The sequence below is a fragment of the Ambystoma mexicanum genome, chromosome 3q, assembly GCF_040938575.1.
Source record: "Ambystoma mexicanum isolate Mex_15411 chromosome 3q, UKY_AmexF1_1, whole genome shotgun sequence".
Taxonomy (NCBI): Eukaryota; Metazoa; Chordata; class Amphibia; order Caudata; family Ambystomatidae; genus Ambystoma; species Ambystoma mexicanum.
This window is the reverse complement of record NC_090926.1, coordinates 469671852-469743940: the sequence shown is the minus strand read 5'-3', so window position 1 is coordinate 469743940 and position 72089 is coordinate 469671852. Positions and strand designations below refer to the sequence as shown.

At 44.6% G+C, this 72089-nt stretch overlaps 1 protein-coding gene across 4 annotated transcripts; it reads right to left on the bottom strand.

The window, feature by feature from the left end:
- Positions 1–45261: 45261 nt before the first annotated feature.
- On the bottom strand, positions 45262–62231 carry LOC138582696 (securin-like). Of its 4 annotated transcripts, none has more exons than XM_069654258.1 (6): positions 62131–62231; positions 48273–48389; positions 46723–46895; positions 46207–46270; positions 45765–45917; positions 45262–45422 (listed from the first exon to the last, which is right to left on the bottom strand). In XM_069654258.1, exons 2-6 carry the CDS (start codon positions 48358–48360, stop codon positions 45349–45351), a joined length of 552 nt encoding a protein of 183 aa, XP_069510359.1. In that variant the 5' UTR covers positions 48361–48389; positions 62131–62231; the 3' UTR covers positions 45262–45348. The 4 variants fall into 4 exon arrangements, with proteins under 4 accessions (XP_069510359.1, XP_069510356.1, XP_069510357.1 ...); XM_069654255.1 differs by lacking the exon at positions 62131–62231 and adding an exon at positions 61450–61615 and having other exon boundaries at positions 46720–46895; XM_069654256.1 differs by lacking the exon at positions 62131–62231 and adding an exon at positions 61450–61615.
- Positions 62232–72089: the final 9858 nt, after the last annotated feature.

Below are 72089 nucleotides of genomic sequence, written 5' to 3'. Positions count from 1 at the left end.
ATTCTGCAGTCTGCTAATTAAAGTGAAGATTTATGTTTAGGGGTGTAACTTGCCCAATCATGATAGACCATGTAATCTAGGGTCCTATAGACACTAACCAATGAGATGTCATACTTGTAGTGACGTCAATCACGTGTGTTGTAGAGGGATGGGCATAGACGCCCACCCGATAAGAGTTATCCAATCCAATGGCTTTATTTCCATATACAGATAAAACACCTATACTTAAGTTACCTTTCCTAACCAATTATGCTGCATGATGATTTTTTATGGACGTAGACGTCAATGATGACGAAGTTTGCCCACAAAAGAGGCTGTTGTACTGAAGTTCGAGGAAGTCGGGGTGAGGCAGGTGTTCGTGATGCTGCCGATTTCCACAAGCTGATGTATGTATCATTAAATGGACTTCCCTTTGCCAATTTACTGAGTCCTGATTATTGATTCTTGCCAGAGTATGTGAATCCTGCACTCTGTCCTCGCATGGTGCAGCTATCTTGTATTTCTAGTTTTCGAGGGTGAGTGCTGACCAATGAGCCCGTCAGTAATTACCTCTCCTCGTCAACAGCTTTTTGGAGGATTGTCTCTGCTTTGTGAATCTTTAATTTGTCTAGCAATTATTGTATAGAATTCCAGAAAGACAAATTATTTGTTATTCCTATTCTTTCTAATTTAGGGTCACTGCTTAAAGTGTTACTTCTGGAACCCCCTGTTTTTTTTTTTAAAAAGAAGCCTGAACAAGGAAGCCAGCCACTCTAGAAACAAAGAGTGACATTGGCCACAGCCCAGGAGCTTCCATTTGTAAAAAATAAAATATTTGTTCTGTTTTTATTTTGTTTAGGGGTACAAGGGAGATCACAGGGGTAGCACAGGAAACCTCAGGGGTCGCAAGGGAGATCCCTGGTGACCCCTAAATGACATCCCTGAACACAATTAAAAATGGGATCAATTCTCTGCTTTCCCATTTTACCAATTATATTATCCTGGTGAAATTATTGTACTGTTTGGTAAGTGGCAGAATGTCCAGGGGTCCACAAACATAACTGAAACATATGTGGCGCCTACTTGGAAGTACAAAACGATTCAGGCACAATCTAAAACATGCACTGGCACAGTCGATCGATACATAACATTCCCAAACATATCAAGTAAGATGTAGCACCTTGACACTCGCCATCCTTAAAAAGGTCATGGACTCTAGTACCTTGTCCCAATAAATTGCGGCTATACCGTTTACGCAACACATGTGATCTTTAGCCAAAACTCAAATTCTAGCGTCACATGCATGCATTTGAAATATTTCATTAACTTTATCAGTGCTGTGAAGCTAAAACACTGCATTGTGTGCATGCGAATATGCTGCATCACAAAAAGACAAGTGCCCCAAAAGTGCAGCCAGGGTTTATTGAATGTTTAATTTAATGTTTGGAATGGCTATATGGGCGACGGGATCCAAGCTTTAATAATGAAGTGTCCGACTGATTGTGTGAGTGTCTGATTGTGTAGCGGCGCTATAAACACGAAACACTTACAAAACCCTTTACACATTTTCAACTTCATAAAGCATTTTAGTCAAAATATCAAAAACAACACACAGAAATAGAATCCGGCACTACCAAAATCTATGCTCGATCCTAGTTGACCTGCATAACCACAGGGCATTCCAAGTAAACTATACATTTTCAAACAAGTCATTAAAAGCACACAGCTGTTTAGATAAAAATGCATTGCCTGTCGCAGAAAGGGCCTGTCTCGTGGCATGAGTCAGAAAGGTTAGCAAGATAAAAAAAAAGAAAATACATTAAAGTATTAAAATACCCCCAAATGCCCTTGTTTTCTGTTGTTGAAATACAACTCTGTATAAACAGTAGGCCCAGCTACCAATTAAAAGGCTCTGCAGGGGTGCCCCAGTGTCCACAGACCCATGATCAAATCCAGCGAGAAGCAAGGCACCCCACAGAGTTACAATCAAGTATCCAAGGTCAATTAGAGAGTGTCTGCAGGGGTACATCAATCCAGGGCTCTGACACTGTAGTCGACAGTACCCCACTGGTTGAGTCAGAGACCCCTGTTAAGGGGTCAAAGCTCAATGTTTCATCATCAACAATGCACAGATTTATGTATTTCTGTTTAGTTTGCAGAAATTGCTTTCTTATCAACAAAAGCAGCATTCTATTTCATGCAAACTGCTTCCTATGCGTTAAAGCAATATCTAAAAATAACCTCACCCCTGCAGATCCTTCCTGGGACCAATGTTACTTTTCTGATCAACAGAAGCACAGCATTCTGTTTCCTGCATACTCTGCAAGAATTAACAAGAGTCAACATGGCTTGTAAATAGTTAGCTTCCTGCATCCTTATAGCAACATCTAAAATTAAGTACAGCATGCAGCTGCTTCCTGTGCCAGCCTTCAGTCCCAAGTTAAAAATAGCCTTGCTAACCACCATTCGTTTTAGCTGGTAAACATGTATTTACATGGATGGTTTTGTTTATACAGCTAGCACAAACCCCCTGTATTCCGGTGAGCTATATATAAAGCCCATCTGTGCTTTCTGCTGATGTGTATGTGTGTATAGAATGCAGCTCTGTGTGTCAGCACATTCCTAGGATTCCCCAAGGCCTTGTCGTAGATATAAAGCCCACTTACAGCACTTTCATGGGTCACAGAGGGACATATGTATGCCGTGCACAAGATAATTTAGCATTTATGTAGCGCTACGAACCATCAGGTATCTGAGCGCTGTTTATTATTACCCACAGTATGTGGTGCTCATTTATCAACCTCGGAAGGATGAAAGGCTGAGTTTGGCCCTGCGGGATTCGAACCTGCGTCATCAGGCTCTGCACAGATGTCAAAGCGAGCTCTATTCGCTGTGCTATCGGACCAGCTGTCCGATACAGATGTTGTAGAACCCTTAGAAACTTTAGTTTGACTTATGTACAGGCTCTGGGAAGCACACTTTACTTCTAAAACTAAACTGTTTCACTATTTACACTGTGCATCAAAGCCAGTTCATATAAGATTGGTATACATTTTTATATCAAAGATAGTATACACATTTTTTGCTATCACAATTTTTGGGGAAGTTTATCAAAAAAATGTAAATGGTTTTATGTGAAAAATATATACATTTTAATAGACATTTCTATTTAAAAAAACATTTTGTATATACATTTCTATGTAAATCCAAAAATGTGATTTGTTATATTGATTTTTATATAAATGTATATAAAAAATGTTTTATATTTTTATATAACAATTTGATATCAAGATGATATCAAAATTGTTGATATTTTCTGTTTCCTAAAGTATCGGGGTTCAATAAAATTGCTGTAAAAACATTGGGGGGCTTATCAATTTGATATAAAATGTATATCCACTTCCTATCACAACGGGGTGAAACCCCTCTGACATCAGCAACGCATCACCCTGCAAAATGCTAGATTCACAGTCCCCGTCTTTAGACCTCACTTCACTCTCGCTGCTCGACCGGCCAACATAGATTGCAAATCCCATTTTTATATATATTTTAAATATAATTTATATTCACTATTATCAAAACTATATAAATTGGAAAACAATTCCTATAAAAATATACATTTGATAGACAATCGATAGCAAACATTAAAAGCAGATGAAAAGGGTGCAGGACTAAGACCAGAAACCGGGGGCGCGTCTACCTATCAAAATTTAACATGAGACAAAAGCGTGCCACATCTACCACTAACATTCTCTTTTTCCCCACCTGTCATGATGCCTACCCCCGGAGCACCAGGCCAGGCCCAGCACCCGCGGGAGCAGGCATCACGCCCCCGGGTAAAAGCCCAGCGGCCCTTAATAGGGGCTCTTTGGACTCTGTCCTGGCGCCAAAGGCTCATAAAGGGAAGTGTTTGGTGCACTTACCTGAAGCAGACCATGCTGCACACTCACCTGATGCACACTCTCGTGCCTTGAAACACCTGTGTATAGGCGCGTTACAAATGCCATATCATATCATATCAGACCATGCTGCATGAAGAACCAAGCCAAATGAGGCTTAGGAGGGACTATTTTTCTGAAGGAACTATTTTACTATGTTACTTGGGTGGGGCTGTGGAAGAATACTCACCTGGAACTTCTTCCAACGCTATTTAAGCCACACCAGGACAGCCGCACGTGCTTTGCGTTCTGCATCCCAGCAGCTGAACGCTCACTGTGTCTGCTCCTGCGCCTGGACTCCAGCCACGCCCGCCTCGAACCTGGAACACCTGTAAGGGAATAAGAGAAGAGAAAGGTGAAAACCAGGAACTATTTCAACCTTCTTACCTGCATCCGGAATCTTCACGCCAGCATTCCTGAAGGAAAACTTCCATTTGAAAGCACCGTGCTTCACTCACCTGTTCCCGAGACGCCGCCCGGCTCCATCGTGGCTCTCAGTGCCAGTCGCCACATCTCTGCACCGCACCTAAGGTAGAGAAGAAGAGACAAAAGGTGAGCAAGGGAACACAAGAGGAAAGCCGGATTTTCAGCCATATTACTTACCGGCTATTCTTGGTGAGCCATTCCACATCTCGGGTCGGCGCCACATCTCTGGCAGGTACCGCACCCCGGCCCCTACGGGGAAAGGACAAAAGACATTACTGGGGAATTATAAAGACATTTAGAGGGGTCGCCCTCATCACTGACTCACCTGATTTTACCCCTGCAATTTAACCCCTCAACGCATCGCCTTTGTTCTGCACCTGAAATAAAGGACAGGAAAAGACAACATAAAAGGAGGCTCACACTTGAACTTTTGCAACTTCATACTTACGGCGTATCGCTCAGTAAAGTCAAGTGGATTTGCCAGCGCCATTCTGAAAACCAGTGAAGTAACTGGACGAACGCGCGCCCCTGCACCAGAAGCAGGATGGAGAGTTCATCCTTCCAAACCATAAGGTGAGCTTAAACCGGGGGTTTTGGAGGAAGTCAGAGGAGAACGAAGGGGGGAGGGGGGGAGCAAGCACATTATTCAGCAGACAGTTAATCCCCTTTCTCATCTGCAGAAGGATATTCCTACGGGCCAGACAAGCAAGATGTGGGGGTCCTGTTCAATCGGTGGTCCGAATTCTGCGCATCACTCTTGAAGAGGCCACAGCAACCCAGACCAGACCAGCGCCTCCGTGGGAGCCAGGTGAGCGTTACACCACCACCCTCTCCTTCCTTCCTCTTTTACACAAAATCTTGGCATCAACATCGAATCATCCTTTTCCTTCCAATTTCATTTCTCGACTAACACTCGCATCAGTTGCTTAACTTTTTCAAGATTTGCTGCATTCGTCCCTTCGCATGCTTTCATGCTAAAACATTTCTCATCACTTCATCAATCTTTTCCTCAGCCTGTCCTCATGTAGCCTCACTCAGCTTCGCTCAGTCTTCAACTCTGCTATTCGTCTTCTCTCGTCACTCAGTGCTCCATCCCCTTTTCTCTTCTATCCCTCGTTCTCCTCCCTACGATTCCCATCTCTTATTCCACTTTCTCTGTATTGTTTTAAAATCCCATGATGACCTTGCACCTCCATACTTTCAGCTTTGGTCTATGCGTATTCTGCTTCTTACAACGCCACTCACAATATCTTTGTTTATTTTTGCCTAATCCTCCCTGTGGTCCTAGTTTCCGATCTTTTTCTTGCCCCCAAACTTTGGAACTCTTCTTCGCAATATTCACTCTTTTTTCTCTCCACATTTTCTACTTAAAAGCCCACCATCTTCCTTCTCATTCTCCCCTACCTGAACTGTTGGTCTATTAATTGTCCTTACTGTGTACTGTTTTATTGTATGTTTTATTCAGTACTTTTGCAAAAGCACTATATACTTTCCAAATAAATACAAAAATATATATGTTGTGCACTTTCTCCAAGATGCTGCATGTTATCGTAGTGAAGGCCCCACTTCTGTTGGCATCACTAATATCTCAGGGCAATCCCTTAAGGGTCTCCAGAAAGCTAGCTGAAACAATAATCTCATTTTATCTTCAATCCTAGTAGGAAAGTTTTTGCCGTTGTAGATTTTGTATCAGTTACACTAGACCCAAACATTAACGTTCTGCTAAAAATCACAGTGATATACTAAAGCCCTTAACTGTCTAAGGCCTCATTTTAGTGTCACAATAGTCTTGAGTTCAAGATGGACTAAAAAAAAACTCAGGGAAGGGTAGAATCCAGCATAAAGCATACTCTATGGTTCTTAAACCTTTACATTAGGAAGAGCTACTAGTCATTCAAGGGCAATAGATGGAAGCTACTAGCAAAAGCTATCAGGTGTGGATGTTCATTAGCATGGGAATTCGTACAAATATTTTTGGGGGGAGTTTATTTTCACTTCCTACAGAAAAGTAAAAAGAAATACATTCGCTGTTCTATTAAGAACTCAAACAAAATCTTTATTTCATCATTTTTATTCGTAGCGGTCTCTATTGTTAAAATGTAGGAAACCAATCGGGACATTCAATATGAAGGGTGACGCTGTATGCTATACAGCGTTGCACTTGAACAGTGTGCAACAAAGCAACCTTGTCCAGATACTACATTAGTCCCCTAGCCCAACTACTGTTGATCCCGAAGTTCCTAGAAAACGTAAAATGCGCATACAAGATCCAATAAACTAGGTTAAAATGGCAGAAGAGAGACACACTCATTCGTCTTTGGGGCACAGTTCTAGAAAGCCAAAGCAACTTCTGTGACTGGCAGTAAGGGAAAACATGAATCCCCAGCTATACCAAAATCACTAGTGCACTGAATGGCTCCGATACTATATAGCGCCTTATCACATCAAGCAGTATGAGACTGAGGGAGGGCCAGTGCAACAATATTATAATTCTATGTGAAATCATCAGGGGGGCACTAGCAGGAGCATGAGGATACACCACCGTCGACTTAATCACTTATAAGGACTCCCATGTTTGCAGTTAAGTCAGGTTGAGAAATATCTTTGTTCCCTGGGTTCTACCAGCACCAATTCCGGCACTGTATGCAGGGTATGTGGGCAACTGTGCACGTAACCATGCACAACAGTATGAATGTACATAGAGCCAATGCAATCATGTGCAGCACCCATGTGTGTTGAGAAAGGCCAAGTGCCAAAGTGGATCCCCAGCCCAACCAAATGCAAAGGCCACCTTGGCAGCACAATGGGCATAGAGCACCTGCAAATGGGGTGCATAGCCTCAACAGACACTACCCCCACCTTGCTGTGGCCATATGCATTGGCCTGCAATCAACCATACCCTTCAGTCCACATGTGTAGGATATCCCTCCATCATGTAGAATGTGACTAGCAAGCCCACATACAGGTATGCATGACTGACAGCATGTCATTTCTCACCTAACAGGTTCACAGCCGATCAGGAGGAGGAAAGACCATCTACGTCCCACGGCCAGGCCTCTAGGGCTATACCATCAGCTACCACCACTGCATTGTCCAGTGATGGGAAGGTAACAGGGATGGTATGGCACACCATGGCCCAGCAGCACCACACCTGCCTCAACACCCATTGGCAGTGATGAATAACCAGCCACAGGGACTGCACCCTGGCACCTGCAACTGCTGCCTCCTCTCCTCCCCCAACAGCTGGCCAATGTGAAGTGACAGGGGAGCCAGCTGCAGGAAGGCGTGCAGGAGGCACTCCACTCCCACCCAACTGGCCCATATAACCCCCTCATCACCCAAGTAGGACAGCCATGCTCATGAGCACCAATGCCAGGTGTTCATGGGTGACAGACGGCAGGTCATACTGGTCACTGTGCTTCATCCCCAGCCCTCTCCATAGCCCTCAACCCATTCTCCATGCTACACAGGAAGAAGCCATGTTGAAGAGGCTGGGCAAAAGAGCAGCTGCAGGTGTGCCTGGAAACTCTTGCTGACATGCAGGTCCTACACCTCCAGGCCATGCCAGACTGGGTCCAGAGCACCACACATAGGCTAGTGAGGGCCTTGGACCGGGACCGACAACAGGCTGCAACATCTGCCGCCCTGACTGTCCTTGGACAGAGGGTCCAGGAATTGACAGAGGGCATCTCATCCTTTGCAGAGGCTATGCAGGCCAGCATGCTGATTATGCAACACATGCGGAAGCCATAGTCTGAGCAATCCAGCTCCATCATCTTCACCGAAGGATCATTGCCCCGCACCCCAAGGCGCTGCTCGGCACACATTCTAGCTCCAAAGTTGCTGGGGGAGAAAAGTATGGGCAAGAGGCCACACAAGTGACAGGATATTTTTAGATAGGCAAATGGGTGTGTTGGGAGGGCAAGTCAAGGAGAGTGTTGTGAGGAAGGAGGATCTGGGGGAGGGTATGTTGGGGATGGTGTTATTGGGAGGGGAAGGCGAGGGGGTTGCACATGTAAACATTAAATATTAGTTCACTTGAAGCAATGCTCAGACATTCCTTTTGTGTAAGTTTGTTTTAATATTTGTAATGCGCACCAGACCTGAGGGTATCAGGGCGCAGAAACACATAAGCCGCACCAACAGCACAAGAGGACTGAGATCGATCCGATACTCGCACCAAAGCTCAGCACCCGGTGCATACCGAGTTGAAGCTGCCAACAGAACACCACTCCTCTCACTATCCTACTCCTGCTTCACCTACTAACCCATCCCACCTTCTCATTTGCAGATCCGCCAGAGCGCCTGGGGACCAACTCTGTTGGTGACGGTGCGCGGTACAAATACCTTTAACATATCTTCAGCTTGGTTATATTGCTGTACAGTAATACACAATAAGGAATATACATGCGACTACAGAGGGACATATATACAGAGAATGCAGGTCATATGTACAGGGATACAAGATAGACTGTCCATGTGTCGAGTGTCATCAGAGGTTGGATTTAATCCATATGAACCAAGGTAATGTGGAATTCACCATTATAGATGGGGTGTGTTAGAGGTCATTTTCCTTGCTCCACAGGATGTAGTTGCGACTGAAGTGTGGGTATGTTTGTGTAGCTCTTAAGGTAGGAAGGAGGTAGTTCCAGTGTTGTGCAGCTTTCAACTAAACGCTGGTGCCTCCGGTTTTGGAGCGTTTGTATCTGGGTACTAGAAGGATGTTGAAGTTGGATGTTTTGGTGAGGCGGTTGGAGGAATATTTTGTGAATCTGTCAGTGAGGTAACATGGAGCAGCGTTGAGGCATTTGTGTGTAAGTGATGCTACTTTTAGTGCAATTTTGTCTTTAGTCGATAGCCAGTTATGAGCTCTTCTCAAGTCGGAGATATGCTCTTTTTTGGGAAAACTCAATGCCGCTCTGAGAGCGTTATTTTGCAAGATCTGGATTTTATTTGTGATGTATTTATTGGCTCTGAGGTAAAGGGTATTACAGTAACCTAACTTTGATAGAATATGGGCTGTGGCAAGGGTCGTACAGCTGTTCGAGGAGAGGAAGGGTTTGGCTGCTCTGATAAGTTTACATGTGTAAGCTGTAGAAGAGGCCATGGAGCTAACCTGTTTTTTGAAGGAGAGGGTAGAGTCTAGGTAAAAAACGTTTTCACTTCCTTGGCTACCTTGATGATATTTCCATCAATGGTGAAGCTGGAGTAGTTGCGACCTAGTTTGTTGATGTTGGGGGTTGTGCCAAGGATGAGCTCGTTCTTATCATTCAGGCATAGACCATGCAAGTCCATCCATGCCTGAATGATGAAGTACATCCTGTTCACCAAGGCCAAATCCTTGTCATAATCTCCCGTCAGAGGTATGAGGATCTGGGCATCATCCGCATAGTTAGTGTAGGTGATACCCAGACCATCAAGATCATCGAAAAGGGGCTTCGTGAAAATGTTGTACAGAGTGGGTGAGACACAAGATCCCTGAGGCACACCACAGGTGATAGCGATGGGTCAGCCACTGCAGATGTGGAAAAGATGCGCATAGTCCTATTGCTGAGGGATGATTGTATCCAGCCTATTGCTTCCTGTGAAAAGTGGGCTGCAGTGTTTAGGTGGGTGCAGAGAATGGTATGATCTACCAAATCAAACGCTGCTGATAGGTCAAGGAGAAGTAGTAAGGCAGTTTTGCCATTGTCTGAGTGCATCAATGTGTGCCTTAAAGGGAGGGGCGGGGGGGGGGGGGGAGTGGCTTGGCAGCCATGGAGTAGGCTGGGACTCTACTGTGCTCCGACGATCGATTCTGGGATGCTAGTGCTACCACACTGCAGGTCGCTATATAAAAACAGCATTATGGACGTGGGAAACTGGCAGGAAGAAGCTTCCACCCGCAACTGAATCAGCCCACGAGAATGTGTGTTATGACACTTTGTTGCATGGACCGAATGCGGCTACACAGTAACAAAATGGCGGCTTCGGAGGAACAAAGTCTTGTGAGGAAAACCGGAGCGCATGCAGAACGAGCTGCAGAGGAAGCTAGGATACGGCCACCGTCACAGGAACACATGCGAGGAATACACTGCACCCTGCCTGACCCGCGAGTGTATAACAAAGCAAGCTGGGCCCAGGGAAACCGAGGCGGCAGAGGCGTAAGGCGGCAGACTGCACACCGCAGCAAGATCATAGCGGACCCAGCCCTCTATGAGTGCTAAAAGACGGAGGATGCCCTCCGGCAGCTGGAACTGCGGCAAGCGTACGCATGAGACTGGTGCACCCGCTGGCTAAAACGCCGGTGGGAATAGCAGGTTGACGAAAAAATGTGCGGCTTGAGCACACGGGCTAACTACGGGGCTCAGACAAGCGCACGGTCTTCTGGAGCGTGTAGCAGGCCGAGCGAATGGCGGACGAAGGAAACAGTGATACGGTGGATGGGCAATTGACACGTATAAACCCGGTGTCATGACGAATACAAAGTGATAAAACTATAAAGAAACTCTGGGCCCTAGGGTCTACAGGGGAGCCGTCGGGATTAGCGAGTGCCTCCATAAACCAGACACGATAGGATCACACTGGCTAAGACAAAAAGCGCATGTGTGCACCCAAGACGTAAGCCTGCAGGCTGGACCAAATCAACTCATGGCGAGCCCTGGGCATAATGGATGTAGCCTGTTAAAGTAAGAACAGTACCTGTTGGTGTGGCAATGACAGGTCACTGCGAGCAGACAGCGCAGCCCAAAGAGGCGCTACATACATGCTATAGTACAGCAAGCGAAAACAAAGGACATCTGGCCCAAGTACATGTGCCATCAAAATTGTTTGGCCGACACAAAAGACTACCACGTGAGTGTAAGCACATCTGGAAAATAGAGCTGGGACTGCGCACAGGGTGGAAGTGGTGCGAAAGGGGCTGCTAATGGGCTGCGGAGTTGGATCAGGCTCGGAAGCCCGTGAGGACACCACGAGGCACTATACCTGGTCAGGTGCACACCAGCCGTGGCAGGTAAGAAGGTAGTGGACAAGTGATGAAGCGCCCACTAGAAGAATAACACAGTGAGCTGATCTGTGCAATGTGAAGGGAGAAACTGGTATGTGCCCATAATTCGGAAATGTCAGAGTGTGACCAGGCCAAATACTAACTGGCTCTCAGTAAACACGCCATAGTGGTCAAAGGAGAAACGCAGTTCTTCAAGCCACCACATAGCGCAACCAGTTGAGGAAGATACCCCAATACTTGATCGTATTGGAGACTTCAAATAACATTGTATAGTTGAGGCCGGGCACGCAAGGGGGATTGCACGATGTCAGTATAGGGGCTGAGGACCAAAAGCAAGCAACCGACATTGGAGACCTTTGCAAGGGCACAGCAAGCTCCTTTGACCCCGACTCAGAGTGCAATGGCGGCTTCCGCGGATAGTGCCCCAGAAGGAGAAAATCACCAGGTCCTAGCGCCCATAACAGAACTGAGTACTAAATGGGGCACAGCAATGGCAGATCTACGTACGGCCCCTGACAACAAAATTGACGCAGTAGGAATCGAAGTCACCCTGCAGCGAAAAGACGTTCGAGCGCTAGCGGAAATAACAAGTGGCCTAGAGAGTGGGCTGAAAACTAACACAGATGTCAGCACAAATAACGCAAAAGAGGTCCACGTACTTAAACAGCAGGTGGCTAACCTTGAAAACCGAGTCGAAGAGGCGGAAGGAAGGGCGAGACAGAACAACATCCAATTGGTTGGCCTGCCGGAGGGAGAAGAGGGCCAGGACACTACAGACTATGTGGAGAAGATGATCCTGCAAGAGATAGGGGCAGACAAGCTCTCGCAGGGGTTTGCAGTTGAACGTGCGCATCGGGCCCTGATGAGGAAACCACAGCCTGGGGCCCCACCGCATCTGTTAATTGTGAAAATCCTAAACTATAAACATTGGGAGAAGATCTTGGAGTATTTTCAGAAAGGCGCAACGATAGAAAGGGCATCCACCAACATCACTGCATATCCGGACTACACTATGCTGGTGCAAAGACAGCGGTACAGCTACGTGGCGATTAAGAGACGACGGCTCACAGCTGGTATCAAGTACATGCTTTTGTACCCCCCGAGGCTGAAAAGTCTTGCATAAAGGCAGAGCGCTCTTTTTCGACACCGCGGAGGAAGCAACGTCATGGTTGGACTTGCAGGGCTGCCCGGAGCGAGACGAAGAGCAAGATCGCCAGAAGCACGATAAGTGATGAGAATGTATCATGAACATTGCCGGGATAAGCAGGATGGCGGGGGAGTTTGGAGGGGGGGAGGGGTCCTAGTATGAAGCTTTGGAACACTTGTTCGTTATTATGTGGCTTTCGGACCCGATTACCCCGTTGGACTGGAATATAGTGCACTAATTGCATAAGTGAGCTGGGTAGCGCTAAGTGTAGCAAATTTAAGACAAACAGGAGCAACGGAATAGAGACTTCTTACCCCCAAAATTTAGTAGTAAGGTGACAGCTAGGGCACCTTACCCTGCTGAGCCGCAGGCACAGGCTTTGCCTGACGGGGCTAGATGCAGGGATGCCTGAGATCCAGGGATGGAGCTGTGCAACAGTTGGGGAGGGTGTTTGGAAAGGGAAGAGGAGGGGGCGGGTGGTTTGTTGTGTTTCTAGTTAGAGGGAGTTTAAGTTGGGGTATGAGCCTACATCGACGAGTTAAGCAACTGGAATGGGACTGCATGGGTGGGGCAGGTGGTAGGAACCGGACACGCTATGGGGGAGCTTAAAATAGTTACCTGGAACGTCAGGGGGCTTCCGTTACCTGAAGAGAACCAAGGTTATGCTATACCTGCGGAGGCAGAAGATACTTATTGCCTTGTTGCAAGAGACACACCTGATGCGAGACAAGTTGGAGATGATTGGAAGGAAATGGAAAGGGGCGGTGGTGGGTTCTTCGTACTTGGCCTCAGTGATCGTCTGGGTGGCACCACATGTCCCGTTTCAGCTGTTTCACACGCTGGTGGAGATGGTCGTGGTGAGGGGATTAGTGGGAAATAAGTATTGTAAACACATGCCCCAAACCAAAATACTGCTGTATATTTTAAAACGCTGTGTAACAACCTGAGCATGTGTGTGGGGAGTGCGGTGATCGGGGTGGACAGGTCAGATGGAAAAATTGATAAGCTTACCCCGTCAGCTAAAGCGTTACAGACGCTGCTGAATGACTTTGGGTTCGAAGATGCGTGGCGAGCGTGCCACCCTCATGAGAGGCAGTATTCACATTATTCTGCCCCACAGCAACTACATACAAGGCTGGACTATGTCTTTGCCACTCCAGAGATACTGACAGAAATTACGCAGGTTGAATATAAAGCGAGAGTCGTCTCGGACCACTCGCCCCTGATCCTTGGATGCAATGCTGCCCCCCGAGGGCAAGAATTCCGACATGGCGCCTCAGAGCGGAGGCGCTCAGAGACCCCCTCTTCAGGGAGGACATGAGGGAGGAGATTGTTAGTTACTTTAAGACAAACACGGGCAGTGTGGACTCAGCAGGCACGTTGTGGGAGGCCTTCAAAGTTGTGATTAGGGGAGTGCGTATTGCAAAATCGAAAGGACTACAGGGAGGGATCCTGGTGGATCTGCAAGAAACCGAGGAAGAACTGGACGGGCACTTAAGGGAGAAAACAGTACCAGCCTAGACACTGAACTGATACTAAGACTGCAGCAAAAGTGCGCAGGTCACTGAGAAAGATTATGTAACCTTAACTATAGAAAGTACATAGAGAGACAGCATGCGGGAGGAGATAAACCAGGAAGGATCCTTGCTTGGCTATACAAGAGTGAAACCCCTAGACCCCCGATTAGATCAATATTAAGGGAAGATGGAACTGTGGTTGATACTCAAGAGGGTGTCAATCTGGAGTTCGCAAACTATTACGGGCAGCTATATGGGGACGATGGGGAGGAGAACCGCGCAATGATAGAGGAAACCCTAGAGGACATAGGATTGCCGCAGAGTAGTTCTGAGGAAAGAGGAGCTGGATGCACCGATTACCTTAGAGGAGGTGGTGAGACAGCTGCCAACTAGTAAGACCCCGGGAACTGATGGACTCCCAAGTGAATTTTATAAGATATTTAAAGATGAGGTGCTCCCACCGTTGCTAGACATGCAGAATGAGGCGTATGAGCTAGGCAGATTGCCAGAGTCACTTAGAGAAGCGAATGTTTTAGATAGAAGTGCACACCTATATAAGTAAGTTAAGTAAAGAAATTAGATGATTATTTTAAATAGTTTTTAGATGCAGGGGAGGAACTGGGGTCATGGCACAAGACCCCGACAAACAGTAAAAAGAAAGGATTCAACTTGGGAACCATCCCGTCCCCTGCACACTTTCAAATGTTTGGATTAATCCAATACAGTTGATCAAATTGAGTTATATGCATTGTACATATTTGTTTCTAACAAATATGGTCAGACAGAGGTGTGAGATAAATATATATTTATAGCCAAGCTATATTATTTTCAACAAGAATTATAGTTCAGAGACAGATTTACAGTGCATAGAAACAAAATGGATCAATAGGTGAAGTTCAAGTTGAGAAAAAATGGAGTCCAAATAAAATGACGACGCGTTTCGAGGAAGTTCTCCTCTTCTTCAAAAGGCCAAACCTGGACTCTTAACGTAAAAGGAAACACATTCAGTAAAGAAAATATTGTAGCCACAATTCATAACATTCAATTTTACAATTTAAAAAATGTAGTGACATTTGTTGTAACATGTCATAATATGCGTTGTAATACATGCAACATTATAAAGGCGAATTATGTGGTCCATGTTTGAGAGAGAAACTGAAGGTCAATTGATACACCCCTTCCTGTAAAATAGACAGCAAAACGTATATCATATTATAGTTCAGTGGAATGATCCCTCTAATGGGACTTGTCAAGTGGATGGTGAAGCATAAGCTAAAGTGAATATATAGGGAAAAAAAGTTAGTTGTTCCTAAGCTCAATCGATCTAGTGGGGGGGGGGGGGAAGTAATGCGAAAGTCGTTACCTTTGTAAGTGGAAAGTGCCGGAAACAAAGAATCCTACGGTGCAGGAAAAATAAGTAGACAGACTGTCTTCGTATAACAGTTAGTTCCTAGAGACACGGCCAATTCCCAAAAGGATACTAGAAATCTGTAAATAACAGAGCCTGATCAGTGTCAAGTTCAATGTTCAAAAGAAACGGACATTAGTATGCTTGTTTATTTGCGTGACAGAACTCCCGCATTCTGAGGCACTGCTGCAGCGACAGCGGGATATTTGAGGTCCACCATTTACGTGGGTTCCTCTTGACTATTTACCGTCATCCACATTTTGGTTAGGTATGTTATTAGATTCTTTTCATAATAATGTCAGTTTCTTGCTGAAAACAATATAGCTTGGCTATAAATATATATTTTTTATCCCACACTTCTGTGTCTGACCATATTTGTTAGAAACAAAAATATGTACAATGCGTATAACTCAATTTGAACAACTGTATTGGATTAATCCAAACATTTGAAAGTGTGCAGGGGACGGGAGGGTTCCCAAATTGAATCCTCTTTCTTTTTACTCACTTAGAGAAGCGACCATAATACCACTTCCCAAACCCAACAAGCCAAGGCATAGCTGTAGTTCTTATAGACCCCTGTCAATGTTGAATCAAGATAGTAAGATTCTGACGGCTGTTCTGGCAAATAGGTTGAGGAAAGTTATAGGTAAATTGATACACCCGGGCCAGACGGGCTATGTCTCTGACAGGAACATATCCCATAATCTCAGGAGGCTCCATAGGGTCATTGAATATGGGAATTACGGCCTTCGACTCAGTCAAATGGCCATGGTTGTTGGCATCCCTGGCTGGCTATGGGATGGGTCCAGGATATTTACAGTGGGCTAAAATGTTATATAGTGAACCGCTGGCCAGAGTGAAAACATGAACAACGGGATCGGAGAGGTGGAGGCTGGGTAGGGGAACTAGGCAGGGTTGCCCATGGTCCCCCATGCTATACATATTAGCCCTGGAAACCTTAGCGATTTAATTAAGGCAGCAATATGACATGATGGGCATCTCTGGGAGTGGGGAACGACATTTGATAGAATATGCAGATGACATTATTGTACTTGCGATACCCGGAGGAAAACCTCCAATATGTTTTAGAGATGATGGGGAAATATGCGGAAATGTCTGGTATAGCAGTGAATCCTCAGAAGTCTAACATGTTTCCATTGGGTGGATATAAAGGGACCCCTCCGAATCAGCTACCAATGTTACAGGTACCATGGGTGGTTAATACATTCCGCTACCTAGGAATAGATATATACCATGCATTGGAGGATGAGCATAAGTGCAATACGGAAGTAGCCATCAGGAAAATTGAGAATTATATGCGGTTCTGGGTAAAGCTGCCTTTAGCAATGATGGGACGTAGTGCAATGCTGAAGATTGTGGTCCTGCCTAGGCTCCTGCACTACTTCGGGAATATCCCGTATATGATACCAAAGAAGTTCTTTAGCAGACTGGACAGCATGTGCAGGGACTTCCTGTGGCATGGCACACAGAATAGGGTGGCCCTCTGGAAGCTACATAATTTTGTACAAGAAAGGAGGTATAAAGTTGCCCAATTATGAAGACTATTATGTCGCAAGTCAGTTGCAATATGTGGCAAAATGGCTTTCAGAGGACGAAACCACTGAAACTAGGTTGTTCAGGCGGGACTGTGCCCCATTTTACCTGAAAGAGATCATGTGGTTGTCCAAGACAGAGATGGATGGGCGTCCAAAGATGATGGACGCCCATCCATGGAAGATGTGGCTTAGGGCCTGTCAACTGATGGGGAACCCATGCCCATGCTCCCCTCAGGTACCACTGGTTGCACTAGTGGGTGGTGAAGAGCAGTTAAGGATGATAATCAGGAACCATTGGGAGTCGGTTGGTATAGCGACCATGGGGGATATCTGGCAAGAGGGGACCATAACAGCCTTTGAGGAGTTGGGGGTGGAAACTGGGCTACGCAGTGGCCAGTACATCACGTACCATAGACTGGTGCGGAAGATTAAGAGAAGGTGGCCTGAACCGGTGCTTGATGGAGAACCAGATGCTATTATACACACAATATATGACATCACAGAGGGGGGGACGAGATATCCAGAATATATGAGATGATGATGGCCATGGTAGGGAAGGAGATAGTGCAATTGAGACTGGAATGGGAAGAGGAGGTAAGAACCCTGATGGAGGACAGGATGTGGGAGCGTGTCCAAGGGTATCATAAGAAAGTTTCAAGGAACACAAGACTTAAACAGTTGTATATTACGCATAGGGCGTACCTGACACCTCATAGACTAGCCAAGTTCAAAAATGTGGGAAGGCAGGCATGCCCTAAATGCGACGAGGAAAACGCAGGCATGGTACATACGTTTTGGTCGTGCCCGGTCATAGGGCGCTTCTGGGGTGAGGTTGCACACAAATTGGCAGAAAAAGGCATTAAGATTGTGGTGGATACTGTGTGGGCCTGCCTGTTAGGGGGGGGGTTCCCTAGGCCACAGAAACGTAGGCATGTCAGCAAACTGAAGGACCTGGCATATGCACTTGCGAAGAGGAGAATTGCTATGGGGTGGAAGACATGCCACAAACCACGATTGGAAGTATGGTGGATGGACTTGCAGAAATGGGCAGAGGCAGAAACTGTGGTATGGCAAGAGACTAGCAGCGCTGGGGGGGGGGGGGGGGGGGGAAAGAGACTGAGACCCTGATGGCTTGGAAGCTCCTGATAGCAGAACTATTTGGGTCAATGCATGACCCGTTTGATTCCACGGGCTCAAATACCCCATCACAAGATGCTGAAACGGAACAGTAGCAGAAGACGGCTCGCAACGGGGGTGGGACGAAAATAACTAAAGCTTTTGTATACACTGCAAGTTTGGTTTGTAATGTTGGTTTAAATATTTAATAAAATGTCAACAAAAAAAAACAACATGTGCCTTAAGATCAAACAGGACTGTCTTTGCTCCATGTTGGGGTCTAAAGCCAGACTGGCAGACTTCCAGGAGGTGGTTTTGTTCCAGGTATTGCTGTATTTGAAGGTAGGCTACCTTGTCTAGAATTTTGAGTAGGAATGGGACGGTGGTGATGTGTAGTTAGTGGGTATGGAGGGATCTAGAGATTGTTTGAGTAGTGGGAGAATCCAAGACACTGAGATTGTTGGGGATGATGCTCTTGGAGAAGGAGGAGTTAATGAGTTTCGTGATGAAGGGTGAAAGATCTCTGGCTGTGTCTTTTATAATTTGCGAGGGACAGGGATCACCCTGGCAGTTGCAAGGTTTCAGGATGAAAATGACTTTTTCGACCTCAAGGGTAGTAACGTTGGAGAAGCTGAAGCAGTGGGAAGGTTTGGCAGTGGGCTTAGGTGTAAACAAGTGGTACATGGGATGGGGGGGGGGTTAGTAGTGGTGGTGGGTAGATTTTCTTTTTTGTTAGCCATCTTGTCTTGTAGGGTGGCCACTTTGTTTGAAAGTGCATTTTGTACACGGGTGCACCAGGGTTTGTCTTTTACGCAAGTATCAGGGATTAGGATAGCTGTTTCCAGTTCTTTAAGGATGGTAAACAGTTCTTTTATGTTGGAGTTAGATTGGGCTATTCTTTGGTTGTACGAGTCTTGTTTGGCCAAAATTATTTCTTTCTTGTAGAGGGTGCATATTTTAGTGAGGTTGGTTTTGTTACTCTGTGGGTGAATGTTTCCATGTTTGTTCACGCTTACGTTTCTCAAGTCAGATTTAAGGTGTGGCGAGAACCATGTGTTCAGGTGACTTTTAGGTATACTTTTCCTGAGTTTCAGAGGTGCGATAGAGTTGAGTGCTGAAGTCATTATTTTATTGTATTCGTCAGCTAGGGTGAAGGGGTCGGTAGGGTCAGCAAGAGAGTTGAGTTTGGGGAGGATGAGTGGTACGAGCTTTTCAGCTGTGAAGTTATTATCTATTTCTTGTGGGTATGGAAGGGGCTAGTGGGTTGTTGTGCGAGGTAAGTGTATGGGCCTCAAGGGAGAAGGCGATGAGATGATCATCTGACCATGTCTGGGGGGAGATGTCATTGATCGAAACAGAGCAGTTATGGTCTGCCACCCAGTCAAGGGTCCTACCTTTGTGTGTTGGAAGGGTGATTTTTTTAATTGAACCCTAGTTCAGCCAAGGTGTCAGCTACGAGTGTGGCATGTTGGTCTTTAGGGTCTTTGAACCCAAGGTTGAGATCGCCTAGGGGGATGCTTTGGGATGTGTTTTTTAGCTAATCGGCAAGGATGGTTGTGAGGTCTTCTTCGAATGATCCTAGGAGACCGGGAGGTCTGTGGAGTAGATGGATGGTGAGGGTTTGGGCGTTGGCAATGGGCATTGTAGCTATGAGGGATTCACAGGAGTCAGGTTTATCAGTTGGAGTGAGTCTTAGGTGAAGATCGGCTTTGGCAATGATGGCAAGGCCTCCGCCTCGGGATTCAGTTCTGTCAGCTCTGAGGATGGTAAAGTCATCAGGGACAGCTAGAGTTAGGGCGGGGCATGTGGCTGTATGGAGCCAGGATTCCGTTATGGCCAGGAAGTCCAGTTTTTCAGAGTGAATGAGGTTTGCTATCTCAGTAGCATGGGCTATAATTGGCCAGGCATTTATGAGGGCACCTCTGATATGTGGTGTGATGGATTTAGGGGCTATAGTTGCGGGGATGGAGTGGATAGGGGGAGTTATGTGCGGGTTGTTCATGCGAGCATTGTCGGGAACCCTGGTAAGTCTTCCGGTGGGCATAGGGAGTTTAATGGTTCTGGAGTTTAGTTCTCTTAGGGAGCGGGTGGGTGGTTCGTATATTTTTGGGAGCCTAGCGCATAGTCTAAGATTTCTGGTGGTAGGGTAGCAAGGGTTGGTCATGGTAGGCTGTTTTAGCACGTTATGTGTAGGTGTCAGAATGTTGGGTGGTGTTTTGATGGAAATTGTGGCAAGTGGGCTAGGGAAGCTTGTGACGTGGAGGATTGTCCTTAGTAGGATTGTGAAGATATCTGGTAGATACGTGTTTAATTCTTGGTGTGACAATATTTACAGTGGTGAATATCATGTTGATATTAATGTGCCAAAAATAAATTGTCCACGAGTTCTTGCTGAACCATAGGCCCATCCCTGCCAACTTCCTGGCAGTGCATCCTCTTCAAGGGGGAGGGGGGGGGCTATCCACATCAGGGGGTAGAGGGCCATTCTGCCTGAAGCATATGTTGTGCAGTTGGCACAGGCAAGCACAATGGTTCCAACCTTACCCTCTCAGGCATGCACATCAATGCCCACCCCTCCTGTGCAGTGTAGGCACCGGAAATGAGCCTTCAAATAGCCAAAGGTCTACTCAATAGAGAGCCTGGTCCAGGCGTGTGCCTCATTGTAGGCCACCTCCTGTGGCATCTGTGGATCCAACACAGGTGTCATGAGCCATGGCAGCTGGGGTATCTAAGGTTTATAGCGCCACTCTCCCAAAGGCCTCAGGGCACTCGCAGACAACAAAAAACAATTGAAAAGGTCAGCAGGGAGTTAACCAGAAAAAGAGGAAGACATGCAGTTCAGCCTATTTGTTAATCAAACAAAAATGTCTTGTGAGGTTTCTTAAACTGAGCCGTCGATATGCAGCCGGAAGAAGGGTATTCTAAGAGCAGGTGCCCAATCATTAAAACTTGTACTACCAGTTTTCTTTTAAAGGACTCTAGGTTGAAAGAATTTGACATTGCCATTAGAACAGAGTTCGCCTAAACAGAATCTTGACATTCAGGGGCTTCACCTATAAGACACTTAACCACCAGAGAGCCCTTAAACTAAATTCTCCGATGGACTGGAAGCCAATGCAACTTCCTGCGAGCTTCAGACCCCCGAGATTGATGGGCCAGTCCACAGACAGCTTGCACTGCTCCATTTTGTATCATCTGCCACTTCCTTATATTAGTTTGAGACGTGCCTACTAGTAAGCTATTGCAGTAATCTAGTTTTGTATTAACAATAGCAGCAGCAATTAATGCTCTATTTGCCTCTGCGAGATAGGGGCAAATCTACCATAGAAGGTAAATGTAATAAGAGCAGGAGGACTTAAGATATGATATGGCATTTGTAACGCGCCTATACACAAGTGTTTCAAGGCGTGACGAGGGAGGGGGGAACAAGGGGAGACAAACGATCCTACTAGGCCAGGTGTCATTCAGATCGCGCAAGTGCATGGGTAGAGGGGACGGGAAAAGTGCAAGGGGGAAGGAAGAGGGGAAAGTGCAGTACAAAGTGATTAGTAAAATACAAGATAAATAATAAGGGCCAGATGGTGGCAAGTGCAGTATAAGTGCAGACAAGTGTTGGGAAGGGGGGGCTGTAGGGATACAGAGACAGTCCCGCAGTGCAGGGGTTTCCAGGGAGGCAGTGCAGGGGAGAGTGGCTGGGCCAAGGACCGAGATTGGCGAATGGCCCAGTTGCTGATTCAGTGAGAAGGGGAGAGAAAGCAGAAGCAAAGAGGAAGGTTTTGAGGTGCTTCCGGAACCGGAGATGGTTCTCCTCAAGTTTCAGGGAGGCAGGAAGGCTGTTCCAGAGGGAGGCCCCTGCTGCGGAGAGAGATCTCCCCCCAACTCGTTGCTTGGAGAAGCGGCTGACCCTGAGGGAGTTGGAGGCGGATGAGCAAAGAGCTCGAGAAGGAAGATATTTAGGAAGAGAGAGTTGAAGGTATTTTGGCCCAAGGACCCAGAAGGCCTTGTGGACAATGCAGAGGGTTTTGAACTTGATCCTCGCAGCCACAGGGAGCCAGTGTAGTGATTTCAGTCCTGGAAAGATACGGTGAGACACCTGTTTCTATAAGGATAAATGGAAAATAAAAAAACCTAATGCTTTAACAGATTTGGAAACTTGGATAACATTACCAGCAATTAAGAAGCTTTGTACTGTTGATCAAGTTTTTTCAGCCATTGTTGGGTGCCAAGAAGGAGCAGCTCCGTTTTGGAATTGTTCACAGCTAAGGAATTCCAAATCAGTATTACAAGTCCCAGATAGCACAATCACAATCTGGGTATCATCTGCATAATTTTGGAACTGTACCCCCAAGGTGGTAAGAATGTCCCACAAAGTAAATATTGAAAAGCAGCAGTGGCAAACAAGAGCTCTGCGGGATGCCACAAATAGGCGATGATCGAGGATTGAGCACTACCTTTTACCACATGCATCATTTGCAGTTCTAGGTCCAGGAAATGATTTGAACCAACGAGCTGCAGCAGGTGCACAACCTCCCACCTTGATCAGTCTATCTGCCAAGAGAGCATGATCAACCAGATAAAAAGCAGTGGAAAGATCAAATAACCGAAGTAGTGCCGTGCTACCTCTATACATTATTTCTGAAAGGTTAGATTTTAAATCCAAGAGCGCAGTCTCGGCCCCATGATTGACACGTAACCCAGACTGTCCCGAGGAAAGAATCTCTCGTTGCTCTGCACATTTTTTGTATTGGCAGCATGATATTCTGTCAAGTATTTTTAGTACAAAAGGTACATCTGTAATGGGCCTACAAATCCCTGGATCAGTTATGTCCAAATTCTCCTTTTTCAAGAGTGGTGTGATTCAAGCCACTTTAATATTGTCTGGGACAGAGACTGCCTGAAAGGAGTGGTTAATAAATCTAGTAACCCATGGAGCAAGGGTCCCGAGAATATCCTTGAACAAGGAAGCAGGAAAGATGTCTCCCTTACATGATGTAGGTTTCATCTGGAGTACAATCTCCAAACTTCTCATTCCAATACCTCTTTGAAAGCAAATTAAGGGCACCCACGATAAATTGACCTACTGGGAGGAGACGACGTCTCATCTATAATCTGAGCCTGTTTTACCAGAGATAAAATGCGTTTCTGTTGTGATGTTTTCTGAATAAAACCATCATGAATGCTTTGACACCAATTATTGTCGATAACAATGGAAGATTTGACTGCAGTCCCCTTTAACGCCTTTAGAACGACCAAACAATTATTTTGGTCTTGATGTCACCATTACTATTCTGGCATTAAAATGAATTTCTTTAGCTTTAAATAATGCAATTTTAAAGAGCTAGCTGCATGTTTATAGGCATCAAGGGTAATGTTAGATTGATGTTTTGGGCACTTGCGCTCTGCCTTACGTTTAACTAGTGTAGCACAAAACATCTGGAGTGAACCAATGATTAGATGTAGCCTTTTTTCTGGTTCACAAGTCTCATAGGTGCTAGTTTATCAAAAGCCTAGTTCGTTGCTAATCTAAAATCATGAATAAAATATGCAAGCAGTATATTATCATCCAAAGAAGGTAATAATGTAATAACTAAGGAGGCAAAGGCCTCATGTGTAAACTTTCAGCAATTCCTAGTAGGAGCCGCCAGCTTACCTAGTCATCTGCAAGGGCAAAGGTGTCAGTCACAGAGCATTGCAGATGTGTTACCTTTTACACCAGCACGCTAATGGTAATTCTGTGCATGCATTCTATGAGTATTATCGCACAACATGATTAACTATCACAGCACTAGCATTTGGAATCATTCAGTAATTGCATTGTGTCACACCATGCACCTGTTTCGTGCCTGGGGTGTGGGTGTGCGTTTCCCCTGTTGGGGCGCTGTGCATTTGCAAATTCAAGCAGCATTGTCTATCATGCCCCGGTCCGGTGCGTTGTAGGCTGTCATTTGTGCTGTGAGAGGGCACATCATGCATGTAACAGGGCATGAATTTCAGTTGGTACTATGCACCCCCCATTCACTTTTGCTTTTACTGTACTGACAGAATTTCTCAACAAGGTGACCAGAGATACACACACTGAAGGAGACAGTGTTTTACTCTCTCGCTTTAAGCACAGTTATATTGCTGATAAGCTCGCTGCGAGGACAAGGGCGCTGCTGTTTGGCTGGACGCTGGACGTTTCCGTTCCGTCCGTGCAGTGGAATTAAACCGCCCGGAAAAAAGAGACTGCGATCACCGGCCAAACGCAAGTACCCGTAAAAGGGTTTTCGGTGTGACACTGCCTGCTAGCTAGATTGTTGGGACCTATTGTTGTAATCTATGTACGCCAAGTAACGTACTTCAATAAGCACATATACAGGCCAGTAAACACGCCGACCACATTTGCCCACCTTGAAAGCGAAAATTGGAACTGGGAGACTGTTGAGCTGCATCCCCTTTGATCCCACCCACTGACACCATCACTATACCATCGCTATAAACAAAGGCACAAAAGTAACAAAACTCACTACAGGGTATGTAGCCTCTAACTAGGACCCAAACTAAAGTCGAAGAGGACACATCAGTACTCCAATTAGGGTGCTGCTACAAAACGCTTAAGGGAAATTGAAGCAAAAAGCAGAAAGTGAGACTAGCCCACGAACGGCCAGAAACTACCACTTTAGAAAAATGGCTCATTATGACGGGCAGGCATCATCAAATCATGAACACACGGCCGCCGACACCAAGCAGAGTTTTTACGCCAATGGCAACTCAAGGGGATTTACCACCAACAAATGTGTACAATGAAGCAGGCAAATTGCCCCTCCCCGATGAAGCTGTTCAAGCTATTAGTCGGGGTTTAGAGAACAAATAGCTAAATCAAGGGGGAGCCCTATGCCCGTTTATGATCGAAGTGAAGAACGGTAGGCGAACGGAGCCGACCACTGAATTAGAAGATGCATTGCAAAAACCCTTAGAGGAAGTGAAGAACCCTAGTATGGCCAATCCTACATACAACTCCACAGGCAACAAGGCTGTACATGAGCAACCATTTGAGATACAAGAATGCAATGCCGGCCTGAAGGGGAAAAAAGGAGCAGTTTCAACCGAGCCAAACGACGAACCTGAAGCCAACAACCAAGTGCAAGAATTACCAAAAAGGGTTGACTGCTTGAAGAAGGTGACCTCGGCACCCCACCTATTTTACCAGTCTTAAGGTCAAACACTCCACCAGAAAGTACAACCAAAGAAAGTGAACCAAACCAAATATTCACAGAAAGATCAGAGACTGAATCGAATATCCCCTGCAAACAGATTGATAAAACATCACAGGGGAACTCCCCTACTATAAATGGAAGAACTCCTCCTAAATCAATCAGAATGGACTTTATTAGATATACGGACCTGGAAAGAAAACATGGAAACCACGAACATTATCCGCAGGAGAAGACCATGACAGAAGCAACCACTTTTTTTGGGAAACAATCTCTACTTAATTGTGGTAGGGGAGCTAGCAACCATATGCCCAAAAGGACGTCTGACAAAAACCCAATACTAAGTGAAATCCCGGACGCGATAATGTTGAAAAATGCAACTCTAACGGATAAAGTCAATCTGACTACAGAGATAGCGAAACAACATATTGGAGAACCAGAAATCAGTTCGCTCAAAGAAAATGACCGGCTGGAGCCTAAACTGACAGAGCCATTACCAACAAAAGAACCTCCTCATACATCTGGGGAGCCCCGCCTTAACCAAGGGGTAATAGATGAAAGACCAGAGAAAGACCAGTCACTACAATGGCAGCAATATTGGCCCCTTATATGAAATTACACGAAGATGCCACAGACGCACTAAATGATCATACTACTCTTCTAGCTACGGTAAATTCAAGAACTATTTTTATTGAAGGATTCATAACCGCCATACAAAAAAACATGCAAAATGTCGAACAAAGAATTTCAACATGTTGCACACCATTTTAGAACCTATAATGAAAGACAAGGGAACGCGGTGGAAAAATACCAGAAGAGAATCATTAGGATGACTCTTCTGCCCTACAACCAACGGAAACAAGTATACAAGGAGAAAAAAACTTCAAAGAACTATTAGATGGGCCCCTTCAAAAACAAAAAAATCTCTGAAAGAAAGGACCTAAAAGGGCAAAGAGATCTGACTAAGGCACCTAAAACACCTCACAAGCAGGTCCTGACCATAGACGCTGTGTCTCCGATGGTGAACAGCAGTGAACGTAAAAACGCCACACACTCCCAGGGCTCTCCTATCCCAAGAGCTACAGGAACGGGGTACACCAAATAACATTCATCCAATAAATCCAAGTATTCGGCCTGACAACGTCCCCCAAGAAGAAGTAAAACAAAATAGCAACACAGGGAAATCTGTACAACCAGTAAACTCGGCTCCTCAACAGCCAGAAAAGGAAATCGTACCACCTAAGGCCGACAATCCTAAACTTAAATTGTGTGAAATCTTAAAAAAAAAATAAATACAGGGTAACTTGGAGTCGATGAACGCCCCAGAGCGGGCAAATGTGAAAACCAGCTCCTCTGAACAGAAATCAAGATCATCCAAAACATTACAGCTAGCAAGAAAATCAAAAAAACCAAGCCTCACAGAGGCCACGGAAATCTAATAAAAGTGAAACATTTTTAAATGTTTGACCATGCCAAAAGACATTGCAACACCCAAAGCTAACTAGAGTACCAGTGTTCTGAAAAAGGCTAACACGCCGGAGGAAACAAGTCAAGAGGACAATGAGAATGTAGTAAATGACAACTCAGAGCTGGACATAATGAACCTGTCAACGTATTCAATTTCGGACAAAGATGATTGGACCTCTAGTGAGTCGGAAGAAATAGAACAAACAAATGTGGAGCAATCAGTGACTGATCAATTCGATCACCCAGTACCAAAAACACCTTACGAAGCATACAAAACACATAACGAAAAGTTCCATCATCCAGAAATGGCAAAAAAGAACTGCCACACATGACTCTGGAACGGAAAATAAACTAGTGTGTAAAAATATAGAAGGTAGACAAAAGAAAAAACACCAATGAGGAGGGTGGTCCAAGAACCCCGACAACAATACCACCAGAGGAGCCGGGAGTTCCAAACCAAAATAGCACCCCTCCTATATTGAAGATCAAAGTGTACACCACAGAGGGTTATCATAACACTGAAGACAAAACATTCTTGACAAGTCCACTGAGATTGCCGAAACAAAGGCTAAACCGTGAAATTAAAGGAAGGGGACACCTCCTGGAAAGACTAGTGCATACAAACGACGGTCTAATTCTAAATCGGCCCAATGTGCTAAGGTTGTTCCACCACGTCCCAACATTGAGACTAATTCGCTCCAGCGATGTATCCTTAATCTAATTTCCTGATAAAACTTACATGGACAGAGTACGGGTATCAACTTGTTCACAAGTCATCCACCAACTACTATTATCAGAAGAGAGGACTTTATGGAGCATGGGATTTGAGATAATTGAGAAAAAAAAAACAACAAAGAAGTGGAACCAGGTGTAATAGAGCAGGGAATATTATCAAAGAAAGCACAATTCCAAGAGGCATACGACACGCAAACAAAAGCCATGAAACAATCCCAAATGACTCATTAGGATGGAGAACAGGCAAGATGGGAATGGCTGGCTAAGCTGGCAGCCGGAAAAATAAAGCCCCAATAATGCATAAAGGAAAGCCGGAAGGAAACATGAACCCTCATAACATGGAACACAAGGGGATTTAACTACCTATTAACAAAAAATGAATTTGCAAAAAACATGCCAGACGTCAGGCCTCCAAGAAACTTGGTTGAGAGACACCCCCTTGCTTGAAGGCTATTCTGTAAGCATAAACCCAGCCAAGAAAGGGCAAAAAGGAAGACCAATGGCTGGTCTGCTGACAGCAATAAAAGAGGAACTAAATTGGAATGTGATCCACTCCTTGAACCACTCACCATATATTCAAATCCTAGTTGCGGAAGTACCTAGGAACCCAGGAGACCAACATCCACATTATGTATTTCTCATCAACCTCTGATAAGTAGATGGATACCAGCTAAAATGGACGAAAGCCTTCTAGACATCGACATCTCAACCTTAGAAGAGCTCATCAGAAAACTGAAGAACTCAAGAGCACGGGGACCAGATGGCCTGACCAACGAAGGACTGAAAAATGACCCAGTGGAATGGGCAAAAATTCTACATCAATTGTACAAATACATCCTCAAATCAGGAAAAATAGAAATCTCATGGAAGACTAGCGTAGTAGTGCCCATATTCAAAAAGGGCCTAAGAACAGACCCCAAAAATTACAGGCCTATCGCCCTACTAGATGTGACAGGGATACTCTTCGCCACTATTCTGTTAAGAGCTTTGACCAAATGGGCAGCACAAGCTGGTCACAAAGACTAATGGCAATCAGGCTTCGTGAAGGGACAAGGCACTCTGCTAAACATTCATTCTAAACCTGTTAAAAGCACAAACCCTTAGAAACAAAGAGGCGAAATTCTATGTGGCCTTTATAGACCTATCTAAGGTCTTTGACACAGTGGACAGGGCGGAGATGTGGAGAAAACTAAAAAATATTGACCTGTCCGTAAGTTCTTCTCCACAACATAAAAGAGCTACATACAAACACTTCAATCAGAGTGAGGCTAAACCACGCTGGCCTCCTGTCTGAGACAATCCCCACGAACCATCGGCTTAAAGCAAGGCTGTCCTTTGGCACCACAACTATACAATCTTTATTCATCAGACATGGGGGATGCCTTTGTAGATTCAAGCATCTTCCAGGCAAAAAACGCGAATGTATCGATTGGAAGATTAATCTATGCGGACGATATAGTCCTAATTGACCAAACCCCACTAGGCCTTCAACACCAACTTAGAGCTCTTGAATCTTATGTGGAGAAAAACAAAATGACAACCAACCCAGACAAATCCAGGATTTTGAGATTCGCCAACGCAAAAAAAAAAAAGAATGTTCAATGGTTCCTAAACAACAAAAAGATTATGAATGTGTCCACCTTTATGTACCTGGGGGTCTGCGTCAACGACAGAAACAAAGCCCCAAAATGTGTAGATCTGCGAAACAAACTAAGAAACTTGACGGGCCAAGCAAATATCTTACTGGCACGATTGTTGATTCTCTTTGAAACCTCCGATATACTCTATCGAGAAAAAGTAGTGGCAATCCTCACATACAGATCACAAACCTCCCTTCTTCTGGACGCCAACACATGGACGCATTTAGAAGGCATATTCTGGCGAACAACCCTCGGACTGCCAAATCTTTTCCAATCCAAATAATCTGAAGAGAACTAGCAGGGTCTTTGTTAAAAGTCATCTCAGAGTGGAAGATATCGTTCTTCAGGAAATGCCTGGAAGCACCGACAAGGGGTGGTTTTGCAGTCCTAAAAAAAGCAATGGGCAACAGCTCGTAGCCGATACTATCCCAATGGTCTAAAACATGTCAGACAATCCTCTATAACCTGAATGAATCGGAAGAGTCATTATTAGCCAACCCGGACCAGGTGAAAAAAGAAAAATGTACACCAGAGACTGGATCGAAACCTTAGATCTCTACAAATATCAAGGTTATGAAGACTTTTGGGCAATTCCTTGAAAGTTGAACAGGTTAACGAAATATTTAACACTATTCCCCAACTGGTACTTGAGAAATGGCTTTCTAAGACTCCACCTCAACCTCTGGCCAAGCAGAGCGAACAACTACAGAAAGAAAAGTAAAAAAGAATCTAAGGAATGCAGAGGCTGTGGAATCCTTGAAACATCTGCTGTTGGAATGCCCATCCTAAGAGAGGAAAGACAGACCTATCTGGGTCACATCTGGCAAGACCGCCAATTTAAAGAAATTGATCTCTGGTGGACCCACTTGTTGGAAGGAGAGAAGATTTCAAACAACTTGGCAGTAGCAAAATGTATGCTGATTATCTTTGGGAAAATAGAGGGGGAAATCTGTTATGACCAACCCTTGGTCCTAGGGTTCACTCATCAAGGACACTCGGGATACTCAGGACAGGTACGCTTAGTGGTTACTTTATTAGGCTTCTTATTTACAGGATCAGATGTCATCAAGTCAGAGATATCAAGAGGATAAGAGCCCACTGGCTCCCACCACCCAGGCTCACATATTATAACTGCCTGGGTTAGAACCAATTCAACCCCAAACATTTTAGCCTCACGCTCCACACTCAGCCTACATTCTGATGACATCAATCCTGGCACAGCACACATGCAAGCATAAGAGCCAATCTTAACAGAATCGCCAAGCTCAGGTTTATGACACGGCTATGAAGAATAGAGGACATTTTCAGTCATGAGCATGGACTAACCTAAAGGATAAGAAAGGTTAAGGAAACTATGAAAGGACGTAGCTTCCTTCATTTGTCTTGCTTTTTGAATGAGCATTTTACTGATATTTAAGGTCTATTTAAAAATAACTGAGTTTTGGATTTTTATTTGTTGTCTTCAATTTCCCTCTTTTTGATTTATTGACTGATTCACAGCCGTTTTTTTGTTTGATATAATTACAAAAGTATGTTCCTTTTTTTGTTGGAATAGCGTAGGGTTTTCTTTTTTTGTGTAAACCAAAGTGCTAATAAAAAAAATAATTTTACTGTAGTGCTGCAAGATAAATGTGTGTGATGACACTTCTACTCACCCAATATCCAAGTCCACTGGTCTCTGTGCCTCTCCTTGTATCCAGGCAGTGTGCACTGTTCAGCTGTACTTATTCTTATTTCTGCATTTTGGGCCAAGAAAGCTCATTACAAGTATGCCAGTGCTGAATTACCATGCCAATAATTCTGTTTACCGGCAAATCAGCCGGTAGTGGTAATACCAGCAACCCCCCCTATGGGACTCCCTGGAATGGGGATTAACGTCCCTTCCCACCAGTTGTAATCTGCTGGTAACACTAGGCAGACCAAGTGGCAGGAAAAACATTATCGTTTCGTGGTATCCCACCAGATTTACAGGTGGTATACCTTGCAATGAGGGTCATTGTCTGTGTTGAGACTCAAGGCCAAATCTTGCTCAGATGAGAAGATGGCTAAGGAGGCCAGTAGCTCTTGCAGGCCAGCATGCGTGATGCAGCAATACTAAATCATTTGCATATCGAATCCAATGAAAGGTGACAGTCCCCAGCTTTGGTGGGTATGTGAGATTACAGGGCAGAGTCGGTGTTAGATCGGCTAAATATAGATGGAATAAGCAGCACAAGCATGCACACCCTTGTTTTAACCCCACAATTGTACAGATCGAAGGCGTGAGGGTGTCCTTGTTGATTTACACTGTAGTGTCCTGGTACAAGCTGCTGTTCATATTTAGCAGTCCTCTGGGCAAACCCCAAGCGTCTAATTTCTTCCATAAGGAACTGTATCTGGCAGTGTCTTTCTAGTTTAGGATTCTCCACTGGATAACCAGTGTGGTGCAATTGGTGGTGTACACCCCAATTATATCCTAAAATCTTTTACCAGAGTGCGCTTTTAACAGGCCAGCAGCCAAGTAACAGCCCGAGGAGCGAAGAGGGGACCATTAACGAGGGCTTTGGGCCATAATCCCCGTTCCCGTATTTGGAATGAGTATTAAGGCCATTAGCACCACGGGTCACCAAAGCGGTAACACTGCGGTGCTTAAAAGAATACCAATATTTTCAGTCATTGAACGGGACGCCTCGTGTGTCTCGTTCAGTGACTGAAATACTGTCTTAAGATGGCCACCATGGAACGTGAAAGCAGGACTCCCCGTGACATGCAGGTTAAGTGGGGTTGGGGTGGATAAAGGAACAAAACAAAAAAACAAACAAAAAAAAAAAAAGGGGGAAAAAAATAAAAGAATCAGCCACCAGGCAGCTTAGAACATGGGCGGAGATTGTAGGTTTCAGCCTGCATTCCTAGTCACCCGATTGGCTGGCTCCCCCCGCTAGGGTACCAATTCTAGTTCGTGGTGCTAAAATGATTAGTGCTGCCACCTTCATTTGCAGCCTCTTGATTAGGCACATGAAACGGAACTAAGTTTGAATTCAAATATGGTTAAACGTAGCCAATCACAGAGGCGTTGCTGGGGTGAGGCTGAGGGGACTCTAGCTCTGGGTCTTTTATTTGTAGCCCCAGATAGCCAGCTACAACTAAAAGGCTAGCTAGCACTGAGTCACGACAGACCGGCATTAGCATAGACCAGGATCTTTTTTCCAGATCTAGCAGCACCCCTGGCCCAACTTGTTCTGGAAGCATTTGTTGCTGAATTCTGGGTCACATGCCAGATCACAATACCGAAATTCTGGCAAGGCTGACCGACTTTCCTTTGCTAAGATTAGTAACTTTAGTGATCGTTGCAAATAGTGTACCACAAAAAACTGCAATAAAAACCACCAATTAAAACTAAAGCATCAGTATTGTGCAGAACTAAGAACTTGGGGGCACATTGTTTGTAAAAGCTGGGCAGCATCCAACCAAGCAATATATTTACCACCGAGTGAAGAAGAGAATGTGGTATTTTTGTGGGGATGAGGGCATTCTATAGCCAAACAGTGGCAACAGCACAACTGAAGTTTGGAGGCCCATAACCCAGCAATACCAGACTTCTTGCTAAATTTTCTTCTGGCCATTTGAGTGAAATGAGCGCTAGACAGAATAAGCAATTGGCATCAGAAGGCCAATTTTCAGTCTGCTGATTTGTCGCAAAATTAAAGCTTTTAAAAAAAATGAAAAAATAAAAATGGCTGTTTTTCTTCACATCAAAAACATCCGAAAGTCTTTCACAAGGACTAAGGCACACTTTTAAATACACAAAAGAATACAAGAGTCAACCAAATCTGGATTTAATTTCAGATTAGGTTCTGGTATTTTGAGAATTGTTTTTGCATATTCCAAGCCATTTACTCAATTGTGTTTCACTTCTTGGAGTCAATCATGCAAATGGCACCATGCTAGAACTGGATACCATGATCAACTGCCACAATCGCAGACTGGCCTCAAATCCCAGCTTCTCGCCTAAAAGGAAAGTAAGCCACAGCCACCAATTCAAACCCTGCTTCCCAACAGGCAACATTGCTGGCAATCCCAAAGTGTCAAAATTGCCAGTACATAAGCACGGTTACCGCTCTGCATATAATCTTCGAAATATCCTCATCCATGGTTCCAATTGCTACACTGTTGCTTCATACACAATGATCAACCATGCCTGGCATGCATACTACAAGCCATTATTGTTCACTCATAATAACAGCACTTTGCTCTACTAATCAGAAGTGCAACTTCCAAATTACATCATGTATCTAGGCTTTAATGCGAGTCCCTCCATCGTTGCTTCAAATTTGTGTCCCATTTCCTTGCTAGCATTATCTGAGCTGCTATTCTGATTTCTGGACAGAGTTGCTTTTTCATACACTGCAAGCGAGTCCAACATCTCTAGGACAGCCTTTTCATTGTGAAACAATCTCCTATATCTGTGCTAGACCAGAAGTAGCCTCATGGCTGACTGCCAGTATTTCCCTTTAAATGCCACACTACCGGTGGGTGAAGCAAGGTGCTGTCAAGGGACTACTACCCCCATTTTATATGCTGCCCTGGGTTATGACCTATGCATGTTGGGGGTAGGGAGATTCTTAATCTGTTGATTTCATCGGCTGGGGCACTTTGTGCTCCACTAAAACACATGGCAGTCTCTCCCTCTGCATTTATAGATTTGACTTCATCAGGTTTGTACAGTAAAACAAATAGTAAGGGCAAGACAAGGCTTTCAGATGGTAGATAATCAGAAAACCTGCAGGATCATGTTGACTGCATGCAAAGCTTAGAGTTTGGCAAAGATGGTTTTGTAACTTGTAGTGAAAAGTGCAATAGGCACACATTTAGGTGCAATATCTAAAAATGGTGCAACCATGTATTAAAGCAGAAAGTGCTATAGTTTATATCCATTGGATCGTTCTTAAAGTAGCTTCCAATGGTACAAGTATACATAGCACAATAGTGGTTAGTGTCTGAGCAGTTTTAAGCGGGATGGAAACGTGGGGCATGAAACCTTACTCGACCTTCAGTCTAAAATGCTGGAAATCCTTGATAAAGGAAAGGCCGGCCTGCTCATTCTATTGGACCTCTCGGCAGCATTCGATTTACTAGATCATGGGAAGCTCCGTGATGCCCTGGGAAAAGCAGGAAATTGTGCCGAGGAAGCTATCGAGTGGGTATCCTCCTTTCTGGAGGACAGAAAATCTAAAATCACCTGGGGTGGATATTCCTCTAGTACGAACCCTGTGGACTGCGGCATTCCCACAAGGCGCCAGCTTCTCCCCTCTTCTATTTAATCTATATATTCACTGCCTCTGCGCCCTTCTCTCACAGTTGGGAATTTACTTTACCAACTTCACAGATGATACACAACTGATTATAGAACTCAGCGGAGACCACACTACTGACAACAGGCTGTCAGCTATCTATAATACCATAGAAAGCTGGATGAAAGCCCACTGGATGTGTCTGAATGGTTCAAAAACAGTACGTATGACATTTGGATCTACAAAAGCCTTATCCAATCTAGGCCCAGTTTATTCGTCATTTAATATCAAGGACTCCAACATCATGTCTCAAGTAAAGTGAAAACACTTGGCATATACCTGCAATCCTCACTAGGAGCAGATGCACAGGTCTCATACCTTAAAAGAAACTGCCAATACTATCAGAGACTATTACGCCGCATTAGGCCATATCTCAACGCCAAAAATAGCGCCACCATTGCTAGAGCCACGATTCTGTCCCGACTGGATTATGGGAATGCGTTGATGCTTGGTTCAAGTAACTCCTGCATTAAACAATGCCAGATAATCCAGAACAACGCGGTTAGATCTATCACCAGGAAATCCAAGCGCGAGCACATCACTCACGACCGAATAGGCCTCCACTGGCTCGCCATAGGAGCGTATTAAATTCAAATCACTGACACTTGTCCACCGCTGTTTATTCGGTACAGCCCCATCATACCTTAAAAAGGAATTTCACTGGTATGAACCATGCCGTTGCCTAAGATCAGCCAAGAAAGGGCTACTTAAAGTTAACCATACCAGAGTCAAAGCTACTGGACTCGGGAGAGCTTTTCCCACCAAAGCCATTGCACTCTGGAACGAGCTTCCAGATAACCTGAGACTGGAAAGCAGTTAACTCCCCATTTAGGAAGCAGCTGAAAACGTTACTTTTCCAGTAATTCGTTAATTATTCAGCTTGGACTCCCTCGAGTCCTCCTCTTTCCTTTTTATGTAGTCCTGTGACCTTTTTTTCGTGTTCTTGTCGCATCCTGATGCTTGCGAGCTTCGGCGCGTTATAAATACATAAATAACTAAAAGGAAGGTGGGGAATAAAACACGGCCTACAAGTGAATCAGGCGACATCAGCATCTCAATATAGCAAGCATCTAAAAGGGGGCCCCACATTTAACTGTGTGTAATAAAAAAAAGTTATTTGCCCAGGAACTCATACTGGGGTAGCCAAAATGTAAGGCCATCAACAGTTATCACAGAAGACTGAAGAAGCTTTTATGCACACCATATTTTGCCATACAAGGAGAATCAAAAACTAAATAAAGTGATGGGTTTGCAAAGTATGGAACCAATTTGCCATAGTACCACATTCTGCATATCCCCCTCCAAACAATCAACATGAATTGCTAAATTCAGAAGACTTCACACCAACACTGCCATCATAGGCATAGCCATGGGCCTGAAGTTAATATAGTTGGGCCACCGCAGAGAAATTAACATCAGTAAATACACACAGCACTGCTGCGTGGGCATTGCCTGCTCAGGCCATGCCCAGTCTATGCCCTGGACTGTCATCCAAATGAGCATAAATGATTGAGACTTGTTTAACTTGAAGACAGGATGCAACGTACTAACAGATCACACACTGATTATTTCCAAGTTACAGTTGTTAAACAGTAGCCCCGCATCTGCCCAAATACCCACATTAGACATGATGCAGAGTTGGTTGAACATAGTTAGTGAAACCCTATATACAAAATACATTCTAGTGTGGCGACGGGTGTGACCCTGAACTAAGTTGCTAATGTAGTATAGCAAATAATCCTAGAAATGTATTGACACTACAGGCTTAATATTCTCGCATCATGCAAGAAATTTACCAGTTTCATTGAGCCACTAAGAAGCAGATGTGAACACATACCAAATCTACCAAAGATGCAATTCGTGAATAACTGAAGGGAGCTTGGAAGGTCATGATAAACATGCTTTACATGGAGGTTTGACAATACTTATCAGGAAGTGGAAAGTTTGATCAGTTTAAGGGGGACTGTTAGCACAAGAGGTTTGATATGCTGGGCCCCAATATTAACCCAGGCTTGGTCCTACCCCAAAGGGGCAGTCCAGCCCGAACTGGAGAGTTGCCCTGAGCAATTGCCAGGTGATTGAGATTAATTCCAAACCTTCCAGCTATCACCTCAGTTTTGCTTGGTCAACCACAGACCTGGTTCTCGTGCCTGCTGGGCCTAGAGACCCAAGCAATACTTTACCGATGACACCCAATGTGGCCGAAACATGACTGGGGGTGCTCCCAAGGACATGATTTTAATTCCTAGGCCCTTTACTAGCGCAGAAGGTTTGGGACCATGGGAATCAGAATCAGATTCATTACCACCATGGGAATTTCTCGCAGTTACTGTCAACTAGCCTTCTTGTAAAATGTACATTCTCCCTAATTCTTAGGTAATAAACCTTAAACCAAGGAGGCGGACCACAGCCCCCGAAGAATCCAACCACCCAGGATCAGCCTGACGCAATAGAGACAAGCTACTATATTTTTTTTATTTTAGGCACCCCCTTTCCCCCCCTCCTGATACCCCTCCCCCCCCCAATCACCCACCAGGTCAGACCACATTTAACTGATACAGGCCACCACTTAATGAGAACACCTAGCAGCCAATCTAATCTAGCTGACCAAAATCTTTCCTTTTCTCTCTCTCAGGTCTATTACTGTGTAATTAATATAATTTGTGCAATGTATTCTCTTAAATGTATGTACTAATCGGCAAACAAATATAAAACCTTTCTATAAATCACAAATGCCTATTTCACTATCACTGGGAATTGATTCACCACCCCTTAATGTGGTTTTAACTCAACTGTCACGCATTATCAACTTGATCACGAATATTGAATGCCCCATTTGGGGACACCACACTCACCATATATGTAACCATTCTCCAATGCATTTTAAATCAAAAATGGTAGCCTACAAAAAGACCTGATAGGTTGAAACACACACGGCACCACTTGTTTTTCCATCAATGGATGAATCCAAGGTAATTAAAAATTTGGAAACAATGATAACAAGCAGCTTTAGTCACATTTTTGATTCGCCAATGAAGCAATGGGTTAAATCCCAGCATAGATAACAGCACACGTGCCAAATGAGTGGAAGCTTTAACAATCTTCGTTTTTTAGTATAGGCTTTTTACTTTGAAAAGACGCCACAAGGACTGCCTCATTTTTCACTTGATGGTCAACGCTTGCTCCCATCTTAGATTTAGGTTAAGCCTTTTTTCCATCCTGCACTTGCAGTTTAAGAAACACCCTTGACCTGTGATCACTTTTTACTGTGGTCACCATGGGTTCCTTACAATGCACGAAAAGTTCAGGTTTGCATCTCGCATAAACGTTAGATTTGAGGCACACTATGTACTAGCTCCTGGTTCTCAAGCAGTAGCTCCTGCCTACTAGGTGATGCCCAATACCAAGGAACTAATTTTAGCACCTGATCACGAAATCCTGTTTGAACCCCCGGAAGCATGTCCACCATTTTATTGCAGCCACATGGTCCGTGGCTTCTTGCCTCTGGTAATGGTTTGCTCCCTGCTGCCAGAATGTAGCTCATGCCTCAGAACATCCAAGCAACAGGATCAATGAGTTGCTATAAGAGCTACTAATCACTGATTATTTCTTTTGATTATATGCCCATACAGGCAGCCAGAGAATTCAAGCTGCCAGGTCGCTCGGCTGGCCATTTCCCCTTGTTATGCATCTAAAAACGCACCAGTTGGGAATGGGAACTAAGTTTAAGTACCCTAAAAAAATACTTAGTCAATTTCCTAAAACAGGGAGTTAAATACTGTGGGATTGTGGTCTGAAGCCCTAGGCATAGACCACAACGCATGGAAAAAGTGCCTTTTTACCACATGGTCTCCGACACATCGTGAAGACATCAGATTAGATCGCCTGCAATTTTACCCAAGTTAGGTACTGTTAAAAGTACTGGATATTCCAGATGACAACATTTGCACTTGCCACCAGCTGTAGGCAAGTGATAGTTGTGTGCTTGTAGAGAACTGAGGCATTTATACCAGACTATCCCCAGTCTGATTTGTAGGCATGGCCAAAGCAGAGCCGATTGCTGGCTTCTGCAGTGTTAGCAAAATGGCAGGAAGGGGTGAATGCAACGAGAATGATTACCAACAACCTTTATTGGAACAATTACATGCGACTACCCCGGAAATGGGAAGAAGTCTGTTGTGCTCATTTTTGTCATGTTGAAGATGGTGTGTGTGCCTTCAGGTTTTGTATTAAAATCAAACGTGGCTGTGTAAATATTAATGTATAGGTTCAGATAGGAGGTGACTTGCATAATTTCCCGATGAACAAATACATTAAATACAACTGGGGGTTTGCATGTCAGTATGTTAGGTTTATGGCATTACTGGGTCCATGTAGTGGTACACTGACTAACAGAATGCACACAAGCATACGTGTGGGAAATTGCAGTAGTGCATCGGATTAAATGGTCCGAGTTTAGACTGCCTTTCAAAAATGGAACTGAGAGATCGAGAGTGTGGGCTTGGATATTTAGACCCCCAACAGGGCCCGCTAGATGAGATCGTTCAAAAATAGTACCAACTCTCACGAAAGCTGGCTGACTCACATTTTGGCACATTTCCCATTTCACCTTCAAATGGTGAATGGGTTAGCAGAAGACTCACTTGATTTGCACCGTTTTACAGAAAATAGCCAACAGGCCTCTTCGGAATTAGCACTTGTGCAAGGAGCCAAACAGTGTCCAGAAGCCATGACATCATAATCGGTCTACAGACACGATGGGATGAAGCCCAAAACTAACTAAGCTAATTATACAGATTGCTTGTTAAATGAAATTATGAATATAAAAACCCAACTGAAAGTGTTGAGATGTAAATGCAAAAACGGGCTCAGTCAGAATTTGATCCACTTTACAATATTAAATATCAGAAACAAAGGACAGTTAGCCCAAGAGAAACGTGCCGCCATATACATTATGATTGTGTATAGGTGCTATATAAACTAAACTATGTGTTTCAAAGAGCTAAGCTTCCATCAGAAGTGGTGCATGCCCCCCGCAGGGTGATCAGAGACTAGTGGAAAATGTCTAATTTTGGGAAACCATGGACACAAAAAATTTCAATGACATCGTCAGAGATGGTATATATGAAGCGACTTAAGGCAGGCGATCAGTCAGGAGATAGCAGAACATTCTTAGAAACAATTAGAGAAGGAACTACAAAGAAACACTAGCTTCCAGGACATTTGACACTAGCTAGGCTAGTGAATGAGTCTAGGAAACCACATCTTTATTGAAATGGAAAATCCTGCCAGATTGAGACAAGAAATTAAAGCTGTTCAAGCGATTTCAGACTTCCTGTCAAAAACCTCAGATCAATTTCATGGAAGACCAGAGATTTCCCAATCCGAGAAATTTACAACAACAAAAAAAAAGAGTCCCTGAATCATGCTAGTGGTTTTGGTGCACCTAGCCAAATGCAGGATAAAGGGGACACCAGTTCTTCCCAAACTCACCCACATACAGAACATCAAGTTTCCCTGCCAGACAAAGCAATCCATTGGGGAGTGGCACCCTTAGCATGCCATGGGTGGACAGGGCATGAGGAGTCAGGACATGAACACGAGTCAAAAGAACAAGAATTACAGCATTTTATTTAACAGACCATTTAGCCAGTTACATTTTCTGTCCAGGTCAGCCAAACTAAGACCATTTTAAAATTACCGATCTATGGCAGTGACAATGTTAATGCACCAGAGCCTCAGGTACATTGAAAAATACTGGGTTTGAACAAGCATTCCATACTATCCAGCCTCAAATGATTTGAGGCAAATAACCTAGAAGACCAATGGGAATGGAAGGGGGGACCCAGACATACATAGGAAACCTCATAGTCATCGACATGGGGGAGAGTATGCAAATATGGAAGGGGATTCCAGTAGTGCCTTGGATTCTGATAGGGGAAGCTGGATCCAAGTAAACGGATGGAGAAAAAGCAATCCACAATCAGTTTGTGAAGACCCAAAAGTTAAAGAAATATTCTGTTTGGCAACATCTAGAATTGTACGAATAGATGGCCTCATTTACATTGAAAAACGAACAGACTGACAAATGGATGTTCACTCCTGAGTTTCTCCGCTGGGCTAGGCCATTTTATATTGGTCCAATTAAAAAATCCACAAGACTCCTGCAAGGCATCTTACAATTTAATTTGTGCCGATGATCATACTCCCATGGAGTGTGCTCAAGAACTAAAGCGTGCATTTGCACATAATGCAACATGTCGGTACCACAAGTCAGGACTAACAACTTACTTACATGCACTTCCAAAATACAGTCACTCAAGTGTGGGATTTTGAGGATTCTAGAACCCTGGAACGGAAAATCATGCAGACTAAGGCTTCAATACTGGCAAAGGCCAACAAAAAGCTCTCCATGAGGACTAGGTATCTGCAGGGTCGGCAAACAAATGGGGCAGGGTCCAGAAAAAAAAAACATAACTGCAGCTAGCACTTCCTTGCTCATTGCACATGACAGGACCAAACAGGAGTGGGTTGGGCAGGCATAGAGGGAGGAGTAGGGAAGCAGAAATTAAGTGGGAAAAATGGCTTCCCAACATGGGCCAGCATGGTGGCAAAGGACAAAACGCTTACTATGTTGACCGAGGGTCAGCAAACTCCTGGTAGAATAAGTATGATTTTCATAGCACAAACCCACGCCAAAAAAATAAATAAAAAAAAAAAAAAAACAAAAAACAAAAAAAAGGGTACATGAGAGCAACTTACCTTTCACCCATGTCCCTGCTTGGGTGAAACCATTTCACGCTGCCATTCAACATGCGACTGTGGCCCTGATATTTAGTTTCACCGACTACGCTTGGGTCTTAGAGACTGCACCACTGCAACTGCCTTGAACAGATGAAAACCTCAGCGTGCCAAGCTTCCTCACAACCCTCTACTTTATACCCCTCCCTCATACTCTGATTTGCTACATACCCTTCCTTGTATGTACAGCATCAGAAAGAGCAATGCCCCACTGACCTTTGTATGCATTGCTGGGTGTAATACCTTGTCCCTTTGATACAAACTGATGCAGCTCTTCCTTGTAGTGGCAGCTCCCAGAAATGTATTCCACAACGTGTCCCAGTCCTGCATGTGCTTAAGGCAGAATGCAGGCCTGGTAATTGTGTAGCACAGATGCTTGAGCGATGGTGTTTTTCGGTCCAGTGAGGTGGTATCTAGTTGCATTCTGGAGCTTTGATATGGGCTAGGAAGAAGTATGAGGTCATTGGGAAAGGGCCTGGACAATGGGGAGGGTGAGGTGGGCGACAGGTGGTGCCCAGCAGCAATGGATTTCTGCATCCGTGGATGTTGATGCATTCAAAACATGTTCCAAGCTTGAGGCAATTTTATTTGTGGAGCTGCGTGCCAAAGACTGCACAGTCATTGAACTAGGAAAGTTGAATTCAGGGGAGCACCAATACATTCGAAGACTTCTGGTTCAGATGCTCTGCACCCTTCTCTCCTCCCCCAGTTCAACACTCTCCACCCCACCCACCTATTACGAGATAAGCAGCCAGAGTAGCTAATAGTTCTTCACACCAAAGCAGTAGTCAGTGGGGCAAGCAACTTAAGGCCGGTGGCAGTACTTGATGCCCCTGCATACATATGGCAAGACAATTGCTTTATCACAGCCCCACCAGACCACATGGTTCTTTCCAGGTTGAACACATTCAGGTTGTGGGGGCATTTGGTGAACACTATACACAGAAATCAGCCTTTGCACCCCTTAACCTGAGGCATTTAATAATCTTGCCAAAGGCTTGGATCATTGACCACTTTTAAATACAGGATAGATTTTCTTGGCCACACCTATATTTTCTTGAGAATGCACCACAGCACACTCCTATCCGATCACCTAACCTTTGCCGGAGTTTATAAACTTCACTGGTTTCCTTTCTTATGGCAGATCTAGCTGAAACCATGGCACAGTGAAATCTTCAGATAAGAAACATTTTCTTCTAAGCAACAAGTGAAAGATTGTGTACTGAGAAGACCCTTGTTGACACCAACTGAAATGGTGAATATTATATTTGCAGCATTACACGTTCCTCGTTACCCAGTGGTAGCTCCTGCTATCTGGAGGTCTAGTACACAAAACTGCTTTCAGCTTCTCCCAATCAAATCTTTATTGGAATCCCTGAAATGACAGGAAGTCTCATTAAAAGAGGAGCAATCATTCCTCTATGCTCTGCACCATGAATTTAATCCAGGTGAAGTCGAGAGTGAAACTTCATGCATTACATTGCACGCGTTTAGAAGATAACAGAAGTATTGATCTAGGTGAATATTAGCATGTAGCCAATCGAAGGTAGAATGTCAGTGTAGGCAATTTTCTGAATTCTAGTCGCTGCAGTCATGTTCAGATGAATATCAGTGTAGGCAATGTGTATCTACATCCAAGAAACCAGCCAGGACACAGGTACAATTCACAATCTATGCTTATGTAAGATGCAAAAGACATGGCCTCACATGTGCACGCACCTGCCATCATACACTACACAAAGTCAGAACACCACTGTTATTAGAATGCAGTAAAATTCTGTGTAGATGTACACATGTCTCCTGCCCTTGCATACTCCAATAGCCCTCAGCACCCATCCACATCACAGCTAGACGCTGGGACTTGACACCCCTACCTACTGGCTAAAATGCACACGTGCATTATAAACTGATGAATTTGCCCATACCTGAATGGCAGTGCCCAAAGGGCTTTCAACCAACAGCACAATGGTGAAAGGCGCTATACAAATGACAGTTGCGATGCATGTGAACATACATTATTTTTCACAGGAGAGAAAACCAAAAAAAACTGACGGAATGGATTGATTCTTGCAGCACTACAAGCTACCACAAGTGAAACTAGAAACCTTAAGAGTTTCTGCCATGAGTTATCCTCCCATCAGACTGGAAAAATGTAAAGCCAGACCAATTGACAGCTTAAGTCATACATGCAACCATACATCACACACACCCACACCTATACCTATACGCGCCGGTACTGATGAAGACATATCCCATCAGCCAAGCCTTTAAGAGAAAGTCTTCTAAAATTAATTATCAAGGTGTATTTAATATGATATTAAATCAGAAGTCTTTGCCGGCCTCTTTGAAGGCAGTTATAGGACCAATTTTTTAGGAGAGCTCAGATGCAATCCTGCTTCTTTCAGGCCAATCTCCTTAATTGACACCTCAGCAAAGTGGCGCTACATGGAACGAGTCATGGATGGGGTAGAGGAACCAGCATCACTTTCAGGAGGGCATAGGTACAGCTGATCAAATATGTATCCAGGACTAGGATCATGTTCATGGCTATAAAAGCATGATATACCTGGGTTTAAATCTCTCAAACGCATATGACTATTAATGAGAAAGCTATGCATGCCAGGGGAGATTTTACAAATCTTACTCGAAATGCATTCAAATCTTAATGGCAAGAGTCGGCGGGAAAAATGGAAATATTACAAATAGAGTAGGGCAGGGGTGCATTATAGCACCAAGGCTTGCTAATCTTTACATAAAGTCACTACCAAATGCATTTTCCGATTTGACGTTCAAGACAGGCGTCCCAAAAAAAGCCTATTCCTGTATGAGGATACAATTTTGATGGCCAGAACAAAGGGCACACTCCAATTGTTCAATGGATTCAGTGACTATATGGGACAAAAAGATCTAAAAATTAATTTAGGGAAGTAAAGGTAGTGTGCATGGGCAGCAGTAACCCTTGGGAACGCCATAACGATTAGATGGAAAACTGGATTGGGCAATTACTTGCTACCTGGGTGTAACAGTTTCTCGTGACACGAGGTAGTCCGTGCATATCAGCAAAGGCCTCACAAAACATGAAGGTGGGATACCATTCGACCACATGGTTTGTATTTTTTAGGCCATATCAGTATTGATGATCTATGGTGCATCATTCTACAAAAGACAGCCCAAGTTAAAAATAAATGAAGGTACGCCATGGGAGTTTCCCTGGGTATTTGCTACACTATTTGACTCGCATTATTGCAACCCTTACCTTATTGGCTTCGTTTATGGGGAAAATTCTCATCCATCACCAACTAGAAGCTTGGTGAAGGATATATGAAATATTCACAATTCATCCCCTTGACTAAACCACATTAAATGTTCCTTGCGAATGCCTCTTAGTGAAGAGCTACTGTTAATATTGAAAGAAGTCAGTTGGTGGATGGCTTTCAAGAAAAAGTAAAAGTGTGAAATTCTATCCATTGTCTGAATGATAGTCCCTTCCTCAGGGCGACCTTGTTATCAAGGGCAAATGTATTTTGTTGCACTGTTTTTATATTTCCCTCCCACCTCCGATTCCGGGCATGTGGATGTTTCCATCCTCAGCCAATTGGTTTACTGCCCAGTGTGTTCATTCGTATATTGAAAGTGCCCTGCTATTGCACAGCAAGTTATCTTAAGTAATTTGATCTTTACCATGTTAATGCATTATTGATGTATACTATTTGATGGAAATAAGCATTTGCCCAAACAGAAGAAAGGTAGGATGACCCCAGACGTATACGCCACATGCACACAAGTTGCCAAGATTAAGAACCATCCACTAGTGATGCCTATTCTAGGCCTGGACGCAGTTTACTCACAGGATCTATTTTTTTTACTGCGTCGTTATTGGTGGAAGTTTGAGGTACACACAAGACAGTGATCAAGCAGCAACAATGGCCCCTTGGCAGGGGTTTGGAAGGCAAACATCAAGCTAGGATACAACCTCGCCACACCCCTGGAGCCCTTTTGCAATTTAGGATCGGAACCAAATCAAAAGTGAACAAGCTTTTATTACATTACAACCATTAAAAAAAAAAAAACGATGTGCAAACTTATTTTGTGAAATTTGAAATCCATTCAAACTTCCCACATTGGTGGCAAATCAATTGGCTCTTTGTTCAGCGAAAACCGGAAAGGCGAGTACAGGAGCTCTACAAGAGAAGAAAAAAAAAGTTACTCTTCCAGTTGCTGGACAACAGCCTTTTGTGATGACCAAGTGGCAGTGCACACTACGGAACAGCAAGCAGATTGAAGCAACGCATTTAGTATCTGCTATACCATGGGACGGGGCATCCGCCACAGATCAAAGGGAGGAACTAAAACTACAAAACAATCATGGAAGGAATAATTCATATCTTTCCTGTACCCTTAAACTGAAATAAGTTCCATGTAATGCAAGTACACTAGAATCCTCACAGTGTTCACGGCAAGCTAAAGAAATGCAAGAGGGGATTGCTGTGTGACTGAGCACCTCTTCATGTCACAGTACCAACCTGATTCCCATGTGAAGGAATATGGTTTTAAGGGTGAGGGTAGAAGGTTTACGAGTCTGTCAAATCGGTTCGATTCCAGTGTCTGAAGGGGTACACCAGCCAGGCACAAGTGACTCAGTCTATGTTCTTCAGGGACATCAAAACATTCAAAATCTGTAGTGTGGAAAATTAAGTGGTAATGTTAAGTGCAAAGCATTACCAGCAAAACATGTGGCAAGGAAAACACCTGGTCTAGCTGCAACAGGTTACAAATTAACAGTTCACTGCTGCTATGAAATCACAATATAAAATGAAGACTTGGCTAGGAAATTCAATCAAATGTGGTACAAGTACTTTTGTAGTGGGCAAGGGACTCATTAACTGAGGAGCCTTCACTGAGGGCAACAGCAAGACAATTACTTGCATCAATAAAATGGGTGAAGTTACAAAATTCCATTCTTACCAAGTGGGTTGTATGGAATGCATTTTTCAATTTCTGGGTATTCGTCAGACGGTGCTTTTTGGATCTACAGTGAGACAAATATTTCACATCCTTACATGATCAGTAACATGCATACAAACTCAAGACCCCGTGGCATGGTTGACGGAAAGTAGTGTCATAGTTATGGTTCAACCAGCTGTATTGACCACGTTAGTTCAGACACCTGTACAATCACATTACTGGTAGGACATTCCATCAGCCGTTTATTTTACGGAGAAAATCTGGAGGCACCCTGCCTCATGCAAAGCAGTGTTCTACACATGCAAGAAAACATAGGTGCTAGAAAAATCATGCATTTTCAGTCGGCTTAGGAGAAAATTAATAGTTCCAGTTATATACTTCCTACAATAAATTGTAGGATACATTCACCAATAACAAAACCTGTAGGCGTCTAGCATGGGAGACCTTCATGCATGACATTCATAGTAAACCAGGTAAAAAGTTGGTCACTTATCCAATGAAGACTACTACAATTACCTTCACAGATGTTTTCACCTCTTTTGGTTTCTTCGTTTGCTTAGGTTTTGAAACCAGTGCAACTTTGCCAAGATTCACATTTGCATTACAAAGGGCCTTCCTTGCAGATGGCGCAGCATTGACTTTACCAGGGTGAAGGCCTTGGGTCCGACACTGCTCAGAAAACACTTTAGCTAGTGAAGAAAAGAGCATGTTACATTCAAAGAAAGAAAATAAAAGTCAATTCATCATAATTTAGGAAAATGCTATTGAAGAGAATTGATCATGATCAGTTAGGAGTACCATGAGATTCGTGTAAAATGGCCTTTCCCCGAGTCGCATAACTCGCAATATATGACATGCTCAGTTACTAACAGCCAATGTAGGTATTCTAAATTTCAGTAACCGGTTTCTACTGCATAATTCAAGTTATGAATTACAATGTATTTAATTCCAAATTGCTCTTTTTTGAGGTCACATGACTACATTGGTTACAGCTCCAGAAGTCTTGGGAGTAAGTAGCCAGTACAAGCTAACCTGGTGTTTTTAAGCATCAAGCAGGGGCGAAACAGCATGCCAAGATACCAGGGGTTTCTGCCAGAAGACAACACTGGTAGCAGTAGTTGACATTCTTTCAAACTTTGTTCGAAATGGCAAAATTAGTTTTACTGCTTGTGAGATGTCCAAGCTTTATGCAATTCTCAATGGCAGTTAACAGGTTTTCTACCCTGCATTGCAGAAAGAATTTCTCTAGCACTAAATGGTTTATGTGTTACCCAAACACAATTTCTCGCCTAGAACCTAGTTATATGTGGTTTGATTCATTCCATAATAGGGGAGGGTAGTTATTTTTGACTCACAATAGTGAGGGAAAAACACCCCGGCTGAAGCCCACAATAGCACTAACAAAAAACGATCATACCAAATTAAGAGCAAATCCCACTTGCACGCCAAAATACACTTACTCCCTAGACAAATAGTAGGAGATCAGTGGCCACTACAAGAATCATGCTTTTATGAGGCGTCATTTATAGATGCATTCATTAGTCAGACCCTGCTGGGAGTAACCAGCAACTCCTCAAGCCCTCGCCACCAAGTTGCTTCTTGTGCAGAAACTCATTAGACCATGTAGTTCAGTCTGTAAGACATTATGTACCTCATGCTGTGCGCAGAAACAGACCAGCTCTACAGCTTTTTCCACATGTAAATATGAACTCACACCAAATGCTACTGTGCCATGCATTCATAACACATACCCACCCAATTAACACTATCCATTCCAGCTCCTACAGTACACACCTGCCCCCAGCACAAAGTGCATATACCATGCCGGTCAGTGTTAAGGAATGGTTAGTCACGTGGACTGCTTCAACCGACTTATCAGGAGAGTGGTTCGAGAAAGAATGCTGCTCCGGGTGGCAGAATATGCCCAATTATGAATTAGCAGATGCAAGCCACAGAAAGTGCTTAATTTCAGCACACACTACAAATGGCACTATAGGTTGGAACAACGCCTCCCAGATCTAATTTTGAAGAATACATTAGTATGGTTATTTGCACCTCCTACTCACTGGAAGATGGCAGCCTCATGCGGTCCTTTGATGCACCATGTCTGCTGGCAGCACCATTCTCTTGGTCAACGAAGATAAGAGTAGCCATACTGAAGCTTTGTTGGCAACTAGAAGAAACTGCAAGATAAAAGGGGGAGGTCAATTTCAAGATCGAATTTGCAGGTCTTAAGTCTGAGAGGTTGCACCATTTCTATGACAGCAGAGTAGGCTAGGTAATGTTGGGAAGGAGAAGATCCTTCCCCCCCCACATAACATGTAAACCAAAAGGTGTTGGGGGGGCAACACGAGGTGTAGCCACCTCCTGCAGCATTCGGTTTCACCACATCCCATAGAAAATAACATACACCATAGCTTCTAGCCCCGCATTAGGAAACCATTTTGAACTAGGGTCCAACGCTATCCTACTAGGCCCGAAAATCCATCTCTGTAGAAATGCAGCTCTCTCATCCCCATGCACAGCCAGCCCACACCCATCGTCCCCTTGCGAGCTCTGTTCACAGAAGCCAGCCGTGCCTTGTTACAAGTCACATAGCATCATTTCAGAAGGAATGCGCTCTGAAGAGAGCAACCAGTCATAAGTCCAAGTGCCCATTCCTCTCCATTAAACTGCCCATACCCTCACATTGCCAGGCCAGAGCCCACCAGCTCAGAATCACCCCACCCTGTTCCTTTCATACAGCCATCCATCAGACCCTCCCACGCCCCTATCACTCCAGGACCCCCACCACAGCCTTAATCATATGTAGCAATATATTCTCCCAGAAATATAACAGTACCTATATCATGAGGACCCAAGCAGGGCAGATCAAACCCTTAGGGCTGCCGCCTGGGTGCAGATTGCAGTATCAAAGTGAAGGTAGAGTGCCAATAAATTAGCTTATGTGACCCAAGTACCCCTATTCATGCAAGTGTGCCATTATTTCTGCATTCAGTTCCTGTTTAGTTAGATGCGTTGCTCCCTTGCCCTGACCTTCACTCCAGAGATGAGCTCAGGTGACCCACGTGCACCAAGAGCAACAGAGAGATGGTGGCCAATCATCATCATGTTTCCCTATAGGCCCCTCACCAATCTGATGCTAGAATGTGCACCCTATTCATGTCAATGATGCTGTGTTCCCTTTTAATGTGCTGCCCTTGTAATGTTTCAGCAGAGCGTTCTCAGGCAGCAGAGTTTTTTATGGCAATTTTTATGATTATAAACTTTGTTATCCATCTCCTGGTCTCGTCGTGCTCTGAAACCCTGTGTACGAGCACGATATAATATTCCCCCCCCCCCCCGACAGGGGAAAACCTTATATTTGCATATTATTGGGACACCTGCTAGCAGGGTGCCTTCATTTGGTGACCCATTTATAGTACCCTGTAATTGCAGTGAGATCCAGGGCTTCTCCGGCATGGCCGCCCTCACCTACAGCTTGACCAGTCCGCAAAAGTGTGTATGCAGAATTAGGTTCTTGTTGGTTCCGGGTTTGCGAATACCCGACTTCTCGGCTAAGCCAACTGTGGCCCAAAAGGAGAGGCCCATACATTGCGGATAGACCACAAAAGGAGGGTCCTGGAAGAACACAGGCACACGAGTATAAATTGCAAAGAAATAAAACGTACTGACTATTGTGGGGAATATAGACCAACATGATATGAAGGGAATGGATGAAAGCACTTCAATAGAGAAACATGACGGGAGCCTGACCTAGAAAGAGGTTGAGGGCGGGAGACAAAGTAGAGATACAGCCCCATATAGTTACAGCGCTCCGGAATAAGTAGAGGTTGTTTTAGCTTGTTTTCACTATACACGGCCCGCAGTAGCAGCTGTGTAGTTATGGTTAAGTTGCTAAACTCCTACAAAGAGCACTTTCTCGGCGGCTTACTGTCATGCCTACCCCCGGAGCACCAGGCCAGGCCCAGCACCCCCGGGAGCAGGCATCATGCCCCCGGGTAAAGGCCCAGCGGCCCCTTATAGGGGCACCGTTGGCGTCAGGCTCATGTTGGACATCAGTCCTGGCGCCATAGGCGCCAGGCTCATAAAGGAAGGTGTTTTTGTGCACTTACCTGATGCAGACCATGCTGCAAGATTCAGGGCTCCCTGAGACCTGAAAGGGACTATTTTTTCATTGGGACTATTTTTTCCACTCAGGCGTGGCCAGGGAAGGATACTTACCTGGAACTACTTTGGGGGCTATTTAAGCCACGCCCAGACAGTAGCTCACGCTTCGCGTTGTTCTGCATCCAAGCAGCTGAACGCTCACTGTGTCTGCTCCTGCATCTGGTCTCCAGCCACGATCCTGGAAATCCTGTAAGGAGAGAAGAGAAAGGTGAAAACCAAGAATTTTATCAAACTTCTTACCTGCATCCGGAACCTTCACGCCAGCGTACCTGAGAAAAGACTTCTCATTTAAAAGCACCGCGTTGCTCGCTGCAGCACCGCGCTTCACTCACCTATCCTCGGGAGTTCTTCTGGCTCCACCGTGACTGTCTGCACCGGTCGCCACATCTCTGCGCCTAGGGGAGAGAAGAGACAAAAGGTGAGCACAAGGAACATATGAGGAAAGCCTAATTTTCCACCATAACACTTACCGGTCTTCTGTTGGTGGATCATTCCTCATTTCGGGTCGGCGCCGCTTCGTTGGCAGGTACCGCACCCCGGCCCCTATGGGGAAAGGACAAAAGACATTACTGAAGGAATATAAAGACATTAAGAGGGATCGCCCCCATCGCTAACTCACCTGAGTTTACATCGGTAATTCAATCCCTCAACGCATCGCCTTCATTCTGCACCTGAAATAAAGGACAGATCACAGGTTAGGAAGGCAACAGAAAAGGAGGCTCAACACTTGAACTTTTGTAATCTTCATACTTACAGCGTTCCGCTCGGAAAAGTCAAGTGGATTTTGCCAGCGCCATTCTGAAAACCAGTGAAGTAACTGGACAAACACGCGCCCCTGCACCAGAAGCAGGATGGAGAGTTCATCCTTTCAAACCATAAGGTGAGCTTCAACCGGGGATTTCGGAGGAAGTTAGAGAAGAACGAAGAGGGGGTGGGGGAAGAGGGAAGCAAGCACACTATTCCGCAGACTGTTAATCCCCTTTCTCATCTGCAGAAGGATATTCCTACGGGCCAGACAAGCAAGATTTGAGGGTCCTGTTCAGTCGGTGTTCCGAGTTCTGCGCATCACGCTCGAAGAGGCCACAGCCACCCAGACTAGGCCAGCGCCTCCATGGGAGTCAGGTGAGCGTTACACTTACAACTTGCTCCCCCTGGAGGAATCCTCATTTTTGGCTGGCTCTGAATTTTTCTGGCAAGTTACGCGAAGTTTCGTGCGGGGGGGGGGGGCCCCATGTGCTGCATGTGACATCTTAGAAGAAGACGGTGGTGTCCCAGCAGTATCCATGCATAGTACACCAATTTGCGGTTCTATGGCATGCCAGCTGCAGCAGCAGCGAGGTCTTCCTGTGATGAGAGGTACATTTGCAGAAGGGGTGTGCATGCCACAAGACATGCACATTTACAAGTAGGGTGTACTATGGTGTGCAGCTGCAGCCCTTGCACAGAAGTTATGTCCACTGGTTGAAAGTCGGTGCCACATTGTTGCTTTGTGTGATTTGGCTGCATTGAACACATTGTTGGTTGCGTGTGTGGCAATTGGTAGAACATCGTACAGTTATGGTGGAGATGATGCAGTGAGCAGTCATGTACTGTGTGCACTAATGGAATAGGGTAAATATGGAAGTGGTTACGGTGCAACTGGTTCTCACATGCGCTTGTGTAGTGTGCATTGTGCGTATTAGTAAGTGTTGCAGTGCACTATGCAGTACTGCTTGGGTGCACGTAGTACAGTGTGGAGAGCAGGACCAATGTTGTGACAATTGCGTTTAGTTGCCATTATTACAATGGAAGTGGGTAGCAGTGACAAACCTGTGGTATGTTTGTGCATTACAGTAAGTGGAACATGTGTGCATGCATTCCTGCTTTAGGGTACCGAGGTTGGGTAAAAGTGCTGGCTCTTAGGTTGCCTTTTGAATTGTGGCACATGCCTACATGTCCACCTGCATGGCTTTGTTATGTTGGGTGTGGGCAAGGCCTAGACTTTTGGGTGCATGGCCAAAGGACATGCACCCAGCAGGCTAGTCCTTCATCACAGCCACCACAACATAATGCAGTTATATACTTGAAATTCATGCAGACTGACGGTTGTGGAGAACATTGTGCACTTGGTAGAGCAGCCGAAGTGAGCTGCTATGCGTACATTAGGATATGTGCACATAATTGCCCGTTGCACAATAGGGAGCCACATGTCACCATTTGAGTTTGCTGTCCTTCAAAGACCTGTAGGTAGTGCTCAGCAGCACATGTAACACATGGCCAATGTAAACAGCCTCCTACATACCGTTCAGCAAACCAAATGGACCGTTTTGCATGAATGCTAAAATGTGCCCAAGGTGAAAGCTGGAAGGCTCAATTGAAGATGGGGCGTGTAGTGCACGTGGCACAAGTATTTAAACATAGCTTGTACGATGGTGTCTGCATACATTTGAAGTGGTGACTTATGGTTATGGAGGCCATTGTAGATTTGTTACAGCCACAGAAGTGAGCTGCTTTGTGTACATTAGCATACAGTGTACATAATTGCCCCTGTTGAATAGGGAGCCACATATGGTGTGTTCTGTGGGAGGCCCTAGCGCCTCACGGTACTTGGGGAAAGGCATTTGCCACATTCTGCGCTTCTAACCATGCTGGCCAATGGAAATGGGACTGTCCAATCGGGTGCTCAATGTGTGTCACAGAAAAGGATCAGCCATCATTCTTTTCATTGGTTTCTGTAGTGCGGCTGGCAAACATGGCAAGATACAGTTTGTCATGGGTGTGTCATGATCTCTGCTCCCAAAAGGTCAGGGTTTTCCCAACTCCCTTGGAAGCAGATCCATAACCCAGGTTCCGAGTGCCGACCTTTTGGACCCAGTCCTGGCGCCAGTGGCACCAGGCTCATAAATATGCCCAGTCCCAGCGCTGGAAGCGCCGGGCTCATAATGCTTGGGTGGACTTACCTGCAGCAGACCATGCTGCTTACTTGCCTGCCAGTTGAGCCTCTGATCCTCTTCTGTTTGGAACTACTTTTCCTGTTGGGTGGGGCAGGAGCCACTCCCTAAGCTCAGAACACTGGAACTCTTCTGGAAAGCAGGAACTCTTTTCTTACCTAGGCGTGGCTGTGGAAGGAGACACCTAAGCACTACAGGAGGCTATTTAAACCACACCCGATGGATGAATCTTGCTTTGCGTTATTCTGCATCCTCTGCAGCAGAACGCTCATCGTGTCTTCTGCATCTGATCCTGGGCCCAAGGAAAAAGGCTTACCATCCTGAATCCAGTCTTCAGCAACACCTATAAAGACAAGAAAGAACAGGTTAGCATTACGGTCTTCTGTGACAGCGCTTCACTTACCTGGTCCATCAGCTGTCACCAACGCCTCGCGCTGCATTCCGGCATCTGAAAGACAAAGGCTTACCTACTCTTTGTGCGCTCCGGAGGTCTTCGCACTGCATTCCGGCATCTGAAAGACAAAAGCTTACCAACTCGTCGCACGCTCCGGAGGCCTTCGGCGCTGCATCCCGCATGGTGCGTTTAAAGACATTGGGGAACTTTAATACTCAAGTGCCATGACTCCTTTCCACATCTAACCCAGTGGGTATTCCGGCACCCTGCAGCCGCTCCGAACTTGTACCTGCAAAATAAAAAGACAGTTAGAGCAAAATAAAAAGACAGTTAGAGCGCATCGTGAAGCAGGCAACAAGCGCTTACTTACGTGCTTCCAGGCGCTTCTATTCATCACACGGGCTCCATCTTCAACTCACTTCAGCCCATCATCCGCCATCGCCGGAACCCTGCAAAACAAGAGACATCATTACTAAAGACTTTAAAGACATTAGAATTACTCGAAACTTACCGTTCGTGCAGTAACCGACGGACAGCAGTCCTCTGAAGTCAAGAGGCCTGCTCCCCTTATCCAGTGAAGAAACTGGTTACAGCACCCTGCCCCGAGGCAGATGGAGAGCACGGCGTTCACTTACCTAAGGTGAGAGCGTTAACCTTTGGGGTTCTACAGGAGAAGAGAAAGGGAAGAAGAGAGACATTCAATAACCCAGTTCCTTAATCCCATATTTTCTATCTGCAGACATCTTACCCTTCGAGTCAGACATACAGTGCACAGAGGTCCAGCCCAAAGAGCCAGCCGTGTGTTACACATCACCTTTGAAGATGGGGTATACGCCCAGTCTAGACCGGCACCTCTACGGGAATCAGGTGAGCGTTACAGGGTGATACCTTTGTGGAAGATCTGTGTATGCCCTCCAAAAAGGCTTTTGTGGCAATGTCGGTTTGGAGGCTTTGTGGTGTAGTGTCAAAGCATGCCGTTTCAGCCGAGTGCTTGTAGAAGGTCAACACATGGCCACTTCTGGAACTGTACAGGTTGTGTCTGTGCACTTGGAGCCTTGGGTTCCGTGCCTTGCTCCTGTGTGTACTGTCAACTAAATGATTAAAGAAGTGCAGCACATTTTTCCCACTGGCAAGGTGCTTCTCATGTATACCCCCCCAGAATAGTGTGGAACTAATACAATGATTCCTATTGTCAGCCAGAGGTCGAGAAACATGTGTAACTTGAGTGCTGCTGGATGTACTCGGTGAGAACATTTGTTATATATATATATATATATATATATATATATATATATATATATATATATATATGACATTTTCAAAAGAAATGGCATATCTTTTTGTTGACTAGTGGCAATGACATTTTCTTTCACAGTCTACATGCTGCACTGAACACCATTGTAAGAATGTGAGCCGACGTAAAAAAAAAAAACAATAACTGCAAGAAAAAAACAAAATATAAGAGCCGCCACAACTAATGATGTCCCCTACCCTGGTAGAAAGTTGTTCCCACTCCTGCACGCGCAGAATATTGCAATAGTTTCAGGGTGGCATGTGTTAGATACGCCCCTTTTGCAGATGACAGGCCATATAAAGCCTGTAGACGCTATTGGATTGGTCAATAAGGTTCCTGGGTGTGGTGTGTATGCACAGACTGTGGTACACGGTGTATTTGTGGACAGAAATGCAGCAGGTGCGGTTATGGCTGTGTTTCAGGAGCCACAGCATGCAGGTTCTATGGGAGTTCAAAATACATGGATTGAAAGTGAAACTGCGATGGCTGCTCATTTTGGAATCTATGTGCATGTCTAGTGCTATGAGTACCTACAATGAAGTGATGATTTGGTTTGTCTGTGTGACATGCAATCATGCCAATATTGTTCATTGTGGAGGGAAAATTGTACAGCTTGTTATACGGAATTCCATTTTTCATCTCTGAAAAGTGCCTTCATTTCCTTTTTTCCTTTCCCAGTTAATTTCCATTTATTACGGTCTTCTGATACACGCCACAAAAGGAACAGCAGGAAAGGCCCAGTACAGAAGGGGCAGCACCTGCATGGATATCATGAGGACGTGCACAGAGAAGGAATTATTGGGTGGCCCTCACCTACATAGATGGGAGTCATTGTCATGCTCCCAGCCGCACCCTTCCCACACACGTCCAAGTACCTTACCACTGTAGAGTAGCGTGTTGTACATGCACAAAACAATGCCCTTTGTCAGGTAAGGGTCTGTAGCGCGGCATATGGTCTGCAAGGATGTTTTAGAACTCTGCTGCCCTACAGGAGTGCCCCTTTTGTTGCCCATGGCAAATGCTGTACATGACGTTACCCTACGTAATTGTTGGAAGGGCAGTAGAATGCCCAATGGTCCCTTGTGCTTTAATTTCAGTCGTCACATGCCATACAAACACTTCATGTTACGCCACATTCACGGAGATGCCTACAACGCGAAACAAAGCTTCATTATATGGAGCAGGAAGGCATTTATTATGTGCGACCCATGCAGGTACAGTACTTTACACCAACATTGTTTGCGCTCTGCACATTCTGCAGTTTGCTTACTTGCACTAGTATGTGCGTGACCAAGCTGCAGCAGCTTTGCCATTTTGCAGACTCGCTACAAACTGTCCCTCCTGCAGTTACAGGTTTTCTTCAACTGTACGACCCACAGGTGACCTCTTGACACTGCTCAGTGCACACACGATGTGTGTTTCATGAGTCATGAAAAGGCAAGCAGCACATCAAATTAATGCGACATTTAACACGCCCCCGTTACACTGTGGGTTGCTGTTCCTTGTTTACCAGTGGGCGTCACACAGCCAGGTGTGCTTCAGTCACATAGATAGGTTTGCAGAGCCACCTACGTCGTCGGCAGGAGTACTTGAAATGCGGTAGCCTATTATGAATCCGTAGGGCAGGGGAGGTGTTACCAGCACACAGTGGATGACCTATGCATGGGTATAGGTGTGCAACCGATGTGCTTCCACAAACATTTAAAATGTTTGTAGAAGATGCGGACAAAATAGAGTCCTACAGATATTTGTTAAGACTGCACATGCGCCTGCCAGGTGCAGTCTCCCTAGGAAACGTCCATATTGCTCATCTGTAGTCATCTCAGCCAGTACCGTGTGGCACAAATTCACCATGCAATGGTGTCACAAAGAAGAGAAACTACTCAAAAACCCAACACTTATCTGTAATTACTAAAATACACCAACACTATTTAGAAAAAGGTGGTAGTACGAATGGATATATAGACCAGACAATTTGGCCTTTCCACACTTGAATGAAGGCAGCCAAGGAATCAGTAACAAACCCTTGTCAATTGAACGTTATGGTTCAGTTGCAGTACCAAACGGCCATCATCTTTACAGAAAACACTATGCTAAAGCAACAGTTTGGTTACAGTGTCCTACTAAAAAACCTATGAAATTCACTAACAAAATTGTAAAGGGACATAATGGTTAAGTTACGCTACTAAAATTCTATGAAATTCAATGGAAAAAGGTTATGGTGACATTATGGTAAAACCGAAAAACCTCAGAAATTTGCCAGTTATGGTAAGCTAAGCAACCATAACTCGTGCTACTGCAAGGACTAACACCCATGACATCAAAGATGACATCACATGTGCATTTACTTTTCATGAAATGTCTCTACAAGGGATTCTTATTATAATGTTGGCAAAATGTCAAGAGTGATCAGGAGACATCATGAACTATGCATTTCATTAATGAATGTATGATATAAACAACATTCTATTGCAGTGTTATTTCTAGTACAAGAACCTACAGAACAGGCATTGCCTGCAGCATTAACCATAGAGGTGCAATATTCGATAGTGAAATGATGAATGCTTCCGTATCAGAGTTGTGTACGGTGAAACATGTAATAACAATTAATCACTTACTACATACAAAACAGACCACAAAGCATACAAATATGGGGCATATACAGGTAAAGTAAAGTAAGCAAAAAAACAGCAGCAGCATCAGGAACTGTTCATAACCTAAATGATTATCTTCATGCAAAGAAATAATTGCATCATATAATGCGACTGAACCCTAAGGAAAGTACTAAAAGAACATATGAGAAGGGTAACATCTATAAATATAGTAAGCTTTCAAATGAAAACCTATGGCCTGGTGTATTCCTGGTTCCATAGGCATGACTGCACCCGAAGCACCCATTAGCGGTACAATAATTGGGAGGGTTCAAGACAAGACTTCCATCAGGAAGGCAGCAGATTCCTGCAGCAGGAGGCATTCCTCAGCATGAAAGAATTCATGGACACAGCATTATGATGTAAAGCAAAGAGGTCCGACACCAACAATCCCCAGTTATGCTCCAGGCTCCTTCCCATGTCTGTGGGCAGCTGTGATGGACATAAGGGGTCTGTTGTAAGCAGGGTACAAAATATACACTTGCTACTGGCTAGTGATATTTGGCTTTTGGCAAGTAAAACTTGTGTGCTGCATGTGTACAATTGGTGGCGAGCGGCCACCACTCGCAAGCCTTTACCTCCTCATGAAGTTGGCAATTAAGATGGTGAACCTTCAGCAGAGGCCATTCTAGTGGCTCTGTTCTGGCCACACAGGACCCGATTTCCATGAATCTTGGAGCCGACAACTGAAACTTCTTTCCAAGTCATCCATGTCCCATCTAGAGGGTGCAAAGAAGAAAGGACCAACACTGGTTGAGGGGAGTAGAAAGAGGTTCCAGCTGCAAGGGGTGGATCCCAGGTTTAAGACCAGTGGCCCAGAGTAGTATGCAGTGCAGCCCACACATTTAAGCCAATGATAGGCATTGGGGCAGTTCAGAGCTGGCGCGAATAGGGGGCGGGGGTGTTATCCCAGGCTTTCTGGGGTGCAGAGTACTAGTATATACACAAGTTATCCATCCTGGCCAGTAGTTGTGTCTGGGGTGGCCCGGTGGATGGTGTTTAAAGGCTTTAGAGTTTGCTCCTTTTGAGCCTCTGGATGAGGTGTCTTAAAGGTCATCACTTTAGTAAGATCGTTGGGAGAAGTGCTACGACATACAAAGCACCCAATCTAGTGGTACAAAGCACCCAATCTAGCGGTACATGCGGAAACTTGGTGGGAGCTAGATTTTCTTCTAAGTCATCCATTTTACAGGAGATTTCTTCTCAGACACCTTTCCCACCAGAAAAGGTGGATTAATTTTATGCAAGGAGGTATTGCTGATGTTTTGAGAGGCCAGTCCCTCCAAGCAAGAGCAATCACATCGCAGAAGTTCATGGCACATCAATTTAGATCATATGTTGAGGAGCCACCTGGGTACATCTAAACACGATCTTTGAAAACTACAAAGGCAGAGATGTGGTGCCTTTGAGACTAACTGTTAGTGCAGATACACATGGCATCTGTGGACCCATCCGTCACTGCAATTGTATACCTCACAGGCGAAGTACTGCAATAAGGAAAGTTGGTGTGCCCTAGTAGGAACACAGCTACCCGGTCTTAAAACAAAGCATTTTAGGGATTTTGAGGGCCAGTCAAGGGTCCATAAAAATGAACTAGGCAACTAAAAACTACTGCTACAACCATAAAAATAAAAAAAACACGAGAATAGGGAGCAGGTGAGCCTATGCAAGAAACCGTTGGTAATGCCAGCAGTTTTGGGATACATGTAGGCATTTGCCAGGTACTGCCATACAAGCTATAAGATTGCAAGTGCTCGAAAAAGTTGATTAGCTGAGCATAATGGCAACTGTCACCTTTGTCAACAGGACTTCAGCAAGTAGCCAAATAATGCCGAGGGTTACACCAACAGCAGATTTACAGTTGCAATTAAGCTATTTACAACACAGGCTAAATGTAGGTTTTGCATATTGCAGGATGCGTTTTTGGTGGGATGGGGCAGGTAGCGAGTGGGAATAGCCACAGGTACTAGAGTTGCAAGCAACCGGGATCTAGTCTGGATTACGGAACATTCATTTTGTCCTGTGGGACGGCATTCTGTTTCAAGACTTGGAAGCAAGGGGCATTGCAGGAGATGCAGCCTGTTGGAGGGGGTGGGAGTTTAAGGGGCTTCCCGACATACTAAATTTCATTTCGATTCTGTTGCATCCTTGGGTCCGAGTGCTTTTGTCAGCTAAGGACTGTACAATAGGGAGCATTCAAATGAAAGTTTATTTTAACTTCATAAGTGACAATCCATTTTAAAACATGCAGTCCACACCAGCAGATATTTGTAATCAAAAACGTCAACTAGATATTAGCTTACAAATGTGCCTGCTTTGAAGAGCACTTGGTTGCAAAACTGCACATTTTATTTACACTATGCAAGATACTATTCTGTACGCCCGTTTTCATGAAGGGATGAGAAAGCCACAGCAGACTCGACCTCCGTGTCACTTGGGATTAGGGCGTCTGGGCCTGCCTCATTTTTTGCATTCCGTCAGTTACTGCTCAGCAGTGATCAGATGCAAGCTACAACTACCACAATGCAGATAAGGACAGGATGGAACAAACCTCTCCTTCAGAGTCCCCATATATACAGTCAGTGTTCACTTTAGTGTCAATTTGTGGTGTACAAATTTGAAAACAAACTCCAAGCCACAGTTAAAATGAAAAGCCACGGGTGGATGGAGGGGTGTCAGACATATCGGACCACTGGAGTCGCCTCCATCTAGCCAACCAGTTTCAGGTGAGTTACTTTATATCCTACAAGTCCATATCAACCTTTTTGACTGCTACTTGTTGATCTGCATAAGGAAGCAATGTATGATGGTTAAGAAGTGCAACAATAAAGGCAGACTGAAAGGCTGAGAAGTCGGTGAACCTGCTTAAAAAAAAAAAAAAAAAAAAAAAAATTGCATTGGGTAAGAGCTAGCGTAATGATAGATGTGCCCAAACCAGCTTTTAAACAGGATCCTTTCAGCAAGAACATTAACATTCCGAAATCAGTGATCGCGCTTTATAAAATGGTTAAATAATCACTTTACTCCGTGACTTCATTTTCGAATACATGCTTGGTTAATTTTGCTGCTGCTAGCTTTCTGCTGCAGGTTCACACTGAGCCATTGCCGAGATTCAATGGTTTCCACAGCAACCAATAAAGCACGCAAACCTAGTGATATTCAGAAGTATCTATTGATTTAGCATGATGGACAATTAGGTTACTGAGAACCTAACACAAAAGAAAGCCCCAATAGGGAAAAGGGGGTTAATGCACAACTCATTAACTGGCTTCACGGCTCAGCATTCCAAGCTCAGACAAATATCCATGTGAAATGTCATTTCAACGCAGATCTGCTTTAAATATAAGACAAGGTTACAATATAACTTAAAGCATATTTGTTTTTCCCCCAATCGTTGCCCAAGGGCAGAAATTAAAGTCCAGTTTGTATTTCCAACAAAGGTTTAAAGCCTAATTGGGATTAGTAGGGTCATTTACAACTAATGGGAGTTTAAACCACAGGTTGTGGTTGCCTCAAATATGTTACTCCCTTATGTACACCAACATAATTGGTTTCACTTGCAGGAGGCACTGTACCACAAAATAACCATAACTAAATCCAGGATTTTACCACAGCTATCAGATCAAAATAACTAGATTGGATTCTAACCAATAACCATCCCACAGATTTTCAAGTGCAGCTCCCACACATGCAGTATAATTGACTGAATGCAAGCATTCAATGAGCTTTAGCACCAATTATTGGCCTTGCCATGTATTCACTTGGAAACCAGTCTCCCTGGCAGTTAATGCATATGGCAGGCACCTGAAAGGTCCATGCAAGTCCAACCACAGTCGCAGAGAGCCGACTTAAACGATAGGAAAAGGGCCGAGTTTGCTGAAAATGTGTAGTATGGGGCGACTTCAAAATCCTTTGGTTCTTTGTCCACCCCTGGCAAACGGGACAAAGTGTCCATCTCAGTAACTCAAACAGTGGCCAACTGCTGTTCTGAGGTTCAGAATAATCCGCCCCAGTACTGGCTAGTTGTCTAGTACTCAAGCCATGGGAAGCATCCAGATAGCTACACTAACAATAAATGAACTAGTAAAAAAGTAAAAGCAGCTGGAGTTATGTTACGCAATATTTGTAGCTTTAAGTGTACTTATTTAGGTTGACAAATATAATGCATACATAAATATTCTAAATTGATATTAATGTATTACCACATACTTTTAAAAGTAACAAACGGGTTACGAATCGCAAACGCTACAAAAAAGTACGCATGATGCTAAATTAAAAAAGTAGGAAGACCCTTGACCAAGCTCAAAAGACCGATACTTTATACTCGACAAGTAGTCCAATCCTGCCAAACAAAACCGGCACGAGCCCAAAAACGAAAAACATTTCAAGCGTACAATTCGCCAACTACAAACAGAACAGAAGCGAACACCACCACCACCACCACCACCACCACCACCACCAAGAAAGCCGCACCACATTACCTACCAACAAAAGCGTCACGAAAAGAAAGATAACAAACACACCACCCACTGCTCTATTTATATTGTCGCGCCTAGATCCTATCAAAAAAGGACTGGGGGCGGGGGACGTTGCAACGCTTACCATCACGTGAGCTGCACGTTACGTTTAGTTCATGGACGTGTCTTCACATGATCTTTCTTTGAATGCGTCTCCTGAGTACACGCCCTTCTACACCACGTGGTCAGGGTCACTGTTTTAGCTGCGAGGTAGTTAATTGGAGTGGCCCGGGTCACGGTGAGCATCGTAGTCACTAGCATTCCTCCGAGTTTCACAATAACGCTAGTGCTGTAGCGAGCAGCCCCGTTTCTTGGCCCAGCTAGAGCTAAACACCCCAGGAGAGGGCGCAGTAAGGGGCCCACCCAGGAAGCTGACTCATCGGGCCGAAAGCTTGAGGTGCCTGCTGTGCCCTGAGATGTTCGGCTGGCTGCTCTCTGACAATGACTGTGATGCGTTCGAAATATGCAAACAAAGGAATACATATTCCAAACGCAGCATAAGATGCTCTGGAGTCACACACCCTGTGCCCCTCATTCTTTTTGTTGACAGCCTTTCAAGTGGGGCAATTTACAAGTGAATGCTTATTTAAAAAGCCATTGTTTTTACACAGTATGCGCTTAACATTTCAAGAACTGAACATGGGGCATTTTTATTCAGCAGGCCAGCACAAGTATTAGCTGAAAACTTATGCATTCTTCAAAGAGAATTAAGATGCCACACAGAAAAGTTTTAAACTATTTTGTTTATTTTCATGTCTCTTTATTTGCCACATCAAAACGTGTTTAGTTACATATGCCGCATCCCTGGGAAGTTAAACTGTCATTTCTTGCAGTATTCTAGTGGCTGCTTTGGGACATGGACTAAATGCATGCGCGCAGCATCAAATGGCTTTTAATTTTCTAAACAAGTCAGCCACTGCTAGCGCACACACCAGATGGCAATTCAAATGTCCACTTGACACCTTGATTAGGAAAGTAGAGTTCATTTGGGCCTCATTCTGACTCTGGCGGTAGCCGCATAGCTCTCAACTCACACGCTTTTGGCGGGTGTCACCCGCCTTGTAAACACCTGACTCACCCGCCAAGCCAACTTCACGCCCATTCGTTTCAATGGGCCTCTCACTCGCCAAAAATAAAATCAGGTGTTTTCACCCACCTTTGCGACATAAATGGTTGAGAGCTATGTAGCCGTGACAGTAAATACGGCACAGCTACCGCCAGAGACATGAATTTTGCGGCAATGGGGTGCGGCAAAATATCACTCCCCATTCCCATTTGAGTCCCATTGGACTCAAATGGGAATGGGGAGGACGGATGCACCTGCACCATTCATGAATGGTGCTGGTGCATCCGTCTAGCTATGCAAGCAGGTGCCTTTCAGTCTACCAGCTCAGACCTGGCGGGCTGGAAGACACCCGTTCGCATAACTCGTAGTTTGCCGGTCCGGTAACAACGGTACCGGCAAGCTTACCGGCACCGTTGTTACCGGACCGGCAAACTTGTAATGAGGCCCATTGTGTTTCACTATGCAGACATTAGTCCATGGCAAATCAATACAGTGATATTCGTGCAGCAATGTTTTGTGCACTGGTTAATGACGTCTATGTTTCGCTCCAGTATGTAATAGCACAAATGCAGGTTTTTGTCTGATGTGTCCAATGTTCATAGAATAGCATATTGGAATGTTTTGTGTATGTGGCTCCGACGAGCATGCCATACCGTGCCCACACATGAACACATAAAGCAAAGAAGTTACCTCAAATTGTACATCCACTTGGCCAAACGCCCTTTTGACACTGCCACACCATAATTTTCACTTGCTGCAAGCCAGCACTAATAAGAGATGCTAATGCCAGCTCTGTTAGATAAAGCATGGGCCTTCTAGTTCTTGCAGAAATAACCCCCGAGGCCTGCGTAATAGTGATGTAGTGGCTGAGAAACTCCGGACCCTTTACCGTGCATTAGAAGCCAGTTTTATTTAAAACGCTTCATTAGCTTATTACTGATAAGGCTAAAGTTTGCAAAAAGTACAATCCTTTCTCTGCATTGTTTATTGGGTCTCTCTTCTACTGTATCCTGTCCTGTCTACAGATATCATTTCCAAAAGATGTTTCTGTATTGGGGGTTGGGCATGCTCACACTGAGACCCAGCCCTTCCTCATCAAAAATTCTTCTGAAACAAGCAAAAAAGCCATTGTACCCCATTTGAGTGTCTGATGGTGCAGCCATTGTATACCTGCATCCAAAACATAAGCTGTCCAAATGAGTATGTATGGTTTATGGTTACAAACAAATTAATGTTGGGGTGAGTGTTGTGAACAGTGATGTGAGCACCGAGCCATGCATCTGTTATGAATTTCAATCCTTTTATCACAGACTTGTTTATCCAGTATAGAGATATCTGATCACTGTTATAGTCCTGAAAGGCTCAGTGATTTAATTCAAAGCATACATGAACCCTCACTTGTGCTATTTGTCCCCTTTCCCACTCAGAGGTATTTTGAAAGAGTAGAATAATAGTGTACCAGACTGTCCATCTTGGAATGATAACCTTCCATCAGAAAATAATTCATATGGTTAGTCTAGTATTGCCCCTTGTGAAATACAAGTGAGGTAGTACGAACAGAACACCTTCAACACAGAGCCAGTGGGCCCTCAGACTCTGGTTGGCTGGTCACAACGCAATGTGCCAGTATGGGCAGTTTGAAACTGCATTCAGGCAAAGCCTTCCCTAAGAGCAGGTGACAGAAAACACATTTACTTGGACAGCAACAGCTGTGTTTTCACATTACAATTATTCTGTCATGTACTTGCATTACAATGCAATGAAACCAGCTTCATTTATATAGCAATTATTTATTCATATTGAGGAGGGGTTTTGTCGCACGACACATAGGTGTAGTTTGGGAGTGACGTGTGCAAGTCGGGCGGGTGCATTCTGGTGTTTCACCCTCGGCACCAAATTGGCTAGAAACTGCCCTGTTAGCGAGCCCTCAGGCGAATTAGCGAGAAGCAAGTTTACACTTTTGGTCCTATGCAGAAGGGTGGAGTATTTATGGATACCTAGAGGCAGTGGTTTAAGTGGGGTGAAAAATCGAGGGGGCCTGTAACGAGAGGTGTGGCCTAAATGATGGGCGTTGCGTGACGTGCCTCCAGGACGGGACAGTTAAAAGAGTGGCATTCCTCAATATGGGTTGTATTTTTTTGATTGTGCATGCTGGGGATTCGAACCAAGCCATTGTCCAGCACCTTTGAAATACCAATGCTATTTCGTAGGAGCTGGATTTCTTTTTTTTCATTCCATAGACTACTTGACACAGGCTTTATGTGTCGAGCAGTCAATTGAATGACACAAAAGAAATCCAGCATCTCTGAAATAGCACAGTGTGATGTGACACTGGTTTGTCACCAGCTTGGGTTTGAATCCCCAGCACGGGACAATGACAAATAATTGCCTTTCCTCGCAATTGGGTTGCTGTTGGGTGTTAAGATGGATTTCTGAACTCTGATCTGGTGGGCAGAGGTTCAGGAGGCCAGCCTAGTTTCTTGCAACAGGGTAACCTTCTGGACAAGCCAGACCAATCAAGGTAGCTTGGCGGCGGTCAAGACTAGGTCTCAGGAGGGGTGAGGGTGACTGAAAGACCTCAATGAGCACACAGAGTAAAAGACACTTACAAATCACTCCCAGTCAGGTATAGATATATTAAAAATACATATACATTTATTTCAAGGCCTTTGAGTTTCAAACACACACATCAAATCACAGTAATACTTATGAAGCCAACACAATCCTATCTAAATACACATATACAAGACCAATGGGGTCTAAAGGGTTAATGCACGAAATGGGTCCACAACCTAAAAAGGGGAAAGAAGCAGGCAGTTCAAATAGTCTTTAGCCCCTTCTACATCCAACACACTCCTAACTAAGAGGCAGTCCGATCCCTAAGAAGAGTGGAGCCTAATGCACAAGTGCACGCAGTAATTCCAATGGCCAAAACAGGGTCTCTTCAGTGGTCTATAGCAGCTCAGGAAGGTGAGTGAGACGATGAATAATAGGTTCCCACTATTCAAGGAGGGTCTCCACTTGAGGGCGGTCGATTCCAAGAGGTAGGAATAGTTTGCTAGTTCGCACCAGCAGTGGAAAGGAGAGGGGCCACTCGTGCGTAAAAATGGATGGAGGCACTAGGGGCCACCAGCTAGGGTTGCGATTACTCACCGACCCCCTGGGATATGGCTGCAAGAATAAAAAAATTAAAAAAAGGTGTTTTTTGCTGCGAAAGTCCAGGTACAGTTCGGATGTTCGCGACCAATCCTGTGAAAGTTCGCAAGTATATTCCTGGGCTGATTCTGAGTGGGTATGCAAAGTCTGGTGGGATTCTGTCATGAGGGAGCAAAATTAGAGGGGGTTCCAAAATAATGTAAAGGCTTATAAATGAGGTGCCATTTGATGAATCTACACTTCATTTGGCAAACTGATAATAGATCAAGATATACATGTTTTTGTGTAGTTTGGTGGGATTCTGTTGGGAGGGAGCAAAATTAGAGTGGGGGTCCCAAATATTGTAAAGGCTTATACATGTGGTGCCATTTGACAAATCTACACAAAGGTTTGCAAAAAGATTATAGATCTAGATTTAGATGTCCGGGTCATGGAATAAGGTCATGATCCGGACAATCTGGCTACTGGCCATGACCACAAGGGACAAAACATAGGATTAAAGTGGCCTTGGCCATGTCCACCTGGGTCTGGCTTTGTGGTAAAGTTATTCGAAATTAGGATAGATTTGAAAGGGAAGAAAAACGTGCTCGTGGTAATATGGTCATAGGGTTCTCTTTTTGCCTTCTGCAGGCTGCTAGGGAAAGCGAAGAGGGGCCCTGTATGGAACCCTCGCCTTCCCTTTCCGTGGTGGCCATCCTGAAAAATCCTATTTTTTAGCACCCCGGGTTCCCGCTTTGGGAACCTAGTGTGCCAATGGCTTTCATCCCCCATTTCAGGGGCTGGAATGGGGGGATAATGGTCCAGAGACCTCGTTATCCACCCTTGCTTGGCTTGGGCTGGTATCCACCGTTCCAGTCCCTGGAACAGAGGATGAACGCCACAATATTTCCATTAGCATAACACAAAATGCGAATGGAAATGTTGGAAAATGTTATTTAGTCTATGTACTTTACTGAGAAATATAAAGTAGATGGAGTCTATACATTTTTTTTAGTTCTATTTTTTAACTATGAAAGGTGGTTCCTAAAGGAATTTGTCGTTTGTTGTTTTTGGATGTATTTTTTTTGGCAGGAGAGCTGAGAACGAAAGGTGGGGAGGGAAATGAGGGAAGAGCAGCCAAACACTAATATGGAGGGGTAGGTGGACAAGAGAAAATGTTGCGTGTGTGTTTTTTCTAAGTTAGGGGGCACTGTTTCTCATGCTCCTTGATTACAGGAGTGGTGGTGGCTCTTGGGGAGGAGGGATGGCATTAGCTGATGCCATTTTAAGATAAATAGCAGTTTTGCTAAAAGTATGTACTATGTACTAGATTGTTAATGGATAATGAGTAGGAATAGGTGTTAGAGCTGTGCAAGGAAAATTTTGAAGTTGGAAGTTCCTAGATTAGTAGAAAATGCAGTTCGGAACTGTCCACCAAGCAGAGATCTTATTGTGAAGTGCGGACGGGTTGTCAGACACGTCATCATGCCGCGCGCCAGCGTATGGTCATGTGGCACTGTCCAGAAGGTCCACTAGGAAGTCAGATGTTCGTAGACGTCTACGGATGCAAAACTAGTTGAAATAGTTGCAAGAAGTGTATTGAAGTGTTAAAAATTAGTCCAGGTGGTGTTAAATGGCAGAGTTTTAAGGTGAACATTTTGAAATTGGACATAAATATTGCTATATTGGCTAAGTATGATATTAGTAAGTTGGAGGAAAATAGCATGCACTGGTAAAAACCTATGAAATTCAATGAAAAACTTTGTTAAAGGGACGTTATGGTTAAGTTGCACTAATAAAAACCTATGAGATTCAATGAAAAAACTTTGTTAAAGGGACGTTATGGTTAAGTTGCGCTACTAAAAACCTATGAAATTCAGTGAAAAAACATTGTTAAAGGGACGTTATGGTTAAGTTGTGCTAAAATGGGGATTGGCCCTGTATTTCTAAAATGGACACAGTTAGTCTATGCTAACCCCACTGCTAGGGTACGCACTAACAGAACTTACTCCGATAAGTGGCCCCTGTGCAGGGGCACCCGTCAAGGTTGCCCCCTTTCCCCCATGCTTTACATCATCGCTGCAGAGCCTGTAGCAGCCTACCTGAGACAGGAATACGGGGACGGAGGCATTCAAATTGACGGGGCGACTCACCTCATCTCCATGTACGCGGATGACACCCTCTTGTACCTTCAGGATCCCGAACACCTCCTACCTTATATTCTGGAAACTCTGGACTGCTTTCACAAGCACACCGGGATCCAGATCAACAAGAGTAAATCCTGTCTCTTCCCTCTAGCCGCACTGCACAGTGAACATTATGGGTCTCTCCCCCCTCTTGATCTGGAATGGCAAACAACCTCCTTCAAATATTTAGGAATAACTATATGCAGGAACCCCGCTACAGAACATATCCTTAACACTGTCAGGGCCAAAGACTCACTCTCAAAGTCCATGGACTTCTGGGGCCGGCTCCCGTTCTCGATGGCAGGGAGAGCGGGCCTTCTCAAAATGGTTGCCCTCCCTCGCCTACTACACACCTTCACCAACGTCCCATATAACATCCCTCCCGCTTTCTTCAGAGACCTCAATAAACTTTGCAGGGGCTTCCTTTGGGGGAGTAGCAGACACAGGGTGGCACTAGAGACCCTCCAAAGGCCATACGAGAAGGGTGGACTGAAGATCCCAAACTTCGAACTATACTTTCTCGCTAGTCAATTGAGACATGTGATGCAGTGGATGGCTGACGAGGACACAATAGATACTCGCCTTCTTCAGCCTGCCCTCTGTAGTGATACACGAAATTGCAACCTTGCCAATCAGGGCTTTAGATGACAGCATTAGCCGCTGAAAGCCAATAGTGTATTCAAAGTATGTGCTAAAAATGCTGACAGTAGTCTGTTGTAGCACTTCCATTATGCAGTAGTGAGCTACAAGGAATATGACAGGCAGGGAGGGCCCCCAGCTATGTAGCTAATAGGTTTTTGGAGTGTTTGGAACATCATGGCACCTATATAGCGCTTAGATAGCCAGTCTTAAGCGCTATAAACACTAAGCTATGAGTGCATGCCTTTTAGAGCTTGCAGATGGGGTTAATACATCCCTGCTTCCCTTAGAATATTCAGCCTCACTAACGTTAGCCCTGGCCCCAAGCTAATCTTCCTTTTCTCTGGGAAGGTACTGATAAGACATTCCTCAGCCAGCGCAGATGGGAACAAGGGAGGGGGTAGGAGCGAGCAGGGAGCATCTCAGAGAGAGCTGGGTTTTTTCCATGAGCCAGTTGCACAGGGAAAGTTCTGGAACTGTGCGTCATGGTGACTGACAGCAAGAAGTTATAAAATATCCATGCACACATGGATCAGGGGGAGATCGCCTGTGGACTTGATTCGTGCAGAAACAGGTGCCCGGCATTGGCTCATACGGTGTCCTTCAGCATTGTCCTCTGAGCGGGGCTTGTTTACAGCTAGCTTATGAGGGCCCAAGGTCTCCCCAGTGCTGAGATTAAGGGACGTAAGACTGTGTTTCTCTATGTTTCTCTATATTTCTCTATGTTTCTCTATGTTTATCTAAATTCCATGTTTCACTATATTTTGCATTGCTCTAAGTGTTATGCTTTGTAATATTCTGTAACTTGAATCCCAAATGTATATGAAATTCACTGCTTAGAATAAATATGCTAATAACACTTTGAGGGTGTCATTTGTCACTTGCATGAGATCACTGCTCAGCACAATAGAACCTGTATTTTGGGCTGAATTGGGTATTTTTGCTCTCAAAGGGCTGGCCCCGAGGAAGATTTTGCCCAATATCAAGACATTTGGTGGCAGCTTTGTGGGATTGTGAAGAGCAGTGCCATGCTGACATGACAAATGGTGTGAGAGAACACAGTGTAGAGTGGGGAGCAGGCTGTCGCATTTCCTTGATGGTCTCACTGCAGCTCTGAGACTTCAAAAGGCAGCAATGTTGTGTCGGCTTGCCGTGGCCGATAGCTTGTGTGGTTAAGACTCCCTTCATGGGATTGGTGCCAGGGAGTACAAGGCAATAAACGAGCGGGAAATGGCTTTGTTTAAAGCACTCCGATGAATGGTTAAGAAAGATGTATGCTCAATTAGAAAAGAATTTTATCATGTGGTTTCCCAAGTTTAAAGTTGTAATTTGGAATGCATAGTGAGACGGAGTTCTCATCTCTATTCTGTCATGAGGGCAGGAAAAAAAATAATAATTGCAGGGATTTGACATGCAAATTGTGAATAGTGATTTAACCATTGACTCAGCCCCAGTGTGCTAGCGAGTGGGGGCTGTAATGTTCGGAGGCGAAGGTTCGTCTTTTTTGATGTATGCTTTTGAAGGGTTGGCATTCCTGAATAATGAGGAAGGGGAATGAGCCATGCTTAGGAGAATGAGTAACATCTGTGCTGAGAGCCTAAAGAGTTTTTTTCTTTCTTTTGGCAACTGTAAAATTCCATGTGCTAATGGTGGCAAATTCTGTTTAAAGGAAACACACTAAAATGGTTATATTGCATTTTAGGCTGTGCCATGCTTTTATTGGGTGAGAGACTCACTTAAAAGGAAAGTGAGTGAATGTTATTTGGATTTTCGATTTTTGTGTACTGATTTGAAATTGCAGAACCAGCTTGCAATGGTTGGGGGGAAAAACAATTTATATTTTTCTAAATTGCCCCTGGAGTATTTTTGACTGTCCCCATGCTATGCCATGGATTTGTGCTGTTGCCTCAAAAGTGATGTATGCTTTGAAAATAGTGACCTGTTGACTGTGATACATGGGGAAAAATGTTGTTGACACATTAAACAGCCCACAAGCAATAGAGTGTGGGTTGTTCTTGCAGAAAAAAAAACGTGCAGGGAGCTGCACTAAATATGGCATTTTTATTTTTTAAATGCACTGAACTGAGTGGTTATAGTTTGGCAATGGTACAACAGAATGAAACATCTGTGTGTGATAAGATAGCACAAAGATTTAATGGGTTGTGAGTTCTCTTGAAAGATCGCACATTACAAGAAAAAAAAAGACGCTTTGACATTTTGCAAAATTACATGGAGTAGAAAAATGACAAGAAAAGTGCCGCTTTTGAAAACAAGAGTCTTGCTGTATGTGCAGAGCTTGTGCCTTGAAGCTGTCTTGGGCGAGGTGCGTGAAGGCAAACAAAAGCAGAAACAGTACAAGAAAGAGTTAATCTGGATGAATTGTCTGAAACGAGTGAAGCCGCCACAGTATAAGAGTTATAGGCAAAAGAGATAAGCTGCCTGCTAATGGCGCTGCCAGGTGCACACGAAAGATAAACATGCCTGCATTCCTGAGGAAGGGGGAGCAAAAACAGAGAGCTGTTCAAAAAGTAAAGAATTTGCCTAGTAAACTGTGGTACGGAGCAAAGGCTTCATGCAGGATGGCAGACGGGCACATCACATCTGAACATTTACCTATGCATCTGTGAATGGGCCAAGAAAAGACAGCTGCCCATTCCAACAGATATTACTGTGCAAACCGCATTCCCATGTGATGTGATGTGAAGTGAAGTAAAGCGCTATTGCTGTGCAAGCTGCATTCCAATGCTCCATGTGATGTGAACTGAAGTAAAGCGCTGTGCACTGGAGAAGAAACCTCTAGGCGCTTTGAGAAGAGAAAATACACATCTGGCAAACTGCAAGCTACATTGCCAGGGGATGGAGTAACTGACAAAGACATTATGGCCTTCCAGATGGAAGCAA

What these genes read in the sequence shown, in the direction of transcription:
- LOC138582696 (XM_069654255.1), bottom strand. Translation starts at nt 61,600, where the DNA reads ATGGACACTTTGTCCCGTTTGCCAGGGGTGGACAAAGAACCAAAGGAT. An exon ending in GACTTGCATGGACCTTTCAG is followed by an intron (nt 48,390 to 61,449) that starts GTGCCTGCCATA and finishes TTTATCTTGCAG; the next exon opens with TTTCTTCTAGTTGCCAACAA. An exon ending in TGAAAACATCTGTGAAGGTA is followed by an intron (nt 46,271 to 46,719) that starts ATTGTAGTAGTC and finishes GTCTCACTGTAG; the next exon opens with ATCCAAAAAGCACCGTCTGA.